Source organism: Benincasa hispida, chromosome 6 (assembly GCF_009727055.1).
Source record: "Benincasa hispida cultivar B227 chromosome 6, ASM972705v1, whole genome shotgun sequence".
NCBI lineage: Eukaryota > Viridiplantae > Streptophyta > Magnoliopsida > Cucurbitales > Cucurbitaceae > Benincasa > Benincasa hispida.
This window is the reverse complement of record NC_052354.1, coordinates 22261550-22333638: the sequence shown is the minus strand read 5'-3', so window position 1 is coordinate 22333638 and position 72089 is coordinate 22261550. Positions and strand designations below refer to the sequence as shown.

General features: G+C 32.6%; 2 protein-coding genes, 1 long non-coding RNA gene and 1 pseudogene across 6 annotated transcripts in view; 2 read left to right on the top strand and 2 right to left on the bottom strand.

Moving 5' to 3' along the window:
* Window positions 1–20869: 20869 nt before the first annotated feature.
* On the bottom strand, window positions 20870–22121 carry LOC120080316. The gene is made up of 3 exons (XR_005482469.1): window positions 22067–22121; window positions 21749–21854; window positions 20870–21176 (listed from the first exon to the last, which is right to left on the bottom strand). It is a non-coding gene; the product is annotated as an uncharacterized LOC120080316 (long non-coding RNA).
* A 118-nt stretch (window positions 22122–22239) lies between these two features.
* LOC120079157 lies at window positions 22240–39362 on the bottom strand (annotated as a pseudogene).
* A 3246-nt stretch (window positions 39363–42608) lies between these two features.
* Window positions 42609–45078, top strand: LOC120080198 (origin of replication complex subunit 6). The gene is made up of 10 exons (XM_039034773.1): window positions 42609–42919; window positions 43010–43056; window positions 43164–43268; window positions 43354–43434; window positions 43662–43773; window positions 43867–43929; window positions 44005–44092; window positions 44190–44260; window positions 44527–44623; window positions 44733–45078. Exons 1-10 carry the CDS (start codon window positions 42800–42802, stop codon window positions 44801–44803), a joined length of 855 nt encoding a protein of 284 aa, XP_038890701.1. The 5' UTR covers window positions 42609–42799; the 3' UTR covers window positions 44804–45078.
* A 20327-nt stretch (window positions 45079–65405) lies between these two features.
* LOC120079895 (PH, RCC1 and FYVE domains-containing protein 1-like) overlaps window positions 65406–72089 on the top strand; it is an 87095-nt gene continuing 80411 nt past the window's right edge. The window contains exons 1-7 of one of the 4 annotated variants that reach the window (XM_039034341.1): window positions 65406–66139; window positions 66680–66766; window positions 67729–67818; window positions 68081–68161; window positions 68420–68584; window positions 68685–70501; window positions 70655–70784. In XM_039034341.1, the coding sequence (XP_038890269.1) occupies window positions 66092–66139; window positions 66680–66766; window positions 67729–67818; window positions 68081–68161; window positions 68420–68584; window positions 68685–70501; window positions 70655–70784 (2418 nt within the window). In that variant the 5' untranslated portion in view covers window positions 65406–66091. Of the gene's footprint in view, window positions 66140–66679; window positions 66767–67728; window positions 67819–68080; window positions 68162–68419; window positions 68589–68684; window positions 70502–70654; window positions 70785–72089 lie in introns of those variants that run through there. The other 3 variants (XM_039034340.1, XM_039034343.1, XM_039034342.1) reach the window with 3 other exon arrangements.

Sequence of the window (72089 nt, the reverse complement as noted above, 5' to 3'; positions counted from 1 at the left end):
AGAAAAGCACTTTTCAGGTGTTTTTCACCACCCAAAATTTGAAGCTTTGCTAGTCTCGAGCAAAGAAAGAACAAGATGAAATAAGAATTTAAACAAGTAGCGCCTCAAAGCCTCATCATTCCAAATAAATGATAGAACGAACACATGCACATCGGAAGAAATAACGGATTTAAAGTACTCTAATTAGGTTAATTTCAAAGAATAAGCATGCTATTAAAAGAAATAAAAGGGGAGGAAGAAATACAATCTTTGTAGTCTCAATCTTCTCCAAATCAGCTCCAATCTCCTCACGAACAGTTCGTAGACCACCGCGAGAGTCTTCCTAACTATTCTCCGGCCTTAGAATGAGTGACTAATTTAGAGAGGAAAAGATTAAGTATTTGAGAGAAAAAAAAACGAGATTATCACATAATCTCATAAATTTCCACTTGGCTAAAAAAAAAAAAAAAATCAATAATCTCTTCCTTTTAAAGGCCATTACTTGCAAAACATGCAACTTTGAGTTTGATGAAAATTTGATACTAAAAAATCCACTAGCTCAAAGTGGGATTAGTGAGGCAAGTTTGTCTTCAAATGAAGACAACACTTAACAATGCAAAAAAGTGACATTTCTCACTCACAATTGTTCGATCTTTCCACTAACTTGGTCAAAGGTCAAAGTTTGACTTTCAAAGTCCAAAGTCTCAAATTTGACTTTCTGACTTTCAAAATCAAAAGTCAATATTTTGACTTTTGTTGCATTTTTGACATAGTCAACAATTTTGACTTTTAATGCAATTTTGACCAATTCCATTTAATTTCAAAATTAATTCTAACAATCAATTTTTAAATTAAATTAATATTAAATAATTTAATTAATTTAATTTAGTATTAAATTCAACAATAATCCTAATCAATATGAATCCCTATTCATAATTTTAATATTCAAATCTTATTTAAATATCTCCTATTTTCTCTCTCTTTATGTTTAATTCACAATTAAACATTAGGTCAACATTTTTCTCCAAAAATCAAATTTGAACACTTCAAATTCGTTCGTCATACGGTTCTAAGATTTAGTCCGATATGAGTTAGTAGGGGGGACTTCATGGACCTACAAATCATAGGATCCAACGATCCAAGATTAACCGGTTAAACTCTTTAACCTAATTGACCATCATTCGTTAACTACCGAGTCACTTCACTAAAGCCCAGTAGTTGCACTCCCCTCACTGTAGATATATTATGTCCACTTAATATAACCATGATTAGTAAGTCAACCCTTCACGGGTTGTTCATAATAACGACTGTGCCAAAAGTTGTTTTTATCCCCGAGATTACATCTTCCTCCTTAAGTCCTACTGATCTTCTAATGGACAATTGGTTTGTGATTCAATCACTAAACCGAGTCCCTCTCGTGCCAATGAGAGGGTGAGACCCATTTTTCAAGACTCTGAGTTAGCACTTAAGGGAACAACCTCTCTACTATCCCTAAAAGCGGGTAGGAGTGAATTTCGTCTTGCACCCTATGTCCCCAATTATCTACCTGATTTTACCTCTGAAATGGGAGGCTTATTAAGCCCATGTTGTTGAGCCAACCCCCATCTATGGAAATCTAAGGATAATCCCGAATAAACACGAGGTCATAGTTAGCTCAGGATTAAGGTCAAGTTACTTAGGCCATCGCTTTGAAATAGTCAATCTTAAATAGTAAACAACGTTATAAAGTAAGAGCGACTTAATTCTTGGTCCAATCTTATGCAAACTCATTACATAAAACACCCCCACTCCTCATATCAATATATGAACGAATCATATTCACTTCGTTTATAGCACTTTACAACAAATTGTATCAACTACAGAGTGGGCCGCATCGAATAGTGTTACTAGAATAAGGTATCCGACCTTATTCGTATACTATAGACCATTTTCGCTATTTACTGAACTTGATCCAACCTTATGTATCCACATAAATTTCATGTATTCATACAATTGTCATGAATTTTTAGTTTATTGGATTTAGTCTTTACAAGTACAATTCACATATTCAACTACATGTTTTGAAGTTCTGCTATAAATAGTTTGCATATCCCAAACTATATGTATTTGAGTTTTGGGAGCATGGGACAAAAGTAGTTGTTTGGTTGTAGAATTATAAACATTGTTACCGTAGTACATAAACTTTGTTGATGGGTTTGTGTATAGGAGATGGTAAAGCTATGAAATGCGTTTGTGAATGTCATGAAATGGAATATGTCGAATTGAAATTAAATATATTAAATGATCATTGTATAACTGTTTAGGTTCATGTATAGGTTGAGTTAGTTAGTTGTCATTAGGGGCGGTGATGGTTAGCATCTTCACACATCTTTCCAGATTAGATGGGTAATCTGGGAGGGGATATGATAACTTGGTATCAGAGCATGGAAGACCTGAGGGCTATGTGTTAGAGAGTCAACATGTCTTAGCCTTGCATAGTAAGATATCCATGATTTTTACTAAATTTTGTGTCACATATTGTAATCTAGGGATTATGACTCGTCGTGGCAGGACAGATAAACATTCAGTTGACATAACTAGTAAAGCTCTTGTTGGTGTAAGAAGTGGAATCGAGGAATTATAATATGAAACTAATCAACCCCATGTTGAGATGAATTATAGGGAACAAATGATGACTAGATTGGCTCAGGAACTTATTGTTAGTGTGAGGTCGTGCAAGATAACCCTGAGAAGAACTTTGGGATAGACCGTTTGAAGGCTCTGGATGCCACAACATTTTCAGGGATAGCTGATCCTGCAGATGCTGAGAAATGGATGAAAATGATCGAAAAGTACTTTGGAGTAATAAGATGCCCAAATGATAGGAAGGTAGGACTTGCCACTTTCTTACTATAAGGAGGGGCAAATGACTGGTGGCGTATGACTCAGTTATGCTGTGAGGATAAAGAGATCAACTGGGAGGAATTCATAAGATTCTTCTAATGGTAGAATATGAAAAAAAAATATACTGAACTCTCCAAATATGCTATCTCAGTAATTGGGGATGAGTGGAACAAATGCAAAAGATTCTAAGATGGCTTTGTTGGGAATGTCCTAAAACTCGCAGTTTGTAAATATTGTTAACATATTATGTTTATCAATAAAAGTATTACTGAGTACTTTTAATAAATTGTTATTGATATTGTATTCTGTTATATAAATCCAATAAACGAATATATGGCTATAATATGAATACTTTAACTTTATGTGGTAGACATAAAAGAGAATCAAGTTTTAGTATATAGCCAAAATGATCTACAAGTATATAGATGAGATTGGGTACCTTGTCCTAGTGACACTATTGGATACAATCATTTTGTATAATGATACAAATGATGTGATAGAGTAAAGTAACATGCAGCGGAAGAAATCAAAATCATTAAGCACTCCAATGACACTTAATTTGAGTTTAAAACATGCATTGAAACAAAATTTCAGAGAAAAGGTTTCAAGAACTACAACCTTTGATGAATCTTTTAAAACACAGCTTCACTCCACGAATTGAGACTTCAAATTTGTAATGGACATCCACAGAGACTTTCTTTACTATTCTCAAGCTTGAAGTGTGTGGTGGAAACATTGAATTGAGGGCAATAAAGTTGAGATGGATGAAGTTTTGGAGAGAAAAAATTTATGCAGAATTTTAGCAACCAATTCACTTGTATGGATGTCAAATTGAAGTTCAATACTTCAATTTATAGATGAAGACCATGCAACTCAGTTTGCAAGGCTGATGCCACTATTGAAATTGAAGTGACATGAGGTGGAATTTGAGTGAAAAATCCCATTTTAGATTTTCCCATTTTCCCTTCTCTCTCTCTCTCTTTTTTTAAATTTATTTAAATCCAGTTTAAATTTATAAAATCAGATTAATTCTAGAACTTAATTTTGATTTTTCAAAAATCAAATTCCAAATTAATTTTTTTAATTTTGAATTTTTAAAAAATCCAAAATTTCAATTAATCAAATTGCCAATTTTGAATATCAATTTCAAAATTGAATAAAATGGATAATTAATTAACTAATTTAATTAATTAAATTTAATACCACATATTAAATATTATATTTTACCTCATCAAATATTTAAATCATTATTTAAATATTTTTTAACTCTCCAATTTTGTTAATTATATCTAATATAATTAACCAAACTCTAAATTGAATTCAAATTCAAAACCCTAATTTCGGCTTGAATATTTCAAATCTGCTCAATTCAGTAATCCAAGATCATTTTACGAGCTAGTAGAGGGACCTTATGGACCTAAAAATTATGAGCTTCAACAACTTGAGATTAATTGGCTTTTCTTTTGACCGAATTAATGAATAACACTCTCTTTAATCATAATCAGTAAGTCGATCATTCACAGGTCGTTCGTATCTACAGCTAGGTCAAAATTACCGTTTTACCCTTGTAAATATATCTTGCTCTTTAAGCTCTCACTAATCCTCTATTGAACAATTTGGTTTTAGTCCAACTTATAAACCACATGTCTCTCTCGATCATGAGAGGGCATGACCTCATTGTTCAAGACTAGGAATCAGCGTTGAAGAGAACAAGCTATTTGTTAACCCTAAATTGGGTAGGAGCGAATTTCATCTTGCAAAACTATGTACACAGCTATCTATCTCGTCTTATCTCCAAAATGGGAGGCTTTGAGCAGTGTTGTTGGACTTCTCTCACCTATGCAGATTAAAGGATAATCTGGAATAAACAGTTTATAGTTAGCTCGAGTTTAAGATCTATTTATCCTAGGTCATTGAGTTTGAAATAGTCAATTTTAACAGTAAATGATCGTTATAAAAAAAAGTGACTATTTCAAGGTCCGATCTTATGCAAACTCATTGCATAGGATGCCTCCACTCACATGTCTTCACATGAATGATTTTGGGATCACATCATTTGTATCAATATACAAAATGGGCCACATCCAATAGTGTCACAAGGATATTGTTAGCATATTTCAGTTGGAATTGTTAATAGATTTCAGTCTAATCTAGGATATAATCATTGGACTGCCGTTAAGAACATCCTCAAATGTCTTCGGAGAACGAGGGACTATATGCTCTTGTATGGAGCTAAAGATCTGATCCATACTCGATACAGATTTTGACTTCCAAATCGATATTTGTTCAAGAAAATCAACTTTGAGGTCAATTTTCACTCTAAATGGAGGAGTAGTTGCCACTTAGGCCAAATAAATATTAACCATTAAACACAAAACATTTACAGAGATTACAACACAAGTCCCATAAGTCCCAACTCCCAAACTTAGTCGCTACATGAAACAACTACAACATGTGTACAATATGTATAGTAACCACCTAGCTGATGAGTTACTAGAACTTCTGACTTTAAGTGATAGAGCAGATGCAGAGCTATCTTCGAAGGATTTGATCACTACTTGGGCAAGAAAATATTTGAAAAATGGAGTGAGCTACTAGCCTAGTCAGTGACTTAAGAAAGAAAACAGGTTCTCATACATAAGTCTCAATAAAGAAATCATACCAAAACATAAATCTTTACAGTAACCTTGTATTGTAATATAAACTTTATAGTAACCTTGTACAGAAATGAAAACTTTTCCAAGCATTGAACATATAAAGTTGTTTTCATCATAAAACATTAAACTGATTCTTAGTTGAGAGTAACCCTGCTATGGTTAAATCCCAACGTAAAATTCCTTAGTCAAGAAAGAGCCCTTTTGCTCAATCTTTGACGTCAAACTACCTACGTGCACATGGTTATAACTAAGTACCGTCATACTTAAGTACTATTGCTCAGATACCTTCTCAGTGTCCTTCATCGAGCTGCTCAGATACCTTTTCCAAATGCCCTTCAATATCGAGCTTGAAGTAACATTAGTAATACTATGAATGACTCTTTAAAGCATGTAAAGCTAAACGCATAGAAACATGTCTTTAAAGGTACTAATGCATGCTTTGCTTTGTGTTTACACATAAATAGTTTTACAATATACTTTCATACATGGCATACGTTTGAAACATAAATTCATAGTTTGCTTAAAAAACTACTTTGTAAAAAACTAACATGGGAATAATCTTTCTTAAAATCATGGTTTCTTTAAAAAAATTATAAATACTTAGTCATTCACAACTTTAGGGCTACTCCTTAAAGGTTGATATGCTTCTAGTAATGGTATCAATACTCTTGACACAAAAGCATATATTTAGCTACTATTACTGGTCTCCCTTTTGAGACTAACTCTGAATAAGTTTTGCATTTAGCCTTCCCCTAGCATTCAAATGCATACTTGGCTATAGGTCAAGTACTTAGAAATTTCCTTGAGATTTTGGCTCTTGCTATGCGTCCAAACACACCTCACAAACGCATTCCCATTATGCAACCAATACTTTCTCTAAGTATTCCCATGATGGTGGAATTAGTGTTAAATTAATTTAATATTTGATATTGAATTAATTAGAATTAATTAAATTATTTATTATTAATTTTATTAAAAATTTAAGTATTGAATTAATTTTGTCAAATTAATAAAGATTTCAATTTTGAAAACAAAAATTGATTTTAGAAATCAATTAGAAATTCAAAGTTGAAAAAGATAGAAATGAAAATCCCAAAAAGTGGGATTTCTCCACTTTACATTTCAAGTAGCTCACACACATTCCACCATAAACTTGAGTCAATCTTCCAAGCATGAGGTGCAATTCATGCAACAATCCTCTTTGCATGATAATCGTGCATAAATGAAGAAGATTGGCTGAGAATCGAAGAAAAAACTTGAGGTTGAAGAAGGTCTTCTACCATGGTGATGCAGTAACTTTATCTCCAAATTCCCTTAATCCAAGCTTATTTTGAGTCCCACAACTCAATCTAATGTACTAAGAGGATAGTAGAGAAGGCCTTGAGGTGGTTCACAAGCTGATTTGAAGAAAATTTGCAACTGGATTCAAGTTTTAAGTGGTTCTTCAAAGGTATGTCATGAAAGCCTTTTATTAGTTTACAAGCATGCTTATTTTAAAGCCAAAATTAATGAATTCGAATGCTTAATGATTCGTTTTACTTTCGTTGCGTGTTTTTTAACTCTGACATCGATAAAATAGCGGTTTTAGTAGTAAGAGTACTTACCTTGAAATTAAGTCCAAGTAGCTAACAATTTAACTTCGCAAGACCTTAAATCCTAAATAAATCTAAAAACATAAATCAAAATTAAATCCAACGTTTAGGGCACAATTTCAATTACAACTTGACCCGAATGTCTCAAAACAATTTACCCAACACGTGGTTTAATCCAAAACCACTTCGAAGCTTCAAAATTAACATGATCCAACAACTATATCACCAAAATCAACCTTTAACTCTAGTGGATAAGAGCTCTAGACCTTCTAATCCAACCTCCAAAAATCAATATTAAAACAAAAGCCAACACTTGGTGAGTATCCAAAAATTCTCAACAAAGACCCAAAACTTTATAAAAAAGGATGTCAAAAAATTTTAATCTTATCAGAAAGCACTTTGAGAGTTTGTAAAACCAAATTTCAACATCAAAACGATATGGGTAAGCCAAAACTTAAACCAAAATTTGATGGCTATTCAATATCTTCCAAGAAAACTCATATAACACCAAATAACTTACCCAAAATATCAATTACGACAACAATGGTGCTAGCAGCCGTGGTGGCCGCGACAACCATAGACGAGCGGCTAGTGTTGCTATTGGTGGTACAAATTGTTTAGGTTAGTGGCTGGTAGTGAGGGTCTTGCATGAGGAGTGTTTGCAACAGTGAGAGAAAGAAGAGGGTTTCCAATTTTACAAATTCTATTCAGTTGCGATTATTGACAAACTAGAGTTTCAAACAACGATCCAACCATTCAAAATGAGACATTATAAGTCTCGAATAGATTGGCCAAATTGCAACACAATCCAACGGTTCAAACTCTAGCAATCAACAATTTTGTGGAAGCCATCATTGAAAAACTGAACTGCTGTCTTTCTCTCCAATTTTCTGCCTCTTTTCAATCTCTTTTAATTTCAAATATTCTAATAGTTTCATTTTTTTTTCAAATTTTAAAACGATAAATAAAATATTTTATCACAATATCTCCAAAACTTCCAAAGGTTCTATCAAATTAATAAATCAATTCACTTTTCAAATTACCTTAATTTAGGCTCCAAAAACCAAAATTAAAGGGCATAAATTCATCAATTTGATACAAATTAAATCATTCTAAATATTTAAATCAATTTAAAATCACATGAAATTCATTATCTCTTTAATTATTTTAAGCTGACTACAAAATCTAAAAACTAAAGGAAATTAAATCTAATTTAAGATAATTAACTCCAGTTTATCCAAAACTCGGGATGTTACACAAGACGACTCAATGTTGTTGACACTGATCAAAGACATACTTGTCGTAGATGATAACGGAAACAAAGTGAAACTAATCTAGGGGCACATGAAGACGTGGAAAACTGTTAACTTGTAATTCAAACTTTTAACTTCATGTAAACTTCTATTTTAAAATTAAAGAACTAATGGATTTACATTTTATCATGAGACATTGAATCTAGTAAATGAGTATGATATAAAAGTAACAAAAGAATAAAAAAAGCAATCAAAATTATTTTTGATACTAGTCTAGTAAGGAAGAAAACTATAAAATTAAAAAAAAAAAAATCAAAATCGAAAAAAAAAATGAAAATACAACATCGTGGACTCTGTCCACAAGTTTGGTCCTTTGACCAAGTCCTCATGGCTGACGTGGTAGTCATCTAGTGTTCATGGGGTGCCGACTGGATTAAACCATAATCATGTATCGAGTACACAATTTTCCTCCTCACTAAAAAAATTATTTTTGTCAATACTTTTCCCTTCAACACTATTTTTGAAATTTCTTTCCAATGTATCTCATTTTTTTCATTACTTTTAAAAATCACATTATTTCTAAACTTAACCCAACTTGAAAGTACCCAATTTAAGATTTGTTCAAAGTACAAAGGTTAAATTTAAGTGGCTAAACTATCTTGTTAGTCTTCACATTTTGAAAAATAGGTGTATTTGGTTTTTGGATTTTAAAATATATCATTTTAGTCCCTAAGTTAGTTAAATTAGGTGTATTTGATCTCTGGATTTTTAAAATGTACCTTTTAGCCTCTGAGTTCTTTAGAATAAATTTAAAAGATTTTGGAACTATATTTTATTTTCATTTTATATAATTATATGAAAATTTTTCAAAAATATGTTTTAAAAATAATTTTAGAAAGAAGATGTGTTTTTTTTTTTAAAAAAAATAATAAGATATTACTGCAAGGACCTTTTAAATATATTTTTAAAACTCATAGACTAAAAAGGTTAATTTTGAAAACTTGGGAACTAAATGAACCTATTCTTAAAAATTTGAATGTTTGTTTTGAAAATTCAAGGATCAAATACACATATTATTCAAAATTTAGGAACTAAAAAAGTAAGATTTATTGTAAGTATATGAACTAAATTTAGACAATAAAAAGTTGATGAAGGAAAAGAAGTATTTTAACCATCATTTAACCAATTATTATAACTATAAATTATAATTCACATGTTATATGATTTTATTCGAAGAATATTACATCACAACTGCTTTTACGCCGTCATCGTCGTTGGGTGGGGTTGGTACATCAACGAGAGCCACCTTTCTTTAATTCAATAATTACAAGGAGAAAACGTCGTATTGACCACAATAGTTATTGAACTATTAATAAAAAAGATATTACATCATAAGTGACAATTACAAATCTGCATAAATCCATATTTCTAATGATAATAACATAACATTCATGATTCATGGGACTAATGATAATTAACAACGGGTTAAATTATTATTTTCTTCTATATAGTTTGAAGTTTATTCAATTTTAATTCATATATTTTTAATTGTCTAATTTTTGTCTCCAAATTTTTAATAAATCTTAACGTTAGTTAGTAGCCTAAATGATGAAAGGAGTAATCCCACGAGAACCAAGATTGTGGATCTTTTATTAGAATGATAATTTATATCATACAAAAGGGAATGTTCCTATTTATAGAGTTCTTAACCATTTGAATGTTTAGAAGAATGCCACTTGGAGCGATGGAGAATTGATATAGAGTGTGCTTCTGAGTTTTTGTTGGTATTTAAAGAAAATTGATTTTTTTAAAAAATTATATATTATTATATTAATTTATGTTTGTGTCTAAGACTAATTGACAAGACTTTTGTTTGATTTAAAAGAAAATATTTTTTTAAAAAATATATATTATTATATTATTTTCTATTTGTGTCTAGTAGCCAATTGTATTAGGAGAGATTGCTATGAGGAGGGGTTAACCATCATCACCTTTTCTTTTTTTTCTTTTGCTGAATTTAAAAAAATATTTTGTTGACTTTTTTTTTATTTGATTTAAAAATAGATTATGATTTGAAAATTGATATATATATATATATATATATATATATATATTATAATAATATATATATATATATTTCTTTTTGAATGGTGGATATTGTGTATATTTTTGTAACTCGGAAACAAAATGAACTCCATAATTGAAACCCATAGATTAAAGATGACCTCCCTAATCTCCCTTGCTTATATGCTGTGGCGAAGAGATTCTGGTTATACTATCGTCCCTGCTGTTTGCGGTTGCTACTAAGATTGCACAACCGACGACTTCGACTCCCCTCAAGAACACAATGGTTGCACTCTACCTATTCGACAAAATGCGCCGCAAAATCCTAACGGATTGGACTCTAAAGGATTTATCGACGGTGTGTGGTATGAGATTAAGGGGTTGCAGAGTTTCAATCAGACTAACATCCACCCACTAATCCTCCTAACTGATATGGAATAACTCCAATTTTGGGTTGCCAATTTTCGCAAGTTGGGCCATTGACCGTAGATCGATGATGGGAATGGTGAAGTTGGAATCATAGCGGCCATGCCGATGGAGGGATTCTAGTTTTAGTGCGTAACAAATTGGGTTTTTGCGACAAGTAAGTTTGATGATCCAATTGAAGGAATAGCATTCGGGTGTATAAAGCAAATTTGTTTTGGCTGCATAACTCAATACAACAAATTGAAGGTATATAAATTTCTATTGTGGTGACTCATCCTTTGCTGTACCAATATATTAAAGTACTAATATTTTTAGTGTACAAGATATTTTTTTAGTATAAGTAATAGCATGACAATATGACGAAAATTTTAGTTATTAAGTACAAAGTATTTGCATGATGTTAAAGGTAATTGAGCCGAACAAAGATTTTAACTAATTTTAGTATAAGGTAATTGAATGGAAAAATGTATGAGGTGATTGTTGCATATGATATTATTTAAAAACTCGGAAAGGGAGTGGAGATAGAAGGGCAAGAGAAATTTAAATGTTTTCAAGTACAACGTAATTGTTCAAACAAATTTTCTAGATTTTGGAGGGCGAAGGGTGTTGAATGGCTAAATAGCAATCAATTTTTGTTCTGAATGCAATGTATTTTCTCTCTTGGTTTCACAATTTTTGGGTGGTTAGAATTATTTGTCTTTTATTCTTATTTTCAATTTTTTGTTTGCCAATTTGTTTTCGAATGTGGTACTTTTTATCTCCTTTTAGGGCACAAATTTGGTTTTTTATATATATATATAAGAACTATACGTTATTGATTTATTAGAAAAAAGAAAAGGAACTATGTTGCATGATTTGTTATACTTGTTTTCTTTTTATATATTTAATGTTTATTTAGTGAGATATTGATTTTGTTTTAAAATGACTTTTAGTGACAGTTTTTTTTTTTGGTATATTTACTGATATTTTGTGAGATATTTTATTTTGTTTTAAAATGTTTTTTTAGTGATTTAGTTTTGATTTTGTTAGTTTGATTTCTGGATTTGATTTATGTTTTATTTGATTTGATTTTTAAGGATTAGATTTTGTTTTTTATATATTGATTTTCAGGAAAGGTAGATTTGTCCATTCTAAAATTAAATAAATTAAAGAATTTAAACGTTTAGACACTTTTAAGTGAAAAACAGGATTAGACATTTTTCAAAAACATATTTTAATTTAAACATTTGTCCAATCGACCCTTGTTTTAAAAAAAGAAAAATCATCACCGTTGATTTTTCTTTTCCAAGATCTAAGATCTAAATTGAATTGAATTTTTACCTTTTCCTTCTCTTTTTAAACTCTTCATCTTCTCTAAAATTAAAAACAACAATTACACATTTTTACAATGCTTAAAACCAAAACCTCTGGTGAAATCCCGAAGGAAATCACTATCACTAACCTCTAGTGAAGTCCTGAAGGAGATCACTAACATCTCGTGAATCTCATAGGAGACACTAACCTCTGGTGAATCCCGTAGGAGACAAAAACCTCTAGTGAAATCTCGAATATGATCACTAACCTCTAGGGAATCCTAAAGGAAACAAAAACCTCCTGTGAATCTCAAAGGACACACAAACCTCTGGTGAAATCCCGAAGCAGATCATTAACCTCTGGTGAATCCCGAAGAAAATACAAACCTCTAATGAAATCTAAATAAAATATAAGTTCAAAATAAATTTTCAAACAATAGAACTTTATGTTCAAACATTGACTGGAATTTAAAGCATTAAAACATGAAAACATGAGTCGAAGCATCTCTCTGATCCCAATGGCACAGTCACGGACTCCTTTTGTCATTCGTAGGTATGTCCTTGCTCTAGTTGAAAACATATCATAAAAAAAGATGAGTATAAAATACTCAATAAGTAACCCATTATTGGGATGCTAAGCATTTATGTCTAATAAATGCAACATTCTAATGAGACATGCAAAAACCTTTACTTATCATGGATGATCATCTAGTGAATAATTTAACCCGGCCTACCATTGGTGAGATGTACCCACAAACCTCTGGTGAAATCTCGAAGAAGATGACTAACATTTCGTGAATCCCATAGAAGACACCAATCTCTGGTGAATCACGTAGGAAACAAAAACCTCTTGTCACACCTCGTCCCAAACTACTCTCTAAGCCTAGGAGAGGACATGACTGCAGCAGTTATCAACTCTTTTGTTGACACTTATTACCTAATAACTCTAGCGGAAAATAACTCTGCTACCAACATGCAACTCATATACAGCGGATGCCTCTTAGGCCAAATACATTAAGTTTAAACACACAACATATTTAGTGAGATTACATTACTAGTTTCACAAGTCCCGATGCCCAAAACCTTAGTCCCTATATGAACAATTGTCACATGTGTTCAATATTTACAGTAACCACCTAATAGATAGATTAATATATAAGTCCTTTAGTGGCAGAGCAGATGTAGAGTTACCTCCCGGGGATTTGACTGCTACTTGGGAGAAAGGAAAACATTTGAAAGCGGGGTGAGCTTGCTAGCCCAGTGAGTGACTTAAGAAAGAAAACTGATTCTCATGCAAAAGTCTCAATAAAGAGATTAAACTTATAAATTTCTACAACAATCTTGTACTGCAATATAAACATTTTCCAAGCATAAATCATATAAAGCTGTTTTTATCAGAAAACATTAAAATTGTTCCTTAGTTGAGAATAACCTTGTTGTGGTTTAATCCTAACGTCAACTACTAGTCAAGAGAACCCTTTTGTTCAATCTTTGACTTTAACTACCTGCGTGCATGTGGCCATACTAAGTATCGTCATACCTTAGGTACTATTGCTCAGTTACCCTCTTAAAACTTGTCCTTCAGTATCGAGCTGCTCGAATACCTTCTCAAATGTCCTTCGGGATCAAGTTTCAAGTAAAACTAGTTATAAAATGACTCTCTTTAAAGCATGTAAAACATAACGCATAGAAAACATGTCTTTAAAGATACTAACGCATGTTTGGTGTATTTAAACACACATAAATAGTTTTTCAATAAACTTTCATACATGGCATGCGTTTAAAACATAACTCATGGTTTGCTTAGAAATTACTTTGTAAAACTAGCTAGCATGAGAATAATCTATCTTTAAAACATGGCTTCTTTAAAACATTGTAATTATTTAGTCACTCACCTTGGTTGTCTAGGAACCTCTCTCTGTAGAAGTTCCTTGGTTACCTCATGCTCCCTTTTGAACTCTAAGATCCAGATTTAATTTAAAGCTAAAATTACTAATAGTTTTAAGCCTTATCTCGAGATACTCCTTCTAAAAACATGCTCTAAAACCAAGACTGGCCCAAGCTTACCGACAGCTCGACCCTTCTGTCTTTTCCTCATTGTCCAGCTCAATCCTTGGAGCTTCTTCTCGATAGCCCTACCCTGAAAACTAGACTCCAGAGCTTTCAGGTGGCTTTGGAATTGCCAAATGCACGAGTATGCTGGAAGATATCCTCGTCCCAAGTTGATGCTACATCCAGACTTCACTGTCCGACAACATCTCCTCCTCTTGGAACTTTATGACCGACGCATGTTTTGCTACCAATGCATGCGTTCTTTCATCAACACATAATTTCCTCACAATCAGCCTTCTACACTCTTCTAATGTCATTTGAAGAGAATTTGAGTTATGATCTGAAGAGAAGTCCTTGACCAGGTGTCCAAAATCTCTCCAAGACCGACACCTCCTGCTTGGCCGCATGTCCAAGTGTCTTTTTCCCACACTATTAACGCAACCTTCATACCATTGCAATCCAAGGTGTCTTCCTCTTCCTTAGCCAACACATAATGCTTAAAATTGCATGTCTTTTTGTGCATCCATCTCACTTTCTTGAAGCCCAAGGTGTCTTCCCAACAAGCCATATGTCCGGATGATCACCATTGGCACATTCCACACCCTTATGGTCGTAAGCCATCTTGGCCGATCGCTCCCTCGCATGGCCTATGCACCCATCTGACCTCAAATACGTCCATCCAACCTCAAAATGTGTTCATTCAACCTCAAATGCATTCATCCAACCTCAAATGTGTCCATCCAACCTCAAATACGTCCATCCAACCTTCAATTGCTTGGTCGTACATGCCCTTTTCTCTCGCATGGCTTTACCTTTAACTGATCGAAGAGATCATCTATACGAGGCAACAGGTACTTATTCTTAATGGTCACTTTATTCAACTGTCTATAGTCTATACATAACCTGAGAGTACCGTCTTTCTTCTTCACAAACAAGACTGGTGCTTCCCTAGGTGACACACTAGGCTTAATGTACCCCTTATCGACAAGTTCCTGTAACTGAACTTTTAACTCCTTCAGTTCTGTTGGTGCCATCCTATATGGTTCCTGGGATATAGATGTCGTACCTAGAACTAACTCAATAGTAAACTCTACTTCCCTGCCAGGTGGTAAGCCTGGTAATTCTTCAGGGAACACATCTAAGAATTCTTGTATCGCAGGTACATCCTCAGGTCTCAGCTTCTTATCTTGTGAAACTGCCATATAGGCTAAATAAGCTTCACATCCTTACTCAGCAGTTTCCTAGCCTTCACTGCTGATATTAAACTTCTTGGAAGTATTCTTTTACTTCCTACTAGGGTTATCTCTTTTTCACCTGGTTTACTAAACACTGTTTCTTTCTTAAAACAATCTATAGTGGCATAGTGTTTACTTAGGAAACCCATAAACTTTGATTCCCAAGAATTACTTCACAATTCCTGTAATACTCATGTACAACTAGAATATCTCCTATAGGCGTAGAGATAAATAAATCCTCATTCATACGCTCAAGCACTCTATCTATATGCAATGCATACATGCTAGATATGAATGAGTGCGTAGGACTAGGATCAAATAATACATAAGCGGACTAATTACATAAAGTTATCGTACCAGTTACAACATCTGGAGCCTCTTCCGCTTCCTGGTGTGTCACAACGTATACTCTACCCTGTTGTTGCCGCTGTTTCTGTTGCAATTGGGGTCGTCCAGTTACCCCTTTTTGCTTAGCTGCGCAGGATCCCTCACCTTTGGCTTCGGTCGCTTTAGGTTAGTCTACAACTTGGATAACTCCTCTTTGTTCACCCTGTGCTCCATGACCTAGCTGGGGACAATCTTTCTTGAAGTGCCCCGCTTGTCCGCACTGAAAACACACATTCCTATCGTCATAACATACTCCTGTATGGCACTTACCACAGTTTACGCATACTGGTCTCCTTCCTGTACTAGCTACTAACTCGCTAGCATGACCTGGTACCGACCTACCACTCGGTCAAGCTGCAGGTCTTGATCTTTTTCGACTTGAATCCTGTTGGCTCATGCCTCCAAAACTTCTTATACCTGATTGTCCAGAGAACGGGGGTCTAAAAATCTTACCTCTCGTTTCTCTAATAGTCATGAACTACTCCGCACCTGGCTGGAGTATCTAGCCTTGCTACACTCCGCTTAACTCTGATAGCGGTCTCAACTAACTGAGTGAAATTCACCCAATTAACTGTAGAGGTAACGGGTGTACATATCTTTCTTCTTAGGCCATTCTCAAATCTCCTGCATCTCCCTTTCTCTTCCGTAATAATCAGAAGGGCATACTGAGATAACTCTGTAAATATTTGCTCGTACTCAGCAACCGTCAGTTAGCCTAAGAAACTCCTCCCTCTTTGCTTCTTTAAAAGTACTAGGGTAGTATTTATCCTCAAATACTTGTCTAAACTTAGGCCAAGTCATAGCTCCTGAACTACTTCTCTTGGCCTCTATTACTTCCCACCATTTTTCAACCCTTTTCTGCAATAAGAATGTCGTTAACCCAACCTTACGATCCTCAGAGCATCTCATAACATTAAACATTTCTCAATCAAGTGACCTCAGCATCTACTGGATCTGTGGCTCTATCGAACATCGTATCACCTAACGCTTTCAGCCTCTCGACGCTGAATTTCTTTTCTAGATCGGTCTAAATCGATCCTCACTAGCAGCCAATCTCTGGGTGATTCTATCAAATACTCGATCCTCCATCTGGGGATCTACATCTACTCATGGGGTATTCGACTCATTTCCAGAAGTCGTTTCTTGTTCTACTGGGTTTCTAACTCTCTTCCCCTTCGAATCTGGGTTATGTCTAACTTCAGGGCCTTCGCTGTAGGGTCAACATTCCTCTCCTCAGTCTGTCTGCTCAGCCTGCCACTTTCCTCGACATCTTTGCCTGGTTATTAAGTACATATGTTAGGGACTTACTTATGGGACTTAATCTAATGCATGAACTCTCTCTCTTTCACCCAAAATCCTATGCTTTGATACCAAATGGTATCAACTAACTCTTTAACCTTTCCAGAACTTATGCTCTGATACCAAGCTGTCACACCCCGTCCCAATCTACTTTCTGAGCCTAGGAGAGGACATGATTGCAGTAGTTATCAACCCTTTTTTGTTGACACTTATTGCCTAATAACTCTAGCGGAAAATAACTCTTCTACCAACACGCAACTCATACACAGCGGATGCCTCTTAGGCCAAATACATTAAGTTTAAACACACAATATATTTAGAGAGATTACATTACAAGTTTCACAAGTCCCGAGGCCCAAAACCTTAGTCCCTATATGAACAACTGTCACATGTGTTCAATGATTACAGTAACCACCTAACAGATAGGTTAATATATCTTTGTCCTTTAGTGGCAGAGTAGATGTAGAGCTACCTCCCGAGGATTTGACTGCTACTTGGGGGAAAGGAAAACATTTGAAAACGGGGTGAGCTTGCTAGCCCAGTGAGTGACTTAAAAAAGAAAACTGATTCTCATGCAAAAGTCTCAATAAAGAGATTAAACTGAAATATAAAGAATCCTAAAGGAAACATAAACCTCCGGTAAATCCCAAAGGAAACACAAAACTCTGATGAAATCCCAAAGGAGATCACTAACCTTTGGTGAAATCCCAAAGGAGATCATTAACCTCTGGTGAATCCCGAAGAAAACATAAACCTCTAGTAAAATCTAAATAACTAAAAATCTTTTGTCGGGGTCTCCCTGAAATATAAATTCAAAATAAATTTCATGAAGCTTTGTAAATAAAATTTTCAAATAATAGAACTCTATGTTCAAACATCAAGACTGAAATTTAAAAGATTAAAACATGAAAACATGAGCGGAAGCATATCTCTGATCCCAATGGCACAATCACTCCTTCTGTCATTCGCATGTATGTCCTTGCTCTTGGTTGAAAACGTAAAATTAAAAGAAAAAAAATGAGTATAAAATACTCAATAAGTAACCCCACTACTCGGATCAAGCTAAACATTTATGTCTAATAAATGCAACATTCTAGTGAGACATGCAAAAACCTCTACTAATCATGGATGATCTAGTGAATAATTTAACCCGACCTGCCATCGGTGAGATGTACCACAAACCTCTAGTGAAATATCAAAGGAGATCACTAACCTCTAGAAGTCTGGACCAAAGTAACACGATCAAATGAGGGAATTTCAGTCTCCCAATGGAAATATACACTTGACTTGCTAAAAGAGACAGGTATAACTGGATGCAAAGTTGATAACCCCGTAGAAGTCAATACCAAGCTTGGCGACTCTATTAACTTTCCTGTTAATAAAGAAAGATATCAATGTTTAGTAGGGAAACTAATTTACCTATCCCATACTAGACCAGACATATCCTACGTCGTCAGTGTGGTCGGCCAATTTATGCAAGAACCATATGAAGAGCATATGAAGGCTGTTGAACACATCCTAAGATATTTAAAATCTACTCCCAGTAAGGGTTTGATATTCAAGAAAACTGACAAACGAGGTATTAAGGCTTATACTGACGCTGACTGGACAGGCTCTATTGTAGACAAAAAGTCACATTTGGGTACTGTACCTTTTTGTGGGGAAATCTTGTCACTTGGAGAAGTAAGAAACAAAGGGTGGTTGCTAGAAGCAGTGTTGAAACAGAATACATGGCTATGAGTCTGGGAATATGTGAAGAAATCTGGTTAAAGAAAGTTCTGTCAAATCTGTGTTAGGATTGTGATCAACTGATGAAGCTCTACTGTGACAACAAAGCTGCAATAAGTATAGCAAATAATATGGTTCAATATGATACAACCAAACACATTGAAATCGATACACTTCATCAAAGAAAGATTGGATAGTGACAGTATCTACATTCAATACATCTCTTTCAGTTAACAGGTCATAGACATCTTCACAGACAAAAGCACTTAAAAGACAGAGTCTTGATTTTTATGTCAACAAATTAGGTCTTATTAATATCTATGTCCCAACTTGAGAGGGAGTGTTGAAAATAAAAAAAGGACTTCACTTTTGAACCCTAAGGGCGTTTTAGTAGTTTCATCTTGCCCTAGTCTGTATTAGGGTTTCCTACCTCTCTATGTATATCTGTGCGCTGTTCTTGTATGAAACATAGAAAAGAATAACAAAAAGAGTGATTGTATCGTGGTTTTTTATCCCTGTTTTAGGGTTTTCCACGTAAAACGTTGTGTTCTTCTCTTCTCTTTGTTTCATCAAATAGGGACCTTACCCTCTTGTATCAAACACTATATTCATTCTAATAAAATATTCATAATCTTGATTCTTAGAGAGAATTCTCCTTTTTATCTCCTTTAGGCTACATCAATTTGGTACCAGAGCATCCGTCTGGGCCAACATTAACTGTCGCCAGTGGAACTCCAAGAAACTCTTGGTGACGTCGATCACAAGAGGGAGTTTTGTGAGTTGTCTTCATTGTCGAATAACTAACATCTAATTAGGGGGAACCCTTGAAATTCCAAGAAAGAAAGAAGAAATCGAAGATTTATCATGATTTTGCAAGAATGGACTATTATCGATCACAGAAGATGTCCAAGAAAAAAATCAGCAGTTGGTATAGGCAAGAAAATCAAATTTACTTCAAAAAACAATGCTGGAATTCTGACTCAAGTGATTCAAAAGAAGAATTCCAGCATACTAATTTTGCCCATGCTCGATTTTCTCAAAGCACCTATCATTATCTACATTAGAAATTTAATTCTAGTGATTCTAGTGACTCCAATGATATTTCTAAGGCAATTTGGGGTGGGATAAGAAGGCAACAATATCGAAAAAGGTCCAAAGATCCAATCAAACCCATTTTTCAAGATATCAACATAAAGATTGGGAACTAGATGAATTAAAGAATCATCAAGAATGGATTTTTACAGCCCAAAGAAAAATGTTCAAGACTCAAAATTACTCTTTTGGTCATGAAACACGATCATGATTGGTTGATTCAAGAGAATCAATGGATGAGTCCTATACCCATCATGAGATTAAAACATATTAAAGAATCCAACAAAATTACTTAGATCCTGTAGCATTGGGGGAAATAAAGAAAACAATAAAAGAAATCCAACGTTCATTGGGGAAAATGACTCAACATATTGATCAACTATCAATTCATTTGCAAGAGTTCAAGAATGGATGAGAGCTCCAACAGTGTAACCCAAAGCATAGCAATAAGTTGAATCAAAGTTCGTGGGTAAACCACACATCCCTTCGTACCTATAAGTCAAAAGAAGAAATAAACAGAAACAACACACAGAGCACTAACCAGCAAAGTACAATTTTTTTCGTATCATCTCGTGGCCATTCGCTCGTACCATTTGTAAGTTTACATTTGAAAGTCAATTAGCTGTAAGCCTAACCCATCACTTGATTGGCCATTCTCTTTAGGAGTTCATAATGGAAGTCTAGATACTTGGTACCCCCTAATTATCAAATATGAATCTAAAAGATCTTAATGCATTTACCAACATGCATGTTTTTGAGATCTCAACTTATTTGCCTACTACCCAAGTGCTAAATATAATGTGTGTTATCATTAAATTATTAAACAGGAGCGTTGAACTAAAACAACAAAAGTTCAAGCACGAATAGAATCAGTACCCAAAGAAATGTGACTGCCCCTTGAATTGGCCGCCCATTATATGCACCTTAACTGACTCAACAATTTCAATTTTCATGGTTACATGAGAGTATCTGTTGCAGAGATTATTAGTTATTACTGAGACAAAATCTAGTCCTCAAAGAGAATAAACAACCCTAGGGTTGCATGTGGAGGTAAATGCCCTTCTTGACAAAGATTTCTATCTGGTAAAGCATGTGGAGATAAATTTCCTCAAGGTATCTATTTTAAGTAGTTTAAATAAAGCAGCTACCTTTTCTCCAATAATAGTAATATTTGGATGAGTTTGCAAAGCACACTCCAGTGTGATGTGAGAAGCAGCACGACCCATAAGCCGTCCAACTATGGATGTACACTGTTAATGCCATATGATAATACACTTGAAACTTGAGTGAGAAACAAAAAGGTATCAACATCACAACAATGGAAAAGTACAATCTCACATTAGGTAGATCACATAGAGAAGGTTAATAAAATTGAGCAGAGAGAAGTGCTCTGTTGTTTACAGATGAAGCAACGAGATGGTCTTTATATTCATATTATTTATTTATTTATAAATATATATTTTTAAAAAAGTGGACATATCTGAACTTAAAATACTGGTAACGTCAATAATTGAGTTATTGTGAAAATGTCAACACATCATAACTATTTTTAGTTTCAATTTCATTAAGCAAAATGCTTACAGTGATAATATTTTCCTATAGATCGAGCATCAACCATCACATTACCAATCATTTATGAATATATCTACATAAACATCAACAGAGCCTATTAAGAGTCTCATCTCATGAATGCGACATTCCATTTTTTCCTTGAATTCTTCAAGAAACTACTTCAACTTTGCAACAGTCACCAAAGTTGAGTCCAAACGAAATATGAATGCTAAAGTAGTTAAAAAGAGAAATGAGTACCTTGCAAGCAGAATCAAATCCAAAACTTGTGGGGACCTCTTTGCATTTGAGATCACCATCAATAGTTTTTGGGCAACCAATCACTCGGGTTTTCAAATTCTTACTCCTAATTTGAAAACAACAGAAAGAAGAGGAATATAGATAACAGAGTCTTGCACACAAAAAAACTGGTACCCTAGAGTAATTAATTACTCAACCTTATATTTTTGAAATAAAAATAACATATAATAGCTTATCCATATATGACAATGAGAGTGTGAAAGAGAGAGAGCAAAAAGGAGGGACGCAATAAACAAATTTCATAGTTCTGAAAAATACCTAAAGTTTTCAGTGAGGAGACAGGCATTTGTGTTGGAATCATCTCCACCAATTAAGCTTATGAGTAGTTTCTTCGGTTTGCTTAAACTGAAAATAGAACCGAATTGTCAATTAATGCCTTGACTACAACTAAGACGTCTCAAAATGAAAATTCTGGGAAGAAAGAGTTTCACCTAATCTGGAGTTTCAATCTTATCCCTCCCACTGCATTTCATATCAAAACCACCCTGATAAAAGAAAAATGCATTTAAATCAAGAATTGCATTCAAATGGCAATCACTTCGCATCAAGACTGCACCATATTCACACTAACAAATTCTAAAAGTGAAAGCTTTCTATCCCTTCAAGAAAATTAACCTGATGCGATATGGTAGATAAATTGTGCAGTCAGTTCTACATATTTACCATAAAAACTAAGTTTTGGTTGGGCTGATATTATAAGCCTATGGGCTTAAAAATGACAGTTTCATTGTTTTTTTCATTTTAATTTTTGCAGGTCCATTGTCTTGAACGTGTCGTAGCCGTGCCCATCAGTGTCATCCGTGTCGGGGCGTGCCTAAAAACCAAATAAAATAAGGCGTATTGGACACATGTCGGCGACGTGTCAGGACGTGGCATGTCGGACACATGTCCAACACCGACACTTGGCCACCTTAGGAGTGTCAGTGCTTTATAGATAAATAGAGGGAGTGGGTTGGGAAGAGGGTGTCAAATTTTGTGGAATTTCATTTGGTAAATTTGGGAGAGACTAGTCCTCTCGTAAGGCTAGGTTGTCATGTTAATTTTAATTATATACTATATAGCATATTTCCATATTTGAGTGTTCTTGAATTTTCTCATTCTTAAGAGCTCTAATTAGGAAGTATCCTAATAAATTGGTATCAATGCTCGTTCTTTCTTGGGAGTACTATTTTTTTCTTTTATTTTTCTTCTTGGGCAATGGGAGAACGAGAACCATGGACATGAAGGCGAGTGCCTAAAACGAACTGCTAATCGCAAATGTGATATGCAGATCGTAAGCGCATAACGACAAAGAGAAAAGTTCGGGAGGAGTAATTGCGAGAAACTTAAAGTGCAAAAATGGAATGACAATTTCAAGTTTGTAACAAATCTACAATTGACAAATCATTCTATATTTCAATTGATATAGTTCTAATGTCTCAGACCTGTGGAACTCTTTATGGTTCAATTGACGATGGAAACCAAACGGGGAAGATGAAGAAGTCCGAGGAGGAAAGACAAAAAGAAAATCTACCTACCCATAAGAAAAAGGTCGAGACAAGCAAAGAAAACTCACCGATGGACGTAAGGTCATGTTGAGGTGTGCGATTGCCTGACACATTTTGACAGAGATCACATTTTTTCATACATGTCAACCAAAGCATTTTCTACCACATTTCAAAATTTGCTCCAACTGCAATTGCCTGACAATGTATTTGCCAACCCATTCCTCAAATTAAGACTATTTGTAGCTACACTCAATAGTGTTGCAAAAGGAATTGCCTCCAGTCAAATCTAGTAAACTGTAATTTCCTTGAAAAGATCAAATGATTCTTTGAATTGCCCATTCCAAGCATAGCTTGTAATGACTATATTATATGATATTCCATCCAACTCTTGCAATCTTATAAAAAAGCTTCCGTGCCTCATCCACTTGGTCCTGCTTTGAGTAGAAATCTAAGTAATGCATTTCCCACAAACACGTTCCAAACGAAGTTGGTCTTGAGAACAAGACCGTGAAACTTGTTGTCCAAACTTTGTGTCATCTAGACCAACAACAGCACATAGGAGGGCTACAAACGTAAAATTTGATGGACAATTTCTTCTGAAGTATTGGCATCTTCAGAGCATTTCGAAGTGAAAAAACTTGATTCATAAGTAGAATGGAAGTGAAGGGAATAAGATTGAGCTTCGTTGAAGTTAGAGAATAAACGAAGGCAAATGGTAAATGGTTCCTCCCTCCTCCGTATGGAGACAGAGCGATGATCGGTGGCCTAGCGATGATCGGTAGGGTTTCAAAATTTTGGCCTTGTAATGGTTGAGTTTCTCCAAGACAATGCGCCAGAAGAAAGCCGATCCGAAACTCTGGCGATAAATCGTCACAAAGAGATCCATCACCGTTAACTTCAGTAACATTACAAGAGTGACGAACAAGATCAGTGACTTGGCGAGTTATGGCGTCATCATTGAAGGAGCAGAGTGCGGCGACGAAGGGAGTGACAATGAAGTGAGAATGGAAAGTGAGAAGGTTTGGAGGAATGAGAGAACTGGGAGAGTGCGTAGGAGACGTGAATTGTGGGAGAGAGGGGATCGGAGATGAGATTGGAGAAGCAGAGAAGGAAAATGGTTCCTCCTTCCTGTGTATGGAGGCATAAGCGATGATCGGTAAGCGCATGGAGCATCGTCTTCTTCCCTGCAAACATCTCTCGGACTAGGTTTTCGAAATTTTGGCCGTTTGGAATTTTACACTATGTATCTTGGCTGTAATAAATAACAAACGAATCCTATTTCAAATGGAAAACACTCTCCATTAAAGCTGGAAATAAATATATTTATCTTAAAAAAAAAAAATTAATTGGTATGGTAAAGAGTGAATCATGCTTTCGATTTTGACATGGCCAACATTGAATTCATATTCTATAATTTCTTCTTCTTTGTATAAAAAAAAAAAAAATCATATTCTCTAGTTGAATTCAAAATTAATATAGGTTAAATCACATTTTTTTCCATAGTTTCTTCTCCAATTTTTTCAAAGTACTTCAAATAAAAGTATGTAAGCATTTTAATTGCTCAAGTAGAAATTTTATTTTACATTGTAAAAGGTGATTTTTGGTCCGAAATTTTTTAAAAATTCAAATTTAAGATGGGTGTTTTGTTTGATTTCAATTTTCAAATAGACTTTTTTAAGTCTCCAAAAATTGAAGAAAATATTTAAGTATGAGTTTGTGCGAGACTTGAATTAATAAGTTGAGTTGATAAAAATTTTATGTGGAGTTAAAAATTTTGGAGTTAGTTTAGTTAGTAATTTATGTTAAGTTTTATCAAGTGAGGTATCTAGTGTAGCTTTTTATATCTTAAAAAAAGTATAATAGTTGTTGGTTATTTTTGTTTACTCAACATTTTAGTCAAACATTTGACTACACACATATTTTTTTTGAAATTTCAACACTCAATTGAATGTCAACTTAAAAACTTCAATATATTTTTCTAATTTCCTCTTGTAATCATTGGAGTGGGGTAGATAAAATAATATTGTTTCATACAAACAATAAAATTACAATATATTTCACATTAGTGATGTATACTCAAAATATGTACAAAAAATAACTACGTCATCAAGGAGTTTAAAATTTGATATAGCATCTTATGTCGAATTTTAGGTTAATTTATGCACGTGTGTTAATTGGTTTAAAGCATTTGTATGTTCCACTATTCATAAGCATAGCATAGAAAATTTTAACAACATTTTTTTTAAAAGCAAATGTAAATGTATTATCTACATTTTTCATATGAAATATGGAATATCACTTTTTTTTTGCTATCTTTGTAATATGGGGTTAAAAAAACAATAAAAATGCTAATGTTTCTTTAAACATGTCATTTGATTTTTTCTAACATAAAAAAAATGAATTAGGACTTATTGGGATTGTCTAAAAAAATAATTATTCAAAAATCATTTTTTATTTTCTCGTAAAATTTGTTACATTTTCCCAAAAGTATTTGTATTTTTTATATAAGTTTTGTTTTGTTCGACAGGTGCTTAATAAAGTAATTAATGTCAAACTATTATAAATCTTACTATGAAATACTATGATTTGAATTTTCAATTTGTATTTAAAAAACATATTCATTATTCGATGATAGAGATTTATTGTTGCCTACAAACCTCTATTAATCAAATAAATTTATAAATTATTGAAACTATACTCCTAATACTACGATTGCATAGCAACAATGGTAAGTCCAGATCGATCTGCAAGAAAGTGCTAGTATGAGTTTTACGTTAAGCTAATTAACTAATTAGAGGAAAAATGGGAGAGGACTTTGTTGGGATTGGTGCCCTATTTCGAATGAAAAAAGTAGAAATTCTATTTTACATTGTAAAAGGTGATTTTGATCAGAGCTTTTGAAATTCAAGTTTAAGATGGGTGTTTGTTTGATTTCAAGATTTCCAAATAGACCTTTTTAAGTCTAAAAAAATTGAGAAATTATTTAAGTATGAGTTTGGTGCGGAGGCTTGAATTAATAAGTTGAGTTGGTAAAAAATTTACGTGGAGTTAACAAATTTTGGAGTTGAGTTTAATTAGTAAGTCTATGTTTAGGCTGCAGAGTTAAGTGTGAAGCGAGTTCTCAAATGTTTCTTTGTAAAACAATTTCTTCCCTTAGTCTTCCAAAAGTAGTTCCCACAAACCAAGTCCTTGCCAAGAGAATAGCAGGGAAAGCTAAATGGTGGTGTTCTTGTTGATAGAAAGAGTATATCCATTCATGGGAGAAAATTGCTGAAGGATTTCTTGAAGAATTGGTCTTCAAAAGGTAAATTTTCTACATCTCTCATTTTTTACAAAATAGGAAAAGCACACTTAAATTTTTATTGCCTTCTCTATATTTGAAATTCTTAATCAAAATTAATGGCATGATGATCGATCGCTTCTACTAAAATTCGATTCTCTTCAAGCCTAACCTAAGGGATTTGTAGGTGTAATATCCTACCTTTTGTTTGTCAATTGAATCATTCTCTATATGACTAAAGCAAGTCCCACGACTTAGTATGACTGCTTCAAAATTAATGTGGCTGGAATTTTTGCAACTTTAAGGATGATACCTCGTTTCTTTCCTTCAAGTTTGAAACCACTATTATTTTCTTATTGGTCTATGTTGATGATATTGTTGTAACATTAAATGATCGTCATGTTATTACCAAGTTTACTGGTGAATTTAATTGATTATTTACGTTAAACGATATGGTAACTTGAGTTTCTTCCTTGGCTTTGACGTATACCGAACTACAGAAGGTTTATTATCCTTAGCCAGAGTAAATACATCGTTGATTTGTTGCATAAATTGAATTTCCAGTACCTTAAACCAGCCTCAAGTCTACTGTTGTTGGAAAATTTTCATCAGCTTATGATGGAGATCTTCTTCTTAATCCCACTGAGTATAAAAGTTTGATAGGTACACTCCAATATCTTACACATACACGATATGGATCTCGAGAAAACAACATAGTGTGGCTCGTCGAGTACAGAGTACAAATATAGAGCTTTAGCTCGAATTACAACATAGATTTGTTGGCTTGAATCCTTACTCACATAATTTGACCTTCGTCTTTCTTGCACATCCATCCTCTGGTATGATAACACGAGTGCCTTTTTCCTCGTCTGCCAATTAAATATTCATTTTATTTGTGATAAAGTTCTAGCACGTCAACTTGATGTTCGTTATGTATCCTCAGTTACTAACCGTTTGACCAAACCATTCTCTAAAGCAAAATTTGCGGAACTTCGTGGCAAACTCCGAGTGGTCATTTCACTCACTCGTTTGAGGAGGTATGTTAGGTTTGTTGTATAATTCATCCAATATTCTACCACTAACTGCTTGAAAATTTCCCTCTTTAATCATGGAATATGTTGAAATTTTGTTCGTTTCCTTATATATACAGTTGCTTTATATATGAGCCTATGTACAGGAAATAATATCATTCAACATTTTCACATTATTCTGGTTTTCTCTTTGTTTGTTTCTTAAAAAATGACATATGGGAACATGAAATGGAATCATGATGTTGAAATTTGTAGTGAGATTTATTACATGTTTTTGGTTGATTGTTCATGAAACTGCAATTAAATAGAGTGATTTTAAGAAGAGGTAGAGCTACGGTAACTTCCAAACCATTGGCCATGGAGAGAATAGTCATCATTCTTATAGTTGACTCGATGCCCACTCACCAAACTGAATTTGTAAAATCTGCACAAAATGGCAAGAGCCATTTTCATTTGTAGATATGCCGAGTCTTTCCCATGCAGATCTTGGTCCACCTGCATGCAAAACCATTATTCACCTTAAGTTTCATATTAAGGGTCCCGTTTGATAATCATTTCGTTTTTGTTTTTATTTTTTTAAAATTAACTTTTTTCTCTTTATTTCTTATAATGATTTGTATCTTTCTTGAGTACATTAGTTAAATTCTTAGCAAATTTCTAAAAATAAATACAAGTTTTTAAATTCTACTTTGTTAGTTTCAAAATTTTGGCTTAATTTTTTAAAACCATTGGTACAAATTAGAAGTGCTCAAAAACTGATGACCCAAAAAATCGATAAACCCAACCCATTCATGCGAATTTGGTTGTGTTATCAACTCATTTGGTTGGGTTGGTTCAATAAATAAAAATTTTTATGGGTTGGGTTGGTTTCATAGGTCACCTGATATAACCCAAACCAACCCGAACCAACCCGAATTTATTATTAACTTTACAAAAATATATTTTTTATTACTTAAAATACAATTATTTATACATAATATTGATTTAATTTTATTTAATTCAATATTTTTTTCTAATTTATTATTCAACAACTCTTAAAAGTAGTTTTTTTTGCACTTTATAATATAATTTTCACTATATAAATTGAAATTGAGATGTTTAATCTTAATTCAATATTAAAAAATAATTAAATTAGATTTTATATATTTACATTTTGCTTTTTTTAGAACAAAATTTAAATATAAAGATTTGATTAACCCAAATCAACCCAATTCAAATATTAAAATTACAACCGAACAATTGGGTTGGGTCTAAAAAGTCTTTCAACCCTACCATGAACACCCAACCATGAAACCCCTAGGTAAAATGTAATAACAATTAGAAAAATTGGAGGTGGAAGTAAGTCTATAGACTTAATTTTTAAAAACCAAAAATAGAAATCGAAATGGTTATAATCAGAACATTTAATTTCGTATGATTTTCTTTTTATTTTAATTATATATAATTGAATAATGGTATTCTCAAGAAAAAAATAAATAATAATGGAATCACCTGAAAAGCTGTGAACTTGAACGGAGATTCATTGTGGAAAATGCCTTGTTTAATGCCATCTTTCAGGTCAAAAGAAGTTGCAGTAGAACCCCAATTGTATTCCATTCTTCCCATTGAGTAAGGAACATAACTCACCATTCCTCAGCTTTTACCTTTGTCCCATCTGGCAATATGTCATCCTCCAAAATTCCCTTTGGATCCTAAACAACAATTAAAACCCATAAAATTGATGAAAACGGAATTTAGGTCACGTTTATCAAACCGTAATGAAAATTGGTATAATAGGAATGAGATTTCATTGACAGACGAATCATAATAGGCTGAATCGCAAATAACAATCGGATTGCTTTTGCGTTTACCTAGAATTATGAATCAGCTACATTTTATTGTTACCTGTTATCGATACTATTTGACCTTAACGGTAATAGTAATGTGTAATGGTAGCAGTAAAAGTAAGAAATAAATGTGGCAAATTTATAATTTTTATAATTGTTACAGTAACAATATCTGTAACGGTTACGATAATCGTAACGATAAAGTAGTGGGTTCTACGTAATTTTCAACTGCAATCAAGATTGAACATCTTTTATTCCTCAATAAGATTATAGATTTGATTAAGGTCGGCCCCAATCTCATTACGATTACGGAAAGCAGGTAAACAATAACAAATATATCAACTGGGTATTTTTATATTACCATTGATGGATTACTTTTCAACGGTGTAAATGACCTTACTTGTAATGATTTAACACTAGTAATAGTTTTGTACCTGAGGGACTGCAGGGTAAAGACGAAGTGTCTCAGTGATGATAGGCATGCAGATAATGTAATCGAGCAAGTGAATCATAATTAAGGAGTTCGAAAACTGCATTACTCTTTTCTCAAATAGATTGAAGATCAGTTGTTTGATATTGAAGCAATGAAATGTTGTCTTCTTTAGCTCTTTCTTCTTCGAAACTTTTGAGCTCTGAGTAAAGTTTGTCGGCTACATGAGAATGAGTCATTATCTATAAAATACCCATGAAGAGGTTGCAGCTGTTGTATCACGTCAGCAATCACGAAGTTAAGAACAACATCTCTTAAGCTTTTGTTTGTGAAGTTGTTGTTTGGGTCTTCGCCCAACTCAATAAATTGACAATATGTCATGTTTTATCTGTCAGCTTATAGCATAACATAAGTTAGTGAATTTCAAATTCTATATAATCTTCAAATTTTTATTTTCTAACAAAATAAGAAAAAAGCTCAAAGTAAATTGTAAAGACCCAATCAAATTGATTGGGTTTCATTATAACAACATTTTGTTCTAAATGTTTCTATCATTTACTATAAATTTCTTTCACATTGTTATAGTAAATATTTCCTATAAATTAGCATATTAGACTCCCTAGCTCTTGTAATTCTTTTGTGTAATATGTGTAATCTTGTAATCCTATTTGTAAACACAGTTCATTCAATAGGATCTATAATATTTGTAGATTTTATTGAATTGAAGTGTTGTGTTTACTAATAAGGTATTAGAGTACATATAAAAAAAATCACAAGAATGGAAAGTAGCCTAAAATGTAGAGATATTCTAACTTGGTGATTTATAGCACAAAATATATGGAAAACATCCAAAGGTGCAATTGAGAGAACACAACATTTTATCTAAACCTAGATCCCGTTGAGTTCACTTCTTACTAATGAATTCATTACTAAAGAATTTTTAAAATGGTATGTAGAAATTAAACAAATTTGTTTCGCATAGAAAAAATGAGAAAAATATTTTTTTGATCCATGAGATTTGAATAATAAGTGTCTGTTTCAAATTTGCCGTTTTAGTCTATAAGTTATAGAGAAAGTAGATTTAAAAGGTCCCTCTACAAATAGAACTATTAAATTTAAATAGAATATTGACCAAACAACTAATGTGTTAAATCACTTGGTATTTTCTTTTTCTCCCTTCTTTCTCCTTTGTCTCTTGTTCTCTCTCCTCCGTCTCCATTACCAAATCGATTGAAAATCCCAACTCTCTCTAGCCACACACATTTTTCGTTAAAAAACGAGTTTCTCCATCTTTTATTTTTCAGGATATTGATGCCATTTAGTCTGAATTATAGTTGTGTGTCGTTGACTTATATAATTTTCACTTAAAGCATAATAAATTGTTTTAGATGAGAAATAATAAACAAGTTAATGCTTATAAAACCATATAAAAAACATAATTTAGAGTTAGAAAATAAATCACGCACGTTGATGAAGGAATAATTTCGTCAAGTAATGATTACCGGTGACAGCAACAGCAAATAAGAGCCTCGCGACTATGAAGACGCCTTTGACAATTACATTTTGAATGAACGTCATTTTTTTAAAGGAGGGTGTTTAAAATTAGTGCAATCTTTAATTTGTAAGTAGTTTAAATTATTTTTTTAAACTGAAGTTAGTGGTTTTAATTTTAGGTAGTGTCTTTTAAATTGGAGGGAAGTGACTTAATGATTTAGTAGGAATGACGGAAGGAGAATGTAGTTGATAGTTTCCAAATAAGTTATCTTAATCCATCTAACCTCGCTTGTTTAGAATGATTAATAAGTTTAAATGTCTTTATTTGTAGGACTTCAAGCATTACTAGTATTCTAGAACATTATGAGCAGTTCTCTATTAGGAATTTAGAGGAGCATTTGGGACTTCAAAGGAGAAGAAATGACGAAAATGCCCCTAAGGCACTACCGACAAAGACAGAAGATGGGTTGGCACTACGAGACTGTCGCAAATTTGGAGCTACGAAAACTTAGCCCATTGAGATGCAGCGTCATAGCATTGTCAACGAGTCTATAAAAGCATTTAATTCATTTTTAGGGTTTAGAGAGAAGAGTTACTAGGCGATTTTGGGAGCTCTAAGCCCAATTGTGGATATTCTTGATTACCCATGAGATTTCTTTAGATTTTTCTTTGTAATGAAGATTATGGCATCGGGATTTGAGATTCAATGACCGGCTAGGCCCTAAACATCAATTTTGAGGTTTGTTGGGAATTTATTTGTGGATTTAATGAGATTTTGATGGAATCTATAGGTTTTTTTTTTTTTTTTTTATCTCATCATGTTTTCTACTCCTTGTTTGAATTCATGTGCAATGTATGTTCAATTGATGTGACAGATTAGTCATCTCAAAGTGTAGGTTGTGTATGCTTGCCATGTGTACTAGGTTTCGTAATGAAAGCATGCTTAATTTGAGTAGTAAATAAGTGGAGTTATAGTTATGGTTCAATCTCTAGCATAACCAAGGTCCCTATAATAATGAAAGATAACAAAACCTTAGGAATAGAAAGACATTAGGTTTGACCAATTTAATTTAATGGTCTAATCAATCAAAGAGTAATGCAATTAACTAGTAGTGTGACGGTTATTTAGTTAATTTAGAATTTTGACATTGCATTACAATTCGATTTGCTATTAAAGGAGTCTGATTAGCATTACCAAATTACTTGATTAGGCTTGTTAATTAGATAACCCAATAACCCAATTACTATGATAAATCGATGAATTAATCCATAAATAGCCCAACGATCTCTTAATCGGCAAAGATAATCTCGAGCTATCCCCTTCTCTCTCTCTCCAATCTATCTTATTTTTCGCACTTTAATGTTCTACAATTTAGTATATCCTGTCAAATGCTCCTCCTCTTTTACTATTTTCCTTAATAAATTTACTTTAGAGAGATTTTATCTTAGGTTGTGGTTCGACCCGATCATGCCACTTTTAATACTCAATAGTATAGGTTGGCTAGATCGATAATTATAAATATTATTTTATTGTAAGCACCCTTGAAAAGTCCTTATCGTTTGTAGTTCTTATCTTTCCTATAAATACTTATAATGTTCCCACTTTAATGAAAACATAACTCAATTAAAGCATTTGATCCACTGTGTAATATATATTTTTGTTTGCATCTTTCGTTCTCTTTGTTTATTATTGTTCTTTACGTGGTATTAGAGTGCTCGGATTCTTGATTTTGTGCTTGAGTTTAAATACTCAGTGGAGATGAACGATGGAAACAATATTTGTGTAGTCAACTTATCAACGATAATTATAGCTATTGGAGGCTATGTATGGAAACTTTTTCACAAGGACAAGATTTGTGAGATACTGTTTCTTGTGATAATCCATTTCCATAAGATACTTTGGAGAATGCTGAGACACGAAAGAAAGATGAGGAAGTGGAAGGTCAAGTGTGGCAAAACATTATTTGCTTTTCAAAATTCTATTGGTAAGCTATATATCGAATATATTCATGATGAGAATTCTTCAAAGAAAGTGTGAGACACACTTGAAATTTTGTTCACTCAAAAGAATACGACAAAATTGGAGTATTTGGAGAATGAACTTGCCACAACGGCTCAAGGTAATTTTTCAATTTTAGAATATTTTCTAAAAGTTATGATTTTGTGTTTTGAATTTCATAATTGAACAAAGAGAAGCCTATTAGTGATGTTTATTTGCATCTTTATATTATTTGTGGATTGTGAAATGAGTTTATGTTGTTTATTTCATCGATACAAGTTGGGTAAATCAACCTTCTATCGTTGAATTGGAAAACTTGCTTTCAAAAGCATTAATGAAACAAATACTTGGCAACAACAAGCAAACTTATTCCGTTAATGAAGAAGGGCATGTTAATATTGAGAATGTTGCATCGAATTTTGCTGTTGTTTCTCTTGAAGATGTTTATTATGTTCCAGATTTAAAGAAGAATTTGGTTTCTGTCTCTCGGATTACCAACTCTAGATAGTATATTCTTTTTGGTCTAAATGTTCTAAAAATGATTTTCAACGGTAAGAAATTAAATGTGCTATTTTTCTAACTGGAAAAAGGAAAGAATCTCTCTATTCTTGTCTGTAAATGATTCATATGTTGAAAAGACGAGTCATAATTATGGTGCAACACTTTAGCTTGCTCAATTGAGTAATAGTGGTTACCAGTCGTTGGAAAGAATTTCTATGAAGAAGTTTCTTAATGGTATCCTTTCTTTAAGGAAATACATCATGGTGTGATTTATCCTGGTTGTCAATTTGGATTCGCATCATCTTCCTTTTTCAAATTCAAATAACAAATCTATTAGTGTATTGTAGTTAGTTCATTCAAATTTGATGAGACCAACTAGAAGACCTAACTATTCTGGTTGTTATGCTATGGTCATTATAGACTCAGGATTTAGACTAGGATGCGGAATCCGGATTCGATACCTGATGATCTTTACGTTTGCCTGTATTCCCTATGACCTAGCAATGTCATCCTTGCTTGTCTTGATGCTTCTAAGAGTGAAAGTCACCCCACAAACCAACACAGGTCCTTTCAACATGTTTTGTCCTCACTATGCTAAGAAAATTAGCACACTTAATTTTGGAGCTCTTATAATCGAGTCACTGAAAAAGAATCGCACCTTGTTGGTATAGGTGGTAACTTTGAATTAAGCCTTTCTTAACCATACTTCCATGTCCTTAAGATTCTTTTCATTCAAATGTGATATCGGCTCATTCATGTCCTCTTCCTAGACTCGGAGCGACAGGGTTGGATCTATCTCTTTTTTAGGTACTATATCATCAAAGACCTAATGTGAGTTATCTTCAAATTTTTTGGTCAATTTGTTATGTTTCATGTTTCAAAGAGTAAACGTCTTAAATTAGATCCAAAGACAAAACGTTGTCTTTTTGTTGGATATGATACCCATAGGAAAGGATGGAAATGTGTGGATCCAAAAAAAATGGAAGTTTTTGTTTCTTGAGATGTGATGTTTGACGAGGTTTCATCATATCAAATGGATGCAAATTCAAAGAAAGGCGATGTTGTTCGCTTGTTGTATTTCTTTACTGATGATGTATCAAATGAAAAAGAGCATTAATGTTAATCTTGGAGAGAATGTTGAGGTAAGGTACTGAAAATGTTGTTTGTAAGTCTTCTAGACAAAGAACACAATCTAATTATTTATCTGATTATGAGGTACAACTAAATAATACTTTGTTTTTTAATGGGTGATTTTTGTAAAGATGAACCTCATCAATCTCATAATGAAGTTAGAGACATTCTTGAATAGAGAAGAGCAATTCATAAGTATAATTGGTGTTGTTAGACTGTAAGTTTACACTAAGGAGAAATGTTGAAAATTAGTGAGTAATCTAATAGCTTATTGAGAATGATAGAGGAGATTTTCAAGATGTGGTAGAAGTTAGTGCATTGGTTGTTAGATTTTATTTATCTATAAATCCTTATAATGTTTACCCTTCAATGAAAACAAATTCAATTGCAGTATTTGATGCTCCGTGCAATATGTTTTTGTTTCCATCTTTTGTTCTTTTCGTTGGTAGTTTTTGTAAGTCAAACTCGAATTGTTGTAATACATATTGATGTGTAGAAACCCATTATCCGGTAGAATTGATTAAATGGGGTTTTCTATTGAGATTTCTTCATCGTTCTGGAAGAGAGAACAATAAGGAAGGGAGAAAGAGGTGAGAAGGAAAATAGATGAGTAAAATATTGAAAATTATATGATTTTTCAAGTATCTTATCACATCATTTTCTATTTAAATTTAGTGGTTTTATTTGTAGAAGAACCTTACAAACTTATTTTTAGAAACCAGAAGATTAAAATAACTAATTTAAGATAAAGAGTGACTAAATGCTCCAAACCTTAGAAAACTCTTTTCTAGATTGTAATATTTTTAAAATCTCAGCCAAGGTCATAAAAGTAAAATATTAAAAAATATATATCAATAAGCCACCGTTATATTTGAAGACCAAAAAGCAAAAACAAAATTACTATATAACATATAGTTATAATATTTCATCAAATTTAAATGATTGCCAATGGATCTAATTCCATACTCTTGTCAACTATTGTATTCATCCAACTTCATTATCAAGAAAATAACAACCACAATAATAGTAGTTGAAACTTATTTATAGACGATTTAAGTTACGAGTTTAATTTTTAAACTCTTAGGTTTTTATCTATTTAAATCTTAGATAACTTTTAAAATTATCGAATAGACTAGTTTATAAACTTCATTAAGATTCTAAATTTTCAATTAGGAGTCTAATAAGCTTCACCCATTTGACCCTTTTTTCAAGGGAGATTTTCAAAAATAAAAAATAAAAAATCTATTTATACGAAATAGTAAAATTTTAGTCTTATTTGATAGAGACTGACAGAAGTCTATCAATGTCTATTAGTGATAAAAACTGATAGAAATCTATCAATGTCTATCAGTGATAAAAACGGATAGAAGTCCATCAATGTCTATCCGTTTTTTTTTCCTTATTTATGTAAATAGTTTTGACATTTTTTTTTGTTGGTGATAATTTTCCTTCTTTAAAAATTGAATTTTGTATCTAGTTAATTTATCATTTGATAAACAAGCAATTGTAAAAATAAATATACTAAAAGTAAAGGGTAGTAAAGTAGGAGCATGATAAAGTTAAATGACCTTATTGGCATCTTTGCTTGTGGTTTGAGCTTCTTGGATCTCTTTTTTTCTTGTGGCAATGACAGAATAGGTGAAGTCATCAATGATTTTGATGGATTTATCGAGAAGAGCTTCAGATCCCAAATTCAGAAATCTTTTAACTTTCCATAAAGGATCAATGAAAGCGAAGGGTGACTATCATGTTGGCTGTGTCAAAGCCTTAGCAAAGCTATTTTCTGGCAAATTTGGAGCCAATGATCCAATTTCAACACCCAAATCCCACTTTGCATATGGAGTCCAAAGTCATTTCTCATCAACAATTCCTACACCCAATTTAAAATATATTAATATATATATATTAATGAAAAACTATTAAAAATATTAACAGATAATAGAAAAATATCACTATCTACCATACAGATAAACATAGATAGTAGTCAATTACAGTTTATTACAGATAGATAGTAAATTTTTACTATATTTATAAATATTTTTGTTTATTTTTATATATTTGAAAATTAATCTTAAAAAAGTGGTTAACATCTTTTTTTATTTTTTTATTTATTTTTTTAACTATTTTGTCCCAATTATAATTTCATAATCTTGAATATTCCCCTTGTCCACTAACATACATTTAAGTGTTTATTATTATTTTAATTATTATATTATTTATTAATGTTTTTAGTATTCAACTTGCCATTCAATTTTATTAAGTAGTTATATTTTCTTGCATCGTTTTTTTCCTTTTTTTATACACTTTGATTGATTAACATGAAATATTGAAGTTAAATTTTGAGTTTGGAAGAATGTTACACATTTAACTTGGAGATTTGAATATTATTTTAATTTATACTTGACTCTAAAATCAAGTTAAATCAAATAAATTTAAAGACCAAAACAAACAAGTTGTTAAAATTCAACTTTATAATATCTAAATTTGGAAAAATAAATATATTCCAATACGTATGTTAATAAAGTTCTAAGTAAAAACATAAAGGATTATATATATATATATATATATCCCATTTCATAATTTCTTAGTTAATTCAAAAACAAAAACACATTTTTTAAAATTACTTCTTTAAGTTTTCAAATTTTAGATTAGTTTTTGAAAAGATTGGCAAAAGATTGATAACAAAACAAGAAATTTAAGGATGAAAAAGTGTTAGTACAATTCATTTTCAAAAACAAAAACAAAAAACTAAATGGTTAGTAAACGGGTAACGTGACCTTATTTAGTTGGTACTAAAAGTTTCAATATATAACCTTGTATTTGCTGTAATTGAAAAAAGGAAAGAAAAAAGGGGTTGATAAAGTCACCTGCATGTCAAGTTGTTGGTTGTGTAAAGAGGCTCGTGTTAAAATAGTTGATAGCTTGAGACTGTACTCTCTAAAAACTAAGGTACTGAAATCCCTCAAATTCTTGGATGCAAATTCGAAGCTCGCAGTTTTCCTTTGTTTCCTCCACAGCACTCCATCTACGTTGAAGATCCCATCTCCAAGAAGCACTTCCATGTATGAATGATACACATCACCCTTCAATAATAATTATCACCAAAATTACTTTCTCAGATATTTTCTTTCTTTTTTTAAAAAAAAAAAGAAAGAAAGAAAGAATTGATTGTTCGTAATTAAATATGAAATTTTGATACCATGTTAAATGTTGTTTTGATTGTTCGTAATTAATGAGCTGAGTTTTAGGGAGAAATACAGTTTTAATCCCTAAATTTCGGAAGGTATACACTTTTAATCCTTCGATTAGTTTAAAGTTTGATTTCAATTTAGACCTTAAGTTTTCAAATGTTACAATTTTACCCTTGAGATTTTAGTTTTGTTTCAATTTAGTCTCTAGATTTCAAGATTTACACTCTTGACATTAAATTTTAACTAAAAAATTATTACCTTTTTATTGATTAATTTAAAATAATTATAAATAATTAATTTCCATTCATAACTAGTAAAATTAATTTTAAAATTTCACTTCATAGTTATTTTCAATTAATACATATTAGCATCAAAGACTGAAAATGAGTATTGAGTGAAAAATCGATATTAAAATTAGATGTATAAATCTTGAAACCTATAGTCCAAATTGAAATAAAATTCAAACTCCAGGATAAAATTATAATATTTTGAAACCTAAGAGCTAAATTGAAATCAAACTCAAAATTTAAGAACGTAAGTTTAATATTTTGAAATCTAGTTACCAAATAAAACTAAAAAAGAAAAAAAAAGTACATGTATATTAAAAAATAATAATAATACTAGAATGCATCTTATGCATCTCACTCTCATCACACACGCACACAGAGAATTAAAACATTTTGAAAAATAAGTAAAGTGAATTTGTCATTTGAGTATAAAATTAGACAATTTAGTGGGATGCGTAAAAATAAGTGTAGCTCAAGAAGCATTTAAGTATTATTTATTTCAAATAGGAAAAGAAAGATCAAACCCACCCAAAAGGAAAGTAGGGAATAATTGGGGAAGGGCAATTGTACCTTTGGATAATTAGCAAAGTTGGTCTTGAGAATGTGCTGAACATTAGCAGGGTCAGCAATGTAAGTATAAGTAGTGAAAGGCATAGGAACAACAACAGTTTTGGAGAGATTAAGGTAACCCAAAATCCAGTCATGCATTCTGTGGTAATTTTGAAACTGTTCGATTGCTGCTCCTACGAGTGGCCATGTTTTAGGACCTGTCGTCTTCTTCCTTTGGTTCCATCTATGAACAATCATCCATGTCCAGATCAAGCATGTTATCATCCCCAACACTACTCCACTTCTTGTTAAATTGTACCATTGATCTTCTGAATTTGAATTTGCCATTTTTAGCCTTGAAAACATTGTATTATGGCCGGATCGGAGCTCTTTATCTCTATATATATTAATTAATAACCCTTAACCTTGGAATTAGTTGCATTTTAAAAAACACAACAATCTTTATGCTTCACTACATAATTAAACATCCACTTTTTGTGTGTTCTACCTAACCATTATATTTTGTTTTACTTACCCAATACATTCACCTAACTTCTTCCATCACTCCTTTAAATCTTAAGATTACTTAATTATTTCCAAAATGTAATTTCGCTACTTAACTATTAACTGGATTGATATGCCTCCTAAATTTATCACATGATTTTTAGGGTATGTTTGGGAGTGTTTTTAGAAACAGTGTGATTTTAACCAAATTGATTTATGTGATAAATTAATCATACTAGTATTTTGCTCCATATTTGTACAAATAATTTGGGGGTGGTTCATCTTATTCAGATATTTATGATCAAGAAATATTGGATTCTCTTTCGGGTAGGCCTTGAAATGAGAAAGAAGGCCAGAATGCCAACCAACCTCTATTATTGAATTCACCCAACCTGATAGTACCCCATTTTTAGAACGTCGAGTGTCAAAATCATTGAATGAATTTTAATTTAAAAAATACTTTTAAATTATTAGTATTTATTTTCAAAGGTAGTTCTAGAATCATCCAATTACTAAAACAAATATTACATTTAAGATTGAAAAAATTCTCAAAGAGAATTATATTGAGATAAATAAAAGTTAAGCGAGAAAGATAAGGAGAGAGAAAAAAATTTCAAAGATAAAACATGTTGAGGGTACTATAGATATTATAATATTAAATAGATGTTCATTGCTTAGTGTTCCAAAATCATGTGTCACCATTCATGTTCTTCATATGCTTTGTAATTATTCATGTTTGTTGTCCATGTAAGTCAATATCGTACTTGCCACTTTGCCTATAAATAGTGACATTTGGTGGATCTTAAAATCACACATACAATGGTGAGAATTCCATTTCCACTAATTTTCATATTATATAATTTTATAATCGTAGTTATTTTATTTTATATTATATTATATATATTTAATATTATTATATAAATATATTATTGTATTATATTTTCTCCATATCAGTGTTCCCGTTGTGCTCCTCGAATTCACAACACGTTATCAATACGAGCTTCTATCGTTTTTCCAACTAAAGGTAGGTCCTAAAGGTATGTTGATTTTTTCCTATTCGTTATAATTAATAAATTTAATGTTATTTTGCATATTCGATATCTATTAAATTTCTAACATAACTACAATATTTTGTGATAGTGCTGTCATGAAAAATCTTACAAAATTAGTATTTGTTGCCCTTGATATTAACGACAATAATTGTTTGTCATGGATACTTCATACCAAAATCCACCTAGATGCCATGAATCTTGGGGATATTGGGAATTTCCTATACTCGCAGTTTGTAAATTTTGTGTTAAACATTCTATTTATCAATAAAATATAATGAGTATGTTATTCAATGAAGTCGTTGATATTGCATTCTATTATGAAAATCCAATAAACATATATGGCTATAGTATGAATATTTCAACTTTATGTGATGACATAAACAGGATCAAATTAATAGTATGTAACCTAAATGGTCTATAAGTATATGGATGAAACTGGGTATCTCATCCTGGTAACACTGTTGGATGTGGCTCGTTTTGTATAGGTAATACAAATGATGTGATCCACAAATCATTCATGTAGAAACATGTGAGTGAGACATCCTATGCGATGAGTTTGCATAAAGACTGAACCACAAAACAGTCACTTTTTCTTTATAACAACAGTTTACTATTAAAACTGACTATTTCAAACTAAAATGACCTAAGATAACACGATCTTAATCCTGAGCTGACTATAAACTCCTGTTTATTTCGGGATTATCCTTTGATCTGCATATGTGAGAGTAGTCCAACAACACTATTCAATAAGCCTTCTATTTTGGGATAAGACCAGTTAAATAGCTAGGGACATAGCTATGCTTAGGGTTAGCATATAGGTTGTTCTCTTAAGCGTTGATACCTAATCTTGAACAACGGGGCCCCGCCCTCTCTTGGTATAGAGGGATATGATTTATAAATGATGTTACAAATCAGTTGTTCGATAGATGGTCAATGAGAGCTTAAGGTGCAAGATGTATTTATAGGGGTAAAACGGTAATTTTGACCCAGTTGTAAATACGAATGACCTGTTAATGATGTGCAACTATCGAGCCATAGTGGTGTGCCTTGATAGTTAACGAATAGTAATTAATTCGATTTAAAGAGTTTAACAAATTAGTTACAAATCGTTGGAACTTATGATCTGCAGGTCCATTAGGTCCCTCTATTGGCTCATAAATTGGAATAACAAATTGAGTATTAAATTAGATGAATTTTGAAATTAGGGTTATGAATTTGAAATGTTCAAAATCAATTATTAGGGTTTTCAACTTATTGTATTTGATACAATTTAAAAACGTTAAATTTAGATGAAATTAAACAAAATTGGAGAATCAATTAATATTTAAATTATGATTTAAATATGAAATTGATTCATATTGGTGGAATTGATGTTTTATTGATTTAATATTAAATTAATATTATTTTAATTAAAAATATTTAGTTAAAATAAAAGTAGTTTTATATAAATTAATTAATTTTGAATTAATCTATAAAACTAATTTTAAATAAAATAGTTTTATTTAAAATAAAAAATTAAAATTAAAATCAATCTTGAGAACGTAATTCACTTGAGGTATGAAAGGTGATAAATTCGATTTCATTTTAAAATTACATAGGACCTACTAGCAATAGCATTACCTTCATAATTATAAATATTGTTATTGTTAGTATGAGAAATATAAATTTATCACAGTTACCATTTGACCCTAAGCAGTAATGATAATACTAACGATAACGTTAAATGTGAAAAGATTCATAATTTTAAGTAAATGTGTTAAAAAATAACCTAATTAACGTTCACAATTGTAGCTAATTATGATTGATTTATAAATAGAATATTACATCAAATTTTATTATAGATGGGTAAAAAATGGTCTATATTCACAAAATATTCATATTTTAAAGTTGCACTTATATTTCGTAATCTACTAAAATTTTCCATAAACTTAATAATTATCCATTTTTGTCTCACGGAAAAAGAAAAACAATTCACATCAAAGAAAAACAAAAAACAAAACACATAATAAAAGTGACCCAGCCGCGTAATCAAAAAAGGGAAATTTTGGGTTGGCGCCAAACTTCTTCCCCGTAATCGTCCTCAGCGACTGCGCGCGAAAACCCTGAAAATGTTTTCCTCCTCCCGCCATTTGCCCTTCATTTATCTTCAACCTTCTTCCTCATTTCCACTCCATCCCATTCCTACGCCCCGAAGAATCCCTTTCCTCCTTTTCTTCAATTTCCCCCCACATGGATCTCCAGAACATTGCCAGGAAGCTCGATCTTGTCGATTCTGAAACCCTCATCCGAAAAGCCGGGGAGTTTCGTCGCCTCTCCGATCTCCATTTCAATTCTTCCGTTATTGGCGTTGTAAGCTTTCGTCTTTTTCATTTCTTCTGTGATCGGTTCTTGTTCAAGTTTGCATTTAATTTGACCCTCGTTCTCGGTTTTGGTTTTCAGGGTGAGGTTTGCAAGGCCATAATCTGTTTGGAAATCGCCGCTACAAGGTAGGGTCTAATTTGAATGTGTGATTGAACTTTGTTTCATTTGGATTTCTAATTTGTAATTCCACTGGTATTTGGATTTTGATGAAAATTGAGGCATTTTATCGCAGATTAGGGATTTTATTTGATAGATCCAGTGCAATCAAGTTAACTGGGATGTCGGAAAAAGCGTACACCAGATCTTTCAATTTGTTGCAGAATGGTCTTGGTTTCAAGTGCGTTTTTCGTACTCTACATTTCTGTTTTTGTGACTCTTTATTTATATTTGCGTATCTTTATTGAACTCCTCTGATGTTGCAGAAGTAGGCTCGATATCAGAGAATTGGCAGTGCAGTTTGGGTGCGTTAGGCTTGTTACTTCAGTCCAGAAGGGCTTATCTCTGTAAGATCTCTTTAATTGAAACTTTTCATTTCAGTTTCTTTCACATTTCTTCTCAAATCTTATTTTTATCGGAATTATGAAGTATGCATAAAGCAGTATTCTTGCTCATATGTTTATCAATGGCAATGGATTTTTGTCGCCTCTATCAATTATGTTGATCTGTAATCTAAAATGTCTTTTAAAAATTGATCAGCTCATATCATGACATTTAGTTTTATTTGTTTTAGATACAAGGATCGGTTTGTTGCGTCATTGCCAGCTTCTCGACGAGCTAATGCTGACTTCTCCCGATCAGTATTTACGGCTGCAGCCTTTTACTTGTGTGCAAAAAAGCACAAGGTACCTCATCATACATCCATTTCTTTTTCAGTTTGCCAACATGGATATATGCTTATCCATCAATTCCTACTGGAAATGCTTTGTTCATAACAGCTCAAGGTTGACAAAGTTAAGCTCATTGAACTCAGTGGCACATCTGAATCCGAATTTTCATGTGTAAGGAGCTTATTCCTTTCTGTTAATTTGTGTATAGAAATTGAGACAATTATTAACCAATTGTTGAAACTTCAGGTTGCTACTTCTATGAAGGACTTATGCTTTGATGTGTTTGGGATTTCAAGTGAAAAGAAAGATCCCAGGGATGCCAAAGGGAACAGAGGTATGTGTCTCTCATGGCCTTTATTTTCCCCATTTTCCCACTTTGTTGGCTTATCTTATTTATGGATTTTGCTCTCTTAATGATTGGATTGCAACAGACCTGTTGGATGCATTGCCAGAGAAAAGGAAACTCGAGGATGGTGGCTATTTATCTGATGATGGTGAAGAGGTATCAAGTAGCTGCATCCCCATTACTAGAATTTCATGAAAGAACTCTATTAGTTGTTCATGTTCCCATTTTTCATATTCAAAGTTGCCATGCTTAGCATTTTTGCCGAAATTGAGAGTGTCATGACGAGTTGTTTTTCAATACCATGTTTCAAGCCTTTACTGTTGTTTCTAAATGTTCTTTGCCTCAATGTTTTTTCTTTTTCAATTCATGCTTAATATAGCCTTGCATCTTGTATTGACTATTAATGTGCCATTCATTTCTAGTTTCCAACCTCGAAACGACGAAAACCAATGGCTGAAGATGCATATAATAAGTGGAAATCCTCTGTCATTGCTTCCAATAATCTGAACAAGAGAAAAGGTCTTTTAAAAGTGTTTCATTTTCTTTTGTTCAACTTTCTGGTTTCGATGTTAACTAAAAAGTAGTTCGTTAACATGGCATCTAACTGTTATTATACTATTTTTTTCAGTTCTTGGCAAGCGAACCAGACAAAGTTCCCTTGACTTTTTTAAGGAAATTAAAGAAACGGATGTTAAATAGGAGATGATCAAATCTTTGTGTGCCACATTAGAGAGGATTTTCACTAAGGGAGAGAAGTGGATGGTTGAACCCCTTTTTCTATCAGATCGATTTCCCTAAGTTGAGCATTTGAGCTTCTGGATAAGGAGGATAACATTTATAAAGTGTATTTTTTTTTTTATTAATAATTAACTTGTTTATACTTCCTGAACCAAGTTATAGAAATTGTAATTAGTGTTACTATTCATTTTACAAACAGAAGTTGAAGATATTGTTCAATTTTTAATATCAATGTTGAATCCTCTTACTTATAGATACATCTATATATATGTACAAAAATTTTAATCTTGAATAAAAATAAAGTATTTATTTAAGATACAATAACAGGAATAAAAGGGAAAAGGAGTAATTTCAACTGCCAGACTACGAGTCATATGATAGGTTTTCTGTCAATTATGAGTTATATAATTTGATTGAGTCTTTCCATAAGTAAAAAAGGCAGGAGAGAAGCTGATAAGTGTCATTTGTCCAAAATGCAAGGCAGAAATATACATTCAAGTTTCAATTATCGGAAACTTTCAGTACTTGCCATAATTTTTCCTCCATAAACAACATCATTCTTTGTTGTGTGCCAATCGGTTAATAGGAGTTGTGGATGAAAAAGTAAATACTTGTTTGGCTAAGTGTGGAGATTAATCTATAGGGTAGATATCAAGTAGTAAGTTTATTGGTCATAAAGTCATAATGTCAAAGTATTGCAGATTGATCGAAGGGTTGGTAGTAAAACCATAATCCCTAAGTATAGAGGTTGATTCATAGGGATGACCATAGAGCTTGAGGAGGTGGACCCTATGAAGGTAAAAATTATGTATAAGTGGGGTACTTTGGCACATACTTGGGTCACTAGTGATAGTGAAATAAATCCAACAATTTACAATAGTTAGTAACAATTTGACTCATGACCGCAAATAACCTTTACGAAATTCATTTATATATTTGAGGACTCGTGACATTTGAGGTACATTGAAATTCGTCCTAAATTCTTTATTTCTCTAGCTCTCTAGACGATAACTGACTTGATCGTTTAGAGAGTTGGTAGCCAAGCACCACACCTCTATGAGTTTTTCTTACTTTTATGTAGGGCGGTTGTTCGTTTTCTCTTGAAAATTATAAATTCACGTTGGTACCAAATTTTGGTATCAACAAGAGCATTGAATTTATAAAGTTAGAGATCTTTTTAGGATTCTTCCAAATACTCACAAATATTAAATTCAACAAATGATTCTAACCAAAAATTTAGTTAGAATGATGAATAACTCTTTAAATCAAACTTAGAATCTATGATGGTCGCTCTTCGATTTCAAGATGACTCACTCCATAATTAGAATGATCAAAGCTAATCCAATGAATTAGTTTAACTTCAAACCGAAAGAAAAATTTGAAAATAAAACAATACTAAGAGGTTTATTTTATTATTATTATTATTATTATTTTAAAAAAGAGAGTTTTCTTATGACATTAATTTGAGTTTAAAAGCACTACAAGCCTTAAAATAGGCTGAAAGGACATTCAAAGAACTAAAAGACTAAAAACTGTCAAAACTAATAAATGTAAATCGAAGAAAACTAGGCCTAGGGAATTAAAAGTGTGTTTGGAATATATTTTCAAGTGATTAATTTAAAAATATAAGTCGTTTTGGAAAACAAAAATCAAGCGTTTAGCAATACTCAAAATAGATTTTGAAAAAATGAGTACATAAAATAAGTTGGTTTAGAATAAACACTTGAAGCCAACTTTTAGAAAAATGAATTTTGAGCACAATGGGTAATATCTCTTTAATTTGAGAAACTTCGGCCACAACTTTCGACAATCATCGCCCCCTGACCTCTGACCACCATCCGATGACCATTGTAGGTCACCTTCTACCACCCCACCGATAACCGCCACGAGCTAACCTTCAAACATCATCTCTAGCGACCCCAGGTCAACTCTAGCCACCACTATCGTCAGAAAAATTCTTTATAGTAGTTTGACATTAATAAAAACACTTTTATTATATAACACACTAAATATAGAAACACTAAAAATAGTTACCAAACACATGTGTGTTTTCATTTTTTAATGAGTTTTTATTTAAAATGTTTAAATGAAAATGAAATTTTGAAAAATATTTTTTTAAAGTAATTTCAAACATACCCTAAAAACAACTAAATTACACAACTCTCAAGAGGTACAATATGGACAAACAACTATTCATACTTTGTGCACTGTTTTTTGTGTGAAACCAGAACCATGCTTTCCCTATTTAATTGTTGAGATTAGTAAAATGAGAGATTTAATATTTAAGTAAAGTGCAATTGTAGGAAAATGAGTAAAGGGTAAGGAAATGAAGAAGGAAAATGCTTAAATATTGGAAACTTGACTCTAGGGTATTTATAAGTTAGCCTAACAAGAAGAAATTTTGGCTAAGTATTGGCCATGAAAAGGGTGGCTAAGCCTCGAGTAAACACTAGGCATTAGGTAAGCATCGAGTAAAATCCATGCATGATCGAGGAAAGGATCGTGCATCGAGTATTGATTGAGGAAAGGATCATGCATCGAGTATGCGTGAGCGAGGAAGAGATAAGACATCGAGTTTACCATCGAGTAAAGGTTATCGTGCATCGGGTAAAGGACATCATGCATCGAGTAAAGGCCGTCGTGCATTAAGTAAGGGCCAAGCACGAGCGAGGAAGTGTCGGTTATTTTTTAAATTTTGAGAAATTTAGGGATTTGAATGAAATTTTGAGAAATTTGGCAACTATTAGTTCCATTTAAACCATAAATTGTAAAAAGAATTAGGAAAAAAAAGAAGAAAATTCAAGAAGGATAAGATAGAAATGGGTTTTGATAAAATTTGAGAAATTCAAGGAATTGGGCTGTTAATTTGTGATTTGAAGGACAGGAGGTGTGAGATGTATCAACTAGGTGTTGAAACTGATCGAAATTAGGAGCTGCCAGCTGGAAATTGAAGGTGAAATGGTAAAAGTTGAGGTTCTCGGCCTATAAAAGGGGAAGAGGGGAAATGAGTTGAAACAGGCTTAATTGGAGCAATTTATTCCTCGAGGGAAAAGTAAGTTAAACCTATGGGGAGTTATTAGGCAAGAAATTGGGAGAGTTTCGTAAAGAAATTGTGACAGAACGAGCAAGAAAACAGAGGACCACACTGTTGATCGGAGATCACGCGAAATTGTGGTGTTGTGCAACTTTTGAGTAAATTCGTGGACTTGAAGAATGATTTAAGGCTCCAAATTCAAAGGTAAGATACTTATAGGGTTCATTGGGAATTATGTGGTTTTTAATTCAATTATTTTAAACTGGAATTGAAGAAATTAAAGTATGAAATTTCTTGCTGAAAAATATGTACCAGTGAGAAGTTTGGTCGATTTCAAGTGTTTTGGGGCAAATCAGACATTCAAACTTTAAAGTAAGATAGTTTAGATGACGAGTAAGGGAATTGTATTGGTTAATTAGAGTGGGTATGGTTGAATTAAGAGAATTTGGTCGTCGGAGGGGCTGGCCGAAAACTTGGAAATTTTGGGCTATAAGTTGGAGAAAGAGTCAACTTATTAGGTTTGACTTCTATCTATCATCTTTGGTCTGTCGTTAAAAGCCGAAAAATTTAAATTAAGTTAATTAAGGTGTTTCTAAACATAATTAGGAGTCCAATTGGTATTAATATGATGCTTCAAATATGCCATTAGAAGAAATTGGGATCCTAAATTAATTTTGAAGTTGATTAAGAGGTTAATTTAAAGCAAACCCTAATTAGAGTTAATAGGAAAATTAAGCAAAATTGAACAAAATTAATATAACTAAGGTGTTTCCAACCTTAATTTAAGTTCTAATGGATATCAATAAAATGTTTTAATCTTGGGATTGAATTAGTTGGAATCTTAAGTTAATTTTAAGATAATTTGAGTATGAAAGTGTAAAGTAAAACCCTAAAATTGAATGGTATTAGGGTTTAAGAAAAATTAAGTCCATTTAAGCTTAATTTTAGTTATAATTAAGATAATTTGAGCTTAAATTGGAGTAATTTTGAAAATAATGATCAAGAGGATTTAACTAGGGGTAAATCCGAAATGATGGGAATTAATTTCCATTAAAAATCAAATTAGGACTTTGGGGAACTCTAAGCACAATTGATTGGTTTGTGACTATGTGGAGAATAATTAGGAAAGTATTAACTAAATTTCAGGATTTATAAAATAAAAAAAATCCATGGGACGGGGAGTTCGAAAGGAAAGCAAATTGACGGTGAGTGGTTTATATTTTGAATGTTTGGATATATTATATATTTGTACCAGTTTGGTAAACTTGGTATGATCTGAAAATATGTTTTCTTGGATAATAATAATTATTCTTTTATTTGGATGACTGCTTTCTTTGTGAGTCTTGGTTTGGATGTTTGTTCCTATTGGTTTGATTGGATACTGGAAATTGTTTCATCAAATCGATTTATGGTGATTTGCTACGTAATTGGAGGATTATGTGATCATGCCAACTTCGTCGCATTTATTAGATTGAATGTATATATTCGATGGTCGTATATACAATATTGCATTCCCAAAAATGTTTTGAAAGCAAATAATATTTTAGTTCGAACTTACCACTCACTGAACACTCTTGCTCACGTTTTCTAAATGCTTTTCTAAATTCCCCCTCCCCAGGTATTAGAAAGAGGGCGATGGATTTTGCTTAGAACCAGTTGACGGAGAGATTGCGGAAATCATCCCATCTCGACGGCTGTATTAGAAGGGTTCAGACGTGGTAGCAGTGTAACCTTATAATTGATAAATGCTAATGTATTGTATAAAACACTTCTAACTGAAATAACTCAGTTATGATATGTAATAGGAAAAGAAAAAAGAAAAAAGAAAAAGAAATCTTAGACAGTAGAAGTTCCTAATATATGTAGTCCTCATAGGAGTTTATCTAATTTCTAGAGCAAGAAAGAGAATCCTATGCAATTTCTATCATAGAAATCGATAGTTAAACAAATGTTCAATTTTATGCATGCACAACTACCAAATCGACTTAATTAATCTCTACAAAGGCCGACAATCAATTAAATCAAAATCAATCAAGTGTTCTAATTATTAATTAAGGTCGCAAAGACCATTCCCTAATTAAACTATATGCTCGCAATTCTACTGGATTCTTAGTGATCATATAGAATTAGAAAACATACGCATTAAGGATAAGGATTCAATCGTGTTGATTAAAAGTCAGGAAAAGCTATATTCAATTAACTAATTTATTTTTCGAATCTGGATTAAACATGCAATACCAAAATTCAAGGACAACCTATGAATCTCAAACATACACATTGAACCATTGCTACTGGGGTAAAATCAAGCATAGACGAACTATGAGAAAACGTGCGAGCTCGAAATTAACTAGCGGAGATATATAATCATGATATGGTTGTCAGTCCAACACACAAATGCAAATTTAAATTCATTAAAATTCAAAGAAGAACATAGAATTATAGAACATCACAATTTAATTACATGAAACTCAAGAAAGTAGACATAGGGCTTTTGCTCAAAGAAAATTAGATAGAAGTTACCTCTTAATTCATAGACAAATTCGAGATACACATTCGATCCATTGATTACAACAAAAAACAAAGAGAAAAACTAACTTAAAGTATAACAACCCAAATTTGTATGCATACACTATAGGAAATTAAATGTCAAATGTTAAGCCGGACGAAATTTTATTTAAGGGGGTAATACCCTATCCTAATTTAGAATGCAGGAAAATAAATAAAATATATAAATTTAATAGGAAAATCGGGTGGAAATTTAGAATTGGAAAAAAATAAGAAATTTATTAATTATCCAAAAAATAATGAATAGGGGGCGAATCAGGAAGGATTAATTAGAAGTTGGACGTTAGCTGATTCAGGAGACGAAAGGGCAGTAGATAACTTTTTGTTTGGGTACTGCTCATTGGAAGAATTGGAGATGAATTAATTGCCCATATACTCTTAAAATTTAAAAGAGTTAAAAAGGGGAAGTGAAATCCACAAGTAGTGAAGGCAACCCACGCGTGAAAATTAGCGAGATTGGGGAGAAAATTGGAGAGAGCGAGAGCGATAGCAACGAGAGCCAAACCAGCGAGAGCGAGAGTCACGAGAGCCAAACCAGTGAGAAAGCTGGAGAGAGTGAGATTTGGACAGAAGTGTGGATTATGTATTGAATTTGGCCACGCTCTTATAAATTATACATGGAGAACCCTAAAATGGAATACAAACAAAGGTGGATGATGTAAGGGCAAACGTTAGCCAAAATTAGATGTCTTATTAAGAAAAATTCTTAAACTTAAGTAATTTTAAAGAAGCCATGTGTAGGATGAGTTATCACAGAGAAGAGCTAGAAATGACTATAAATAGGAGGCTTTAGGCTGGAAGTTAAACAGATTCTCAAACAAAACTCAGTAGTAAAAATCGTGTGAAAAGGGTATAGTAATTCTGTTAGTTAGAAGGAGGAAATGCAAGGGAGGTGCTGCCTAAATTTTCTTCTAATTTAAGAGGGAAAGCTCTACTGATTAAACCATAGAGAATAATAAGAAATAACTAGGATCGCAGTCAAGGTAAGTAGTTTATCTCACCCTCTCTTTAAGTGTTTCATGGTAGTGTACCTTTAATATGTTGCATAATTATGTTATTGTTATGTTGCATTACATGTTTAAAATACGTTTATCGACAAGGGACCCCATGCATTATGTTTGTTCATAAGATTAAATTTTGATTAGATAAAGGTTATGCTTCTAGGGCTAGCAGGGCATGTATGGTTGCTGTCAAGATTATGCTAGGGACTAACAGGATATGTATGGTTATACCCCTCTAGTCCAATCTTACGTTTATGTTAATGGTTGATATTGGATGCGACTCTGGCCCTACTGACTGCATAACCCGCTAATCACTGGGTATATTATATATCATTCTATTTTTACAGACTTTGTAGGTAAGGACACAGCGTAGGTGGCAGAACTGGACGTCGCTCAAATGGCCCACCATCAAACTCACTATTATAGGCACATACATTTTTGTATCACTACGCTAATGTTTTATGGATCCTGGTGTTTTGTAAAATAAACTTTTTATATAGTTTTCTACTTAATTAATAAAATCTTAGATATGTTCTTTTGAGATTTTTACCAAAACTATCTCATGATAGAAAAGTCTAAGTATGCATGTCGTAGCGGTTGGACCATAATATGTAAGGATCCGGTCGTTACATAAAGACACTATATTTTGAAGGGAAAGGAAGAATAATGAAGGTTAACTTCAACCTCCATTAGTTCAGCCTCCAAATTCAACATGTTTTGACCTAAAGACGAAGAGAGGTATTTATAGAAATCATCGCAACATCGCAACGCTAGAAAGAGCGTTGCAACGTTGCACATTCTGCCTTATAGCATCAAGCGAGCATCAAGCAAGCGTTGCAACACTGCATAGCGTCAGACAAGCGTTAGGCTAGCGTTACAACTCTATGATAGTGGCATTTTTGTAATTTTTGCTCTTTTAAAGTCTGGATGCTCAAATCACCTCTAAAATGCTTCAAATTAACCCTGTTCTTCACCAAATCACCAATTCTACCTCTTGGTTTCTCAGCCTACAAAATAAAACAATAAATACATAAAATCAAATAATGATCTCAAATTAAACAAGGAAATATAACTTTTTTTAGAGCTATCAAACACCCCCAACTTAACTCTTGCTTTCTCGAGCAAGGTAGAAGCACACAATCAAATATAATTTAAAACAACCAAAGATATGTTAGCTCTAGTTGCAAAGTTATTACTCCAATCTCAACAATCAATTAGAATAATGTTTGTAATCAAGAACGAAAATCAATTATGATCAATCAATGAAGCACAAGTTTAAGAATGATTTTTAATCTATTTATGCATTAGTGAGCCTAGAGTTTTGCTAATTAAGCTTGCACAGCCTAAAATTATTTTAAAAGATCTTCATCCCGTTTTTCCTAAATTGGCTCGGTCATCAACCTCGACATACCAAACTTGCAAAGGAAGAGCAACACTAAGACAAGGGTGCCTAAACACACATGCACAAAAACACAAATGACAATTATTTTACCTAGAGGACTAGCTTTCACACCCCACCGCGGGGAACCTATCCACTTTTTTCTCACGAGGCCCTAACTAGGCACGACAGAGGTAGCTATTGCCTTGTTATTTTTTATTAGTATTATTTTTTTACCGTCTTTTTCATTTTTCTTTTAGAATTGCAACTAATTTGCTTTTTTTTTTTTTTTTCTTTTTTCTTTTCTTTTATACACAATAGGCTCTATGTTATCCACTTTGTCTAATTTTGCTCTACAATAAGTAAGGTTACTCCTAAGTCAAAGGTGGACTTTTCGATGTGACAATAGAAATACAAATCAGATAACTCAATTCTAAGCACGTAATACTTAATTTTGCAAAAACAATGACTTAAAGATGCATGAGAGATAAGAAATTTTTAAAATTGGGCTAAAATCATTATCATGCTTTCCTAACGTTCTTTCATGCAAATATTCAAGCATGTGAAAGCAATATTAAAAAAGGGTGTTTTCAAATTAGCGCACTTTGTTTGAACAGTTTTCATCAAAATCGATGTAACGACCCGACTTTTCAAGATCCTTAACTGATGTCATTACTACCATGAATGGAGTTTTTGAAATAAGAAACTAGATGAAAAATTAAACTCAATACAAAGATTTTAAATAATTAAAGCGTTCATTGAAATTATCTAGAGATTATGAAACAAAGTTTAATTCGGGATCCCTAAAATGTTGATACAAGAACATTTAAAATAAAAAAAAATTACAAAAGTAAATAGCCCTCAATTTTTTAAAACATCTAAAAACATGACACTAAGCGGAAGCGACTCTCTAGTCCTGTATGACATTTTCAATAGACCTCCTCGTCAAGTGCCTAATACATTCTTGCCTTTACTTGTAAAATATTTTAAGAAAAGATTGAGTATTTAAAATACTCATTAAGTAATCACACAACCGGGGTCAAACACATGCAAATGTGATCTAAATGTTTTGAAACTGGTGGGACCTAAAACTTTACTTTGCGATCGTACATTCCATTTCCTTTCCCCTGGATGTGCATCAAATTCATACACATCAGCTCAATATACATCAATTTCATATACACTGAACCCTGAATTTGTGGGCTTGCATCAATATCATGCATGAGTGTGCATCAATTTCATACACAACAACTCAATGTACATAAATTTCATATATATTGAACCCTGAATCTGTGGGCATGCATCAATTTCATGCATGAGTGTGCATCAATATCATGCATACTAAAAACCAAGTACATCAATTTCATATAACTTAGAACTATTGGACTTACATCAATTTCATGCAGTCAATAACTATAGGATGGATTAAAATTTTGAACTTTATATATTTCGTGTAACATACACATATGCATGAGGTCCCACGTAATTTCATTTAAACTAATAATGTTGAGCGAGTAATTGATCATAAATGTCAATGATAAATTTTAAAATAAAACCGGTAAACATGTCATGTTCATCGTAACTTTAAATACATTTAATTGACAAAGCCAAAAAGATTAAATATGAATTTTGCCTGGCACTTAAGGCGATTCTAGTAGTAAAGCAACTTACCTTGAACTTGAGCCCAAATAAAACTCTATAAGCAATCAACCTCACCTATCAACTTCTAGGAATGCTTGTTGGAAAAAGAAAATAGAAGTTGTCTTTCTCAAACAACTAAATGTCTTTAGAAGTTTCTAAGAGGAACTTCTTTATTATAAAAAGCGGAGCAAGATGGTTGAAAAAAATGTGGAAATAATAAGGGACTTTTCTCTCTAATTGACATCCTTTTGAAATGAAGTGGATGGTTGTATTTATAGAGGAAAAATAAGTCTAATCCTAAATTATTTGGGATTTCATAATAAATTAATAGATATATTAGATTTCCTTTTTGAATATGACACTTTATCTAATTAGAAAATCTAGTTTTTAATTAAATTAGAAAATCAATAATTAAAGTAGTAAATAGATTAAATTTTCTTTTTGAATAAGAAATTTTCTCTAGTTAGAAAATCCACATTTTAATTCATTAGAAAATCCATAACTAAGTAGTAGATAGATTAGATTTACTTTCTGAATAAGATTTTTTTTTCCAATTAGAAAATCTGCATTTTAATTTATTAGAAAATCCATAATTGAAGTAATAGATAGATTAGATTTACTTTTTGAATATGACATTATCTAATTAATTCAAGAACCCATATTCTAATCAAAATTAGAAATTCCATAATCTAAGTAATTTAGAAATCCATATTCTAATTAAATCAGAAATTCTAAAATAAACCCCAATTCTATCGTTTGAATTAAATCCAAATTTCTCTTACCAATTCAATTTAAATTCATCATCTTCTTTAATTTGATTTTTAAAATCAAAATTAAAAAAACCATAACTCGAAACAATTTAAGATAATCACATTTAAAATTATTGAAATCTTAGGATGCTACCATCGATTTCACCGCTGCCCGTCATTCACTGACTATCAAACTCACAGGCTGAAATTACCTCTGCAATCGAGACTACCACACCGGAACACACCCCGAAACAAACATCGGATTCACCCATCGCAACAATTTTTCTCTCTCGCTGCTACATTCTTTTTTCTCTTTCGGCGTTATGCAGCTGCAACTTTCTATAATACCAAAGTCATCCACAATGAAACCCTAAAGAAGTGCACGGTTGATTTATTTACAAAAATGTTATTACGTGTAATTACTTAAATACCCATTAAATCGACTTTGCCACATGAGATTTTCATAGATATTTGCGACGAACGGGAGGAGAAAGAGATTGAAATTCCATCGGAGGAAATAGTGATGGAAGTATGCTGCGATATCTTAGGTAGAGGACAACTCTTGTTTTTTGTTTGAAGTGCAAGTTTTGTGACATATAACTTTTTGATTGGACTACTGGTTCATATTCTCGATGTATACTCCATAACTTTCGCGAGGTGTTACAAATGATGGCATCTGGGATGCATCACTACCTTCTAAAAAGAAGATAACATCTTCATCATCAACTATGTCAATTGGGGTAGTCGGGACCAATAGATTGTAGCAACATTTCATGTGTATACTAAACATATTTTGATCAATATTCAATTGTTGGTATATAATATTCACTAATTTAATGACTGTTATATCGTTTATGACCTTCAGATCTTTCATATGACCTTCAACATAATTGCTTCTCGACTAGTCCTATTCCCCACCTAATCGTACAAAATTGCAAAGTAGTGTTATTGATCTGTAATCGAAATAGCAAATTTTATCCAATCAAATTTTAAGAAATTGCCAAGTAATTGATAAGTGATCGTCCATCTACTTAAGTGTTTGCTTAGAATTGTATACCCGATCGGGTATATACTACTAAATGATCATTCAATATTATATACACGATCGTTTATATAATACTACATGATCGTGAAGTAGTATATAAAAGATCGTTTATATGATACTAAATGATCGTTTAAATGTTATATAAACGATTGTTCATAGAATACTACACACGTGTTTATATTATAATGAACGATCGCCTATGTATTGCTATACGATCGTTCATTCAATATTAAACGATCTGGGGGGACAAGAAATACTGTAGAATATCACTTACATTATCTCTGTTTCTGGATCTGACCAATGAATCTTACTCTATACTAAAAAACAATGAAATGAACAAAGATGAAAGCGATCGACAATGAAGAGTTGTACTAAAACTCTGAGAGAACAACCGAAGAACCTCGTAGTGAGTTTGAAGGAAAATAAATAAGTGAGAGTGACCTTCCATTCTTGATATCAATGTTATTGGTAGAATAATAGTTGGGAATAAATGCATTGGTGGAATGTTAGTGTAGCATTGAATGCATATTGAATGAAAAGTTGAAGAAATCGTTGATGGAAGGAGAAATGTAGCGCAGTTTGAATAGTTTTTTAAATGGGGGTAAAATTGAAATTTTACATGGGCAAATGTCAATCACAGATAAGTTTTTAGGAAGATATCATCTATAAAAAGGTTTTTGAGATTTGGGTCATTTTGTTAAATTTTTCGTCTTTTATATTGTTATATATTAGAACTTCTCCTCTTTATGTTGGTAATTTTTTTTTACAATTTCCTCCCGACATACTGTAATATTAAAAATTGTATTTTTTTAAATATAAATTTTATTACATTAAAAATAAAAAATGTTGGTTATGATGAGAGTGCTAGAGATGTGTTAACCTAGTTGAGATATCCTGGTATGCTTATCGATCCCATTTACCTTGTATATTTTTTTTCCAAAAAATAGAAAATGTGAAAATGATTAATAGTAATATACAAATGTAAATGATGAAATTGGAATTACTATTTTTTCCATCTACAATCATTCAAGAAACTGATAGATCATTTTCTCTTTGTAAATTGAAGCGTAATATCATTTTTCTTCTTTTGTTTTCAGAAATTACTATCTTCCAAGAACAACCAAAGAATCTCTATGAAGTAATAAATTGTGTTTTTTAAATAATCAATATTATGTTATTATATCACTTTTGTATCAATTTTATTTCACAAACTTTATTTAATTATATCATATGTATTATAATTTGGTACATCATTCTCTGTATAGTTTTAAATTTCATATCCATGATTTAAAATTTAAAATCAATTAAAAGTATATTCATTCAAGAATTTTATATCCCTTTAAAATTATGCCGAAAATATTTTCAACCTCATTCACCTTATTTGATATTCATTCAAAATTAACTTGAATATAATACAAACGTAGTTCTAATCCCTATTTTTTTAATTACTTCATTTCATTTCAAACATTAATTAATTAAACTCAATAAGAATTCAATCAAATATAAATTTTATCATAAAAAATTGTGTAAAAAATAAATCAAGCCACGTTTTTCATCTAGTAGAATTTCATAATAATCTTGAAAAAAAATGGTCTTATTATGCTCTTAATTTTTTTTTTGAATTTTATTTTAAACCAAAATATTATTTCAAACATTCACCCTAAAAACTTATTATATTTTAGATTTGCAATGCTTCTTCTTGATTTTAAAACTTCTTTCAAACAAATACTATTTTTTTTATGGGGTGATTTTTAGTTCCTTTGGTTTGGAAAATTCACATTATTGGTTGTATCTATTGTTTAGATTTCTAAAACAGTATGAACCAAAATTTAAAATATGCCTAAATCATATAGTATTGAATTTGTTATTCAGTCTTGTCTAAAATTCTAAAATCAATGAAGCTACCACACAACCTAAAGTCAAGATGAAAAAAATATTGGAGAAAATGTGACATCCCAATTTTTTTGTGTAATTTAAATTTGGTTATTTTGTAATATTTGATAACTATCTTGAATTTTGAGGTTAAATTGAATTAGTAAAAAGATGATTCAATTTAAAATTTTTGCTTTAGTGAAAGAATTTGGAATTTAAGTTCTTAATTAAGGAGAATTTGGGATTTGATTTCAATTTTAATTTAATTTGAAAAATTGAATTAAAATTGGAAAATTTAGAATTTGTTTTTAAGTAGAGAAGGAAATTGAAATATTTTATTTGGTTAAGAATTAAAGATTTTAAGAGATTTGGATTCCTAAAGAAATTTAAATTGGATTTGGGAATTTTTTTTCTTAAAAGGAAAAGGAATTAAGTTAAGTTTGAAATTATATATATTTGTGAGGTTAAAAAAAAATAGAAATTAATCTCTCTCCCTTGATGCATGTGCGACCCCCTTCCCCTTTTTTTCATTTCTGTTCATAAGTATTATTGGGTTGATACCCTAAATCTCGTAGGGTCCTATAGTTTGTAATTGTATTGTACAACTTTATTATTTATTTAATAGAAAATATAATGTTTTATTTCAAAATTAGTTGCATTAACCACAAATCAATAAACTAACATCAAAGGTCATCTTGTAGAGACATATGGGTGGATCATGTTTAAGTGATAACCTAAATGGTCTGTAGTAAATAGATAAGGTTGGATATATTATCCTGGTGACACTATGAGTATGACCCGCTTTGTAAGTGTTACAATTGTTGTAAAGTACTACAAATGATCTGATCCTGATCATTCATGTGGAGACATGTGAGCGGGGATATTCTATACAGGACCGCAGAACGTTTAGTCTCATTATATAACGTCGTTCATAATAAAACTTACATTTCACCAGTATGACCATAGGTAACATGATCTAAATCCTGAGTGAGTTGTGACCTATGAAAGCGGTTACTTGACTTGTATGGGCGAGGGTGGGTAGATCGCCGACTCGATAAGCCTACCATTTTGGGGATTCGTCTGATTGGGAAGCTGAGAATACAACTACACAATAAAGAATTCACCCATTCCCCAAGATCGGGTAAGTAGATAAATTGCTCCCTTAAGGGCTGATTCCGGGGTTTGAACAATGTGGCACCACACCCCTCTCCTGATTCGAGTGTTAGATCATAATTGGACTATGATTTATTGTTCATTAGAGGGATCAATAGTAATTAAGGAGTTAGATATAACTACATGGGTAAAACGATAATTTTGGCTCAATTGTACTTACGAGCAATTTGTGAAGGGTCGTCGTACTGTTGATTGATGGACATAGAAATATATCTGTAGTACGAAGAGTGTAGCTGTCGGTCTTTAGTGGAGTGCTCGTCAGTTAACAAATGGTGAATAATTTAAATTAAAAGGTTTAATTAATTATTCACGCTTCAAGCTATAGGTCCATAAAGTCTCTTTGGTAGCTCAATAGGACTAAATGAGAATCAATATTTTGATTAATTTGAATTGTTCAAATTAATTGAGGGAATTGATTATATATGATATAATTAAGTTAATTTAATTATATGTGATATAATTATTATAATGTATTTGATACATTATATTATTTATGAGAGGAAACAAATATTTGAATATGATTTAAATATTAAATATATGAATTAGATTAATTTAATATAAATGTAATTTATATTAAATGCCATATGTGAGAGAAAAGAAACTACAATTTATATTGTATATGATATAATATTAAAATTATAGGTTATATGTTATATTTTATATAACATATAATTTTATATATATATTATATGATAAGTTAGTTATCATATTTGAATATATATTAAATGTTAATTTAAATTAACTTCCTTCCCCTTTTTTCTCTCCACCTACTTAAGTGGGTGGTTTTTTGGATTTTGATAATTTTTTACCTGTGAGAGAAAAGAGACAAGAGGAAGAATGTTGTTTTACACATAAAAAGGTTTTCTGAATTCATTTTCTCTCTTTTCATCTAAAACTCTCATTCTCCTTCCTTCCCTCAATCCAAATTAGTTAGAGCCCACCGTTCCTAGGTTCTTTACCTGAGAATACCAAGGTCTCAAATTGGTGGTGTCCCAATTGACCTTTTTGACTTTGTTCATGATTTGCAAATCGATATATTTCTTAAAATTCTTGAAGAAGGTCTTCAAAGGTAAAGTTTCATGAACCTCTAAACTTTTTGTTGTTGAGCAAGTTGTAGTTAATTTTATAGTGCATAATCTATTTGTTTATTCTTAAAATTTCTTTCTCTCTTAAAATTAGATTTGGGACGTTCCCGTTTCTGCTCAAGGGCCCTTGAAGAATTAATAAGAAACCCCAAGAAAACTAAACAGATTGGGCTTGAAAGTTTGAACGATGATCAGAAATGAGAACTTGTTCCTAACTTCAAGAATTCGAACTCTCCACAATCTAATTGATCAAACTAGATTGAAGGTTCTAAAACATGCATTCTCAACACAATAATACAAAGAAAAACCTAAAGTTTGAGAGAATAAACTCGAAAATAATTTCATTCAAATTCAAAGTCTTGTTCTCAAAAGTGGAGATTACAATCCTATTTCAACTAATTGAAAGGAGAGGGTGACCCTGAAATACATAAGTTTCTTACTTGTGAAAGGAACTCTTTCTTAGCAACTTGGACAACTTCTCAGGATGCAACCTTTCACCTATATTGGCTATATTCATCTAATACCCTTTCAACTACTCTCATAAACACATAAAATTAGATAAATCCACATAAGATTAATTATGTGGATGAATCTAAAATTCCAGATATATTGTATCTCTTGGTGGCTTTGATTCTCGAAGGATTGCAACTCTTTATATTTGGAAGCTTAACTTGGAAGTACCTTGTAATGTTTTAGCTCCTAATCAATGCTAATTATTTGCTTATCATTATCCCTTTCTTCGAGAAGATTCGTCCTCGAATCTTAGATGGCCTTGTAACGCAACTTTATAATCCTCGTCTCGAACTGTAGAAAGAAGTTTGAAAGGCTCTTCTCCTCCAAAATCAAATGTGAAATTTCTTTATAGTACACTCCACCCCATTAGTCTTTGATGGAAATTTTCAAACTTGACCATTTCCCATCATGCCTTCAGTACATCAAACATAAGGAAAATAATAGGAAGGAACATTAGCTGGAAAACTACTCCCATGATTTTTCTCACATTAATATTTTTCTTCACTTCCACTTTTAGTCACACTATTTTCTTTTTCTTTTGAGTCTAATGTCTCACTTTCTGATATTTTCTCAATCTCCACATTGTCCCCACCTTTATCTAGAGAATTTGTCATGGTCTCATTCATAACACATACTTCAAATTTCTCCTTGCTTTCCATAACTACTTCACCTTTTAATTCATCTCTCAAACTTTGATGAACATCGTCATTCATCTCAATAACATCACCATTGGAATCTTCCTTTTCAACTTGAGAGTTATCTCCATCATTTGGAATTGGTTGGTCATCTTGAAGAGTTGGGCAATCTTCTTGATTTGGAATAGATTGTGTGACTTGATTCTTCCTTGCTTGCTCTTGCAACTTCATCTCTTCATTCAATCGAGATATATAATCCATCGAATTACGTAACTCAGCCAAACTTCCTCAAATATTCTTCCAAAAATTATCATCACTACTGTCAGATGCACGATGATTTCTTCTTTTGTGAAACATACCATAAGACTTCTAGTATCTCAAACTTTAGCAAATCTTATAGTATTCTTATGAGAATCATGCAAGAAATTTCAATATAGCATAGAATGCAAAAAGTCATAAAATCTTAAAGTTTCTTTTTAAAAAAAAAATTGTGAAAAGATGCAAAGACAATTTCTTTTTCTAATTTTTTCCAACAAGTATACTGAAATAAGAAGGAAATAAACGAAGAGGAAAGGTCACAAAAAAACAATAAGACACCTTTTTTTTTTCTTTTTTTTTTCACAAACTTTTTTTAGCAAACTTAATGTATGGAGTAAGGAAAATAAATGAGAAGATGAATAGACACAAGAAAAAATGGAAACGAATGAAATGATTTAAAGAAAGAAAGAAGATAGCATGGAAAGGAAAATAAAAAAAGATATAATCTGTTTGGAGCGAAAGCTCTGATACCAAATGATAAAAGGAATTATCTCAATCACGTTTGAGAACTCTCCTTATTTTAGGAGAATCTCCGCAATAGTAATAAGAATAACCCCAATTAACTAATTGATAAGCAACCCCAAGAAAGCTAAACAAATTTGGGTTGGAAGATTGATCGATGACTAAGAAGAAAAGAGAACTTGTTCCTAATTTCAAGATTTCAAATTCTCCACAATCTAATCAACCAAATTAGATTGAAAGTTCTAAAACATGCATTCTAAACACAAGAATACAAAGAAAAACATAAAGCTTGAAAGAATAAACTCTAAGGAAATTTTATTAAAATTAAAAGTCTTGTTCTCAAAAGTGAAGATTATAGCCATATTTAAACTAATTGAAAGGACACCATGAAAGGATGCAACCTTTCCCCTATGTTGAACTACTCTCATAAATGTAAATACATAAAATTAAATAAATCACGTAAGATTAATTATGTGGATGAATCTAAAATTCTAGATTTAATTATGTGGATGAATCTAAAATTCTAGATTTATTGTGTCTATTGGTGGTTTTGATTTTGAAGGTTGCAACTCTTCATATTGCGAGCTTAACTTGAAAGTAAACCTTTTAATATTTCAGCTCCTAATCATTGTCAATTATTTGCTTATCACTTCCTTTAATCTTCCAAATATTGGTTTTCGCAAGCCAAATCCTTGCAGAATAATAGCGGGAAAGACTTAGTGGTGGTCTCGGAGATCCAAGAAGAGTTAGAAAGTTCGTGTTGATTTGAAGAATTAGAGAAGGTTTGAAAAAGTAGTCTTCAAAGGTAATATTCTTTTTCCTAGTAATTCTTCTCTATAATAGCATGCTTAAATCTATGTTTAATCTTATATGTATTTCTTTAAATACAAAGCAATAATTAAGAGCACAAGCGATCAATCCCTTTTGGAAAATTCGATTCCATTCACCTAACGCATCAAAAGAGGCAAAATGGAGGTAAAAGAGGCCTTCCTAAAGCATTATAATGCTCAAGATAGCGTGTTGCTTGATGCTTTAGACCCGAGAGCCATCAAAGATTCAACATCTCGACGCTCCAAAGTTGAAACAACATCTTAGAAAATGGGAAAAATAACATACAATGGGGGAAAATGTAGAGTAGCTACGTGATGCTAGCATGATTTCCAGATTAAATAAAGTTTCAATTTAGGTATTCAAGGAGTTCAATTTTTTGAGGTACAGAGACTAAGAGAGATATGAGAATAAGAGTTTAAGAGGGTCTTGATGTTAAGGTTGAGACGAGAGTGATCTTGCTTGGGGACAAGAGTTATGAGTTTGATGTTCGATGTGGTCCCGACAATGAAGCAAGTCAACAAATAACTTTCTTTTTTCCCTTAACAGTTCCATTTAATTCCTTCACAACCTTTCAAATATGCGATTTTGTTATCATGTTTGGTTGAATTTAATTAATTATTTCATGGATTGTGGATGATTACTTTTGTATTCTGATTTATATCATTGACATTTTAATATGTGCACTTCTTCTGTTGAATCCTTGATCACTATTTAATTGATTTGAGGTTTATCATCTTGCTTGAGAGAGAGGTTTTAGGCTCGAAATCGCATGCTAAACTGTTGTTGTATTATGCATGAGAGTGATAGAAAAGCGATAGAGGTCGAACATGAAAGGTCCCAATGTCATGTTTAATCCATGAATCTTTTGAATGAAGTCGATACCCTAGGACATTCTTAGTTGAAATTTGTATCCAAGTTGACTGTTTACCTCTTTGAATTAGTTTAAAAATCATCAATTTCCGTTTCCTAGATAAGTTTGGCTAGATTGTCTAATAGCTAAGCGAATTTAATAACCGATCTCTTGAGGAATATACTTAGTAACTGGTCGTTTTACTTTACTATTATTTGATGCATGTGCCTGTACATATCACCAAGGCCTCAACCAAATTTAACAAAATAGCTAATGGGACATGTCTTGTGTATGTTTCGACCCAAAAAATTACCCTAAAACCAAAATGGGCCACAAGGGAAAGTGTTTGATCTTGCCTAGCCAAACAGTAAACAGGACACGCCCATCGACCTAATGAGTTGAAGAATTATCCCAAAGCGACTGACTTGATCCTAACCTAAGCCAACCACTCTTATAAATACATCATGAAAGCATCAAAGAGAAGTAAGTTTATTCTCCACTCACAAATGAATAGCTTGCTGCCTTGATCCACTCTCTTACTTTAGTATCAGAGCGTGTATAGCAAGCACCAATGGGTGCACAAGAATTTTCTTATTTTGCATGTAACATCCTTCACCCCATCAAATAAATTTACCATTGTTGTCACCAAAGGTCAGTTTTTTCCTTATCTGGATTTTGACATCAACAAAACAATTTTCCGATCAACCACTTTTTAAATACTTCTTGGAAGATAATTTCCAAAACTAATTTGATTTTTTTAAAAAACAATTTTTATTTTAGGTCCAAACACTTAAAATTAGTTAGAAAATTAATCCAAATTCAAAATACATATAGAAAATTTCCACTGCTTAATTTTAGTATAGTTAAGTAGATAAAAACTCAATTAACATGATACCATCTTATAAATCCATAATTAGATCCCCAACCCTCAAAATTATTGAACTAAAATAAAAAGGAAAAAAAAACTTCAAAACTGACGTGATCCACATGGTCGAAATTTGTCTGATAAAAACGGTACAAAAAATTGGCGGGAAGTCTGTTGGTCAAACACAGTGGTCAAAATAAATAAACTGGATAGGTGTACACGTGGCAAAGGTTGTGTTGTTGTCCTTCGAAACACACGATTTGTCTTGTAGCAAGCATTTATACAAATAATACCAAAAAGTGCAACAAGTACAACAACAATTTTCCAAATCCCAGATATTCCATTTTTGCTGACATGGCATTTTCGACATATAAATATACCAAACTATCTATAATTATAATATATATATATATATATATATATATATAAAGAAGTCGTTTGGAATTGAGCAAAATATTATTTATCAAAAAAAAGAAAAAGAAAAAGAAAAAGAAAAAGAAAAAGAAAAAGAAAAAGAAAAAGAAAAAACAGTTAAAATCTTCGTCCTTCCGGAAACAAAAACTCGATACAGACAAAAAGAGAGAGAAAACAGACGATACAGAGCGCAGGTATAAGGGGCGCACGTAAAAAATTCTTCAATGCCACCGGAATTTTCCTTCAGAAGCCATTGAAGACCTTCGAGGTGCTTCAGATCTCTTTGATTTTTAATTTCACGCTCTGTATTGTAATCCTTTTGGTGCCATATTCTCGTGGAGATTCGTTAATCGGGAATGCTCTCATCAATGTATGATTGTTGAATGCAATGTTTATGAATTCTAACCATCAAGGTTGAAATTGGGGGTAATTTTGTTGAAATGGCCTTCTTCTGCTGATAATTTGCGGATGATCGAAGAGACTCGTCGGGATTTCTCGTTGTGCGTATTTTAGGGTTCCTTTGAGAGATTACGGGCGGATGGTTTCAGCTGTGTCTGAGCTGTGAATAGTGACCAGTGGAGGGGCTGTTTGAGCATTGTGTTGGAAGTTTAGTTTCGTGGCATTTTGTATTTTACAGGGTATTTTTTTCATGCGGTGAGGAAATTTTTTCGCAAGCATTTTCATCCGAGAGGATGAGGAGAATGCTTTTCATGGCGCAAAGTTTGAACAATGATTGCTGTTTGAGATACTACATTTGGGTTTATTCTTCAAAAAAATGTTTGTTCTGCTCTAGAGTAGCGCCTGATTCTGCATCTTGAATGGCCGATACCCAGAAAGTTGGTCTCGCCCAGAGGGATATCGAGCAGGTTGGTTTTATTCTATTCAATTTTTTCCTCATATGTTCTTATTCACCCATTTAGTGTCGTCAAGGAATCTGTATGTGGCCCTGCTTAAAAATGTGAAGGCCATGCGAACTTTTCCTTTCCAGTTGTTTAGACTACTCTATTCTGATTTTAAAATATGAACCATCGTTTGTGGCGTGGAGATATTTTTGTTTTGGAGTTTCAAGTAGAGTGACTAGTTTAAAATCAAGTTCTTGAGACATATATTTTCATTTGAGAATTGACGTTATGCTGGAGCCATTAACAATTGCTCTTAACGTGAAACTATGACATGGCGTTGTCATAAAGAAAAAAAATATAGCCCCTCCATCGTTTTTTTTTGCAAAAAAAAAAAAAAAAGAAAAAAAAAGGAAAAAAAGAAATGTCATGGTCTTCCAGTTGCGTTTCTTGTTCCACTGAAGAAATTGTTCCAACTTTCTCGAGAGAAAAAAGTCTACATTATTATTTTTCTCTTATCTGTTGTCCCATCTTCTCACGCTGAACTTTACCCTCTGATTTTTATAGGCCATTACAGCACTTAAGAAAGGGGCACATTTACTTAAATATGGAAGGAGGGGGAAGCCGAAGTTCTGCCCTTTCAGGCTTTCAAGTGTAAGAATTTTGTTAATTAATTAATTGATTATTAATTCTTATTTTTTTTTTTTTTGTGAAATTGAAAGTTCAGGTTTATAAGTAGTAATTGTTTGAATAGAAGAAGACAATATGTCTGTAGTATTACTGAAGGGAAGTGATGTCAAAAGATACACGTATACTGACCAGAGAATGATGATGGAGGCAGTATGCTATATTCCCGTTTATTTCTTCATATCTGGCTTTTGAACTATCTCATGCATAAATATTCAGACCTGATTTTCCCCCACTCTCTAGTAGCCTGTAAGAGAATAAACGATATTTGTTATATTTATTTTCCTTTAATTTTCAAAAACTTGTATTGGTGCTATTTACAAGAGGCCGTTACAGATTATTCTAGACAATTGAAAATAAAAAACTTCTATTTCTCCTACAGCTCCTTGATTCTGCACCGTGATAGAATTATCTTGATGACATGTAGGGTTGGTAAAGCATAGGTAGCCTCATTTTATTTTTCTCATGTCCTGCAGTATCTGATAGTTCATTTTATCCATGACTCCATCCATGCTCTAAGGCTGAAACCCGATGTAAACAACTTTTCACAGAATTATTGGGCAAGATCTTTTCAGATGATAAAGTTCATTAAATGTAATATTTTGCTACAGTATGGTCATGTTTTACGTTGTTGGGTCTGTTTTAAAAGATCAAAGAAGTTACTTCTGCAGTTCAATCTTATGGAAGTTATTTCCAGATTTTGATGAATATTTGTACCTAAATAATTGTTGATGATGTAGATTAAACTGAAAAAAATGTAATCGATGCAAAATTGCATCCTACTAGTTCTCATGCATTGAGGCATCCATATTTGCCTATCCACCAGACTAAGTAAAGCCATTATATCTTTTCTTCTCTCTTTTTACTGGATTGGAATTCTGTTACACGATGTCGTTTTTTTTTTTGGTTTTTCCTTTTAAATGTAACAGGATGAATCTTTACTCGTATGGTACTCTGGAAAAGATGAGAAACAGCTTAAATTAAGTTTGGTTTCAAAGATCATTCCTGGCCAACGTACTGTAAGTTTACAAACACATCCTTGATTTCTAAGACATGGTTTGGGAATTAAGGAATATCAAAACTAGCTTTAGTTGGTTTATATTTTGGAAAATTTGCAGTAAAACATTCAAAATGCCAAAGTTTAATATAACATTGGAAAGTCCACATTCAAGATATCTACTCAGAATGTCTTTCAAAGATTTCTCGTCTGGTTTGTAAACCTTATATTCATTTTTTAGTTTTCCAATTTTAAGAGGATGTGTGCATGTATTTATTTTTCAGGCAATATTCCAGCAGCATCCACAACCTGAAAAGGAGTATCAGTCATTTTCACTCTTGTATAATGATAGATCATTAGATTTGGTAAGAGGTTACAGTGTTTATTCCTTCAATGTTTATTTTTCTATTTGATCTTGTTATGCCATTTAAACATATAGTCCTGACAAGTTTGTGAACTGACTCACCACTAATCTTAAAGTTCTCCTGTAGCCAGTTGTTATTTTGCATATATGCTTGCATTTAAATAATATCTTTGTATATGTGACAATTGAAGAAGTTTTGCAGTTACTTTTAGAAACTTCAATGAACATTTAACAAACTACTTTCATTGCTGATGGACAGATATGTAAAGACAAGGATGAAGCTGAAGTTTGGTTTGTTGGTCTGAAGGCATTGATCACTCGAGGAAACTACCGCAAGTGGAGAGTTGAATCAAGATGTGAGAGTGTATCTTCAGATAGTCCGCATGCTCGCATGCGAAGGAATTCTCCAGCCATTGCACCATGTGTCTGTACAAAGATAATTACAATTATTTCACTATCTACTTTTGTCCGTTATTCTTAGTATGTAGTTCTAATTCACATTTTTCACTTCTTCTGGTTGACAGGATCCCGGAGATCTTGATGGGATTTCTTATGAAAATACTGGACAGAACAGACTAGGGAAAGCATTTTCTGAACTATTATCATACACTGCAGTTTCCAAGGGTACTAACCAACCCAAGCCAGTTGCCAATCCTTCTCTATCAACTGTGCTTGTAGATAACTCAAATGGCCGAATTTCTGCATCTGAGGGTTTTCGAGTTAGTTTATCCAGTGCTGTGAGCTCATCAAGTCAAGGATCATGTCCAGAAGATTTTGATGCCTTGGGGGATGTCTATATATGGGGAGAAGGTATAGGGGACGGATTGTTGGGTGGTGGTGTGAATAAGGTTGGCATCCAATGTTCATTAAACTCCAAGCTGGACGCTCTGCAACCAAAGCCATTGGAGTCAACAGTTGTTCTAGATGTTCATGGTATCGCATGTGGTGGCAGACATGCTGTGCTGGTTACCAGACAGGGTGAGATTTTTAGTTGGGGTGAGGAGTCAGGAGGAAGGCTTGGGCATGGTGTGGAAGCAGATGTTTCACATCCAAAACTCATTGATACTCTCAGTGGCATGAATGTTGAACTAGTAGCATGCGGAGAGTACCATACTTGTGCCGTAACACTTTCAGGGGATCTTTATACTTGGGGTGATGGGACTCATAATTATGGTTTACTTGGTCATGGTAGCGAAGTTAGTCATTGGATTCCACAAAAGGTAAGTGGTCAGATGGAGGGAATTCGTGTATCGTATATCTCATGTGGAGCGTGGCATACAGCTGTGGTGACATCAGCTGGCCAGTTGTTCACATTTGGGGATGGTTCTTTCGGAGCCTTGGGTCATGGGGATCATATCACCTCAAATATTCCACGAGAAGTGGAAACTTTGAGAGGGCTTAGAACGACAAAAGTTGCCTGTGGTGTTTGGCACACTGCTGCTACTGTTGAAGCAATGAACGAACTTTCTGATTCTGGTACTTCAGCTAACCCTTCATCTGGAAAACTTTACACATGGGGCGACGGAGACAAAGGCCGGCTTGGACATGGAGATAATGAACCTAGACTAGTTCCTGAATGTGTAGCTGCATTGATTGAAGAAAATATATGTCAAGTGGCATGTGGCCATGATCTCACAGTTGCTTTAACAACGGCAGGACGGGTATATACAATGGGTAGTACTGCTTATGGCCAGTTAGGAAGTGCTACAGCTGATGGAAAGCTTCCTACTTGTGTTGAAGGTGAAATTGACAACAGTTTTGTTGAAGAGGTTGCCTGTGGTTCTTATCATGTTGCAATATTAACCTCCAAAACTGAGGTTTATACTTGGGGAAAGGGCTCAAATGGGCAGTTAGGACATGGAGACAACAATCACAGAAACACACCTACTATTGTAGAGGCCCTGAAAGATAAGCAAGTGAAAAATGTTGCATGTGGTTCAAACTTCACTGTTGTTATATGTCTTCATAAATGGGTATCAAGTGCTGACCATTCTGTATGTTCTGGTTGTCACAACCCATTTGGTTTCAGAAGGAAGCGTCACAACTGTTACAACTGTGGTCTAGTATTCTGCAAAGCATGCAGCAGCAAAAAATCCCTGAAGGCATCTTTAGCCCCAAATTTGAATAAACCGTATCGAGTGTGTGATGATTGTTTCAATAAACTAAAGAAGGCCATGGAATCCAGTTCTATTTCACAAAATTCTAGAGCCAGAACTGGAAATATGCATCATAAATCTAATGGTGTTACGGATAAAGAAACGTGGGCTCCAAAATTGCAAGCAACACTCTCCAGACTTTCATCTTTTGGTGCTGTCAATAATGCTGAAAGCATGCACTCCAGGTAAATAATATAAAACAACAGTGGCAAAGTAGTCCTTTGTTCACCTTTTTACATGGGGCATTTTAAATTGGGGGCTTATTATTTTTCTGGAGAATTTCTCCTTCCATATAAAGCTTCTTAAAGAGTATCATAAGTTTCTATTCCTGCTTCCAGATTAGCTTCTCGAGCAACATCTCCTGTATTGGGAATGTCAAGCCCGATTCGATCATCTGAAGATATTTCAGAGGATTCTAAGCGTGCAACTGACAGTTTAACCCAGGAAATCATCAGTTTGAGGGCACAGGTAAACCTTTTTGTTTTTCTTTTTATTTTTGATAAAAGACCAACTTACACAGAGAAAAAAAAAATGAAAGAATACAAAAGTAAAAAAAAAGGCCGACAAAAGGGAGCAGCTAGAGGATGGGTCTCCAATCTAACAAAAGATGACCTTATGAATAATTAGAGAAAGAATTTGTGACTGACGCCCACTAATGTACTTGGTTTTTGGACAATGTTGAAGTTATTTAGGAGTACAAAGAAACCCTAAGCTAGGAATGTGCAATTACGATTAAAGACAATTATACATAATAGTATATATACACACACTCACACTATAACACTCCCCCTCAAGCTGGAACAAATATATCAATCATGCCCAACTTGTTGCATAGATAGTTCATTCTTGCTCAATTTACAACTTTGGTTAGGATATCTCCCGATTGTTCTCTAGTCTTCACATATCCTTTGGACACCAATTTTTGTATTTTCTCACGAATAAAATGACAATCTACCTCAATATGCTTAGTTAGCTCATGAAACACTGGGTTGGACGCAATGTGAAAATTGCAGCATGATTATCACACCATAATCTAGTTGAAGTCCATCTCGGATAAAAGTTGGTGTATCCACACTATTCCACACAGGGATTGTGCCATGGCTCTATATTACAACTCAACACTCGAATGTGAAATTACAATACGTTTCTTACTCTTCCACGACACTAAATTTCTTCCTACAAAAACACAATATCCAAAGGTTGATCTCCTATTTTCTTGAGATCCAGCATAACTAGGATATGAAAAACATTCAAACTCTTGTATGACCATGATCTTTATATAAGTTCTCACGTCTAGGTGTAACTTTTAGATAACATAGAAATGTTCTACTGCAGCCCAATTGATCCATTGTAGAGGAAGATATAAACTGACTCACAATACTTGTAGATTATGTGATGTCTGGTCGTGTCACTGTTAAATAATTTAACTTTTCAACTAATCTTCTATATCTCTCAGGATGTTTAAATTACTCTCCTTCTTTAGCCAGTAGCACATTTGGCATCATTGGAGTATTACATCGTTTGACTCCTAGCTTTCCTGTCTAAACAATAAATCAAATACCTATTTTCGTTGTGACAAATAAATACTTCTATTGCTTTTCATTACTTCAATACGCAAAAAATACTTCAATTGTCCCAAATCCTTAATTCAATTGACCATGAAGAAAATTCTTGAGAGAGGATATATCTAATATATCATTTCCAGTGATAACGATCATCAACGTATGCAAACAGAGTAATACCATTATCAGATTGTCGGTAGAAAACATAATG

Bases quoted from the DNA above. Each gene is read 5' to 3' on its own strand.
- LOC120080198 (XM_039034773.1), top strand. From the start codon at position 42,800: ATGGATCTCCAGAACATTGCCAGGAAGCTCGATCTTGTCGATTCTGAA. The intron at 43,774-43,866 runs GTACCTCATCAT...TGTTCATAACAG, and splicing joins TGTGTGCAAAAAAGCACAAG to CTCAAGGTTGACAAAGTTAA. The intron at 44,624-44,732 runs GTCTTTTAAAAG...TATTTTTTTCAG, and splicing joins TAATCTGAACAAGAGAAAAG to TTCTTGGCAAGCGAACCAGA.